Source organism: Ictidomys tridecemlineatus, chromosome 16, assembly GCF_052094955.1.
Source record: "Ictidomys tridecemlineatus isolate mIctTri1 chromosome 16, mIctTri1.hap1, whole genome shotgun sequence".
NCBI lineage: Eukaryota > Metazoa > Chordata > Mammalia > Rodentia > Sciuridae > Ictidomys > Ictidomys tridecemlineatus.
This window is the reverse complement of record NC_135492.1, coordinates 4,120,838-4,192,529: the sequence shown is the minus strand read 5'-3', so window position 1 is coordinate 4,192,529 and position 71,692 is coordinate 4,120,838. Positions and strand designations below refer to the sequence as shown.

At 45.6% G+C, this 71,692-nt stretch overlaps 1 protein-coding gene and 1 pseudogene across 4 annotated transcripts; one reads left to right on the top strand and one right to left on the bottom strand.

The window, feature by feature from the left end:
• Nucleotides 1-15,965: 15,965 nt before the first annotated feature.
• LOC144371316 (nuclear receptor subfamily 1 group D member 2 pseudogene) lies at nucleotides 15,966-17,243 on the bottom strand (annotated as a pseudogene).
• Nucleotides 17,244-30,219: 12,976 nt separating this feature from the next.
• On the top strand, nucleotides 30,220-66,924 carry LOC144371453 (uncharacterized). Of its 4 annotated transcripts, XR_013431450.1 has the most exons (8): nucleotides 30,637-30,715; nucleotides 31,838-32,052; nucleotides 40,189-40,376; nucleotides 41,846-42,039; nucleotides 42,276-42,481; nucleotides 43,551-43,665; nucleotides 56,615-56,803; nucleotides 60,419-66,924. XR_013431450.1 is itself a non-coding variant. In XM_078033766.1 (7 exons), exons 4-7 carry the CDS (start codon nucleotides 41,943-41,945, stop codon nucleotides 56,662-56,664), a joined length of 468 nt encoding a protein of 155 aa, XP_077889892.1. In that variant the 5' UTR covers nucleotides 30,220-30,445; nucleotides 31,838-32,052; nucleotides 40,189-40,376; nucleotides 41,846-41,942; the 3' UTR covers nucleotides 56,665-66,924. The 4 variants fall into 4 exon arrangements, 3 of the variants coding, with proteins under 3 accessions (XP_077889892.1, XP_077889893.1, XP_077889891.1); XM_078033766.1 differs by lacking the exon at nucleotides 30,637-30,715 and adding an exon at nucleotides 30,220-30,445 and having other exon boundaries at nucleotides 56,615-66,924; XM_078033767.1 differs by having other exon boundaries at nucleotides 41,874-42,039; nucleotides 56,615-66,924.
• Nucleotides 66,925-71,692: the final 4,768 nt, after the last annotated feature.

Genomic DNA, 71,692 nt, shown 5'->3' with positions numbered 1-71,692 from the left:
AATTGAATCTCCAACATGTTTTTTCTTTTTAAGCCTAAAATCGCCATACAACTTTAGAACACCAGCTTGATATAATGTTTTTTTGAATCTTTTACCTTACAAACTTGTATACCTGGAAGATATGAACACATTAGTAACATCACAATTACATTGATGATTTTATGCTAACCAAGTTTGGCTTTTAAAGAAATAACATAGCACAATTGTCTGAAACAACAGCACTTGTTTAACCAGCTGTTTAATTTCTTTAAGATTACTTGTTCAAAAACTTACACTTATAACAACTTACACAGACTTTCTTTATCACTTACTTAAACCCTATTACTTACTTAATCATATAGACTCTAATCCAGAAACACATTTTCCCTCTATTAAATCCATACCTAGAACCTTCTAGTTTCTCTTTTTTTTTATCTGTTTACCTCCTTCTGTTCACATCTTGAAACAATACTTGTAAACTTTTGAATTTAAGCAGAGTTAACATTTTATTAGGGCCTTTTTGAACACCTAGAGAAACTTATAAGCTTAATTTTAAAGACATCTTTACCTTTATCTGTTTACCCAATCTAAATTGAACCATTTGAATCATGTGAATTAAAGATATTTGGATCTATTTTTAATTTTTCAGGAGCGCTCCTCATCTGTCAATTGTTATATCACTGCAGGATATATGGACATACACACATAGAGACATACCGACATACAACACATAACAATAATAAAGGCCTCGTAGCTTTTTGCACATGAAATCTCCATTGCAATGTTTTTTAAAAAAAAAAAAAAACTCTAGTTTATCAAAAATAGAACTTATCAGAAAAAAAATTAACTTGTCTGTAGGAACAAAATTATGAGCTCAAAAAAATATAGAATCTAAGAAAAGGCAAAAGTCCTAAAAAAACATGACTGGTAAGTAGTTAGTAAATACCATACAATTTACTTCTTTGGTTTAATCTGGTTTGAGTTCCCATAAAGACACTTTTACTCTTTTTTTTTTCTTGGGCCTCAGATCTGTCTCTTACTGAGTGCTCCAGGCTTCTTCTATTTGCATATCAACTTAAGTCCTGGCTGAGATCTGGAAGGACCTGGGAAAACTGGATTTCTGAGCAGAAACTTCATGCCTAAGGCATTTTAACCATAAGTCACAATTTTCAGGTTTGGAAGTTGAAAATTATTATACAAGATACAATTTTTAAAATTTCATCTTTATATCTACCTACACTAGAAAAACAAGCTCACACAAAACTGAAAATAGGGTCTCTACCATCAGAAGACATTTCTTTAGGATTATTAAGCTACTTTCTTTGTTCTGAAGTTCCTAAAGTAGTATTAAGTTACATTAAATCACCTGGAAAAAAAATTTACACACTACCATGTATATCTAAAATTAAGCTTTGAAAATTCCCAAGACTGTTGCTAATTAATGTCATTTCAATAAGCCAGACCAACGTTTTAATTCAACACTTTTTTTCTAAATCTTACACACTGAGAGAAACAGATACCAAATCATAATTTACTATCCTTGCCCAAATCAATGCACTGTATACCTAGTGATATCTCCTTAGGCTACCCAGTTCAAAAATTGATGAAAAAATAAAATTGAATGATTGGGAGTTACTTGCCAACTTGGAAGTAGAGTTCTTTTAATTTTTTATCCTAAGTATTTAAGTTCTCTGGCATGAATTTTCTGAAATCACAAACTAAACAATTACCTAAACCTAATTTTTAACTGCAAGATTATGCAATGCTTCAAACTCATTTAGATACCAGGTGTTACAATGAAACATCTTTTAGACACACATTTAGCCTAGATTATCCCCAAGAAACAATCTATAATAACCTTTAAAACAGACCAGATAAGAAAAAAAATCTCTCCAGGTTTTGAACTTCCATTTAATTATGACTCCTCTCAGTGGCACCTTAGATTTCCCATGAGTGGACCAGATGTCTTCACATAGGGGCAATTATAGGTGTAAAATCAAGGGTTTCAATGTGACTGACTTTACTACATTTAGGTGGAGCAATCCTTACAGTGCCGAGAAAAAAATGAGAAAATTTCCCCAAAGCGAAAATGGCTCTGGCAGTTGCTGGGAATTCCTCAGTTTTCCCTTTCACTTACAGGATTAGCTTCTCCAGTTTGGTTTGACCTTAGGCACTAGGCATTTTATTTTTCCTAACTTTTTAGTAGCCAGCTCCCAAAATGCTCATCCTCTGCTTGCAGTTGTTTCGAATGCTAGGCTTCCCCAAAAAAGCAGAGTGGGGACTCCTTAAAAGTCCCCTCGAGAGTGTTAAAATTTGTGACTGAAAATTTGGTTCCCATCTCTAAAGCCAATTAACATCAATTTTTTTTGCTCACCGGGCAAACAGGGGGTGGGGCAGTCCCCTGCCGTCTCCATCTCGACCCCGCCCGCCCGCTGTGGTGGAAATTCGCCCAGTGGCAGCTGGTTACCGGCAGAGGAGGGGGAGGAGGGGTGGTCCTCCGCTGACCTCACCCCCCGATTCCGTCTGCCCATCCACCAGAGCTCCCCCCCTTCTGGGAGGGGAGATGGCCAGGGGGCAGAGAAGACAGGTGGGTGGAGGGGCCAGGAGTAACAGGGACAGGACAGATCCACCATATGGCAGGGTGGAATCCTCCCAGCCGACTGCAGGGACCCCACCCATGCAGGAAGAGATTCGCAGAGGTCCTGAAAGGTTAAAAGCCATGATCTGGATGGCCATGCGGCCCCAGCTGAAAGACAATATCTCTGACTTTGCAGATTAGAGAGAGAGAGATGGAGGGACTCTCCTGGGGGCCATTCAACTCCAAGGGTGGGCCACTCTGAAGCGCAGAGAGACAATACAAACGTGACACAGACACAGACACACAGTAAATGTTTAATACAAATTTAGAAGCAGAAATTAAAGACAGACAGTCGACTTAACCAGAAGAAAAAAGCCAGACGGGTTGGCAGAAAACACACTGACGAGGGTTCGTCCGTCCCTCTACCTGATGGGGGGCACTTCCGTCTCCCCGAATCCCTCTGGGCGTCCCCTAGGGGGTGGCCTGTGCCTCCTGGACACGTCTGTCCACCACCGCCAGGGGGAGCTGACGCTCTCCGCTGGCAGCCACACACTGCCAACCCTCAAATCAGAGCTCTGAGTGCTGGCCCCAAGACAGAACTCTATGGATACTCACGCACATTGTCATGAACTCCTCATTGGGACCCTCTGGTGATGTGGCACTCATGGGGAAGCTGTCTTTGGATACTGCTTGGGGATGTTCATCTTTGCCCCAGTTTATAACTGTGCTCCCAGTCCATTCTGTGCACTGTCTTAGTCAGCCTTGGCTGCCACACATGACACTATGGGAAACGTGAACAAGAACACAACATTCCTTTCTCACTGTTCTGTAGTCAGAATTCCCAGATAAAGTGTGCCTGACCCAAAGTCCCATAAAAGTTGTCTCATCTCTTTGCTTGAAAAGACAGATTGCTCTCTTTTGTCCTCACATGACTGACAACTCTTCAGTGTCACGAAGCCCCAGCACGCAGGAATGGATCCCCAATAAATCCCCTTTTGCCAATTGCATGGAGCCAGTCTTTTGTGTGGTCTCTTTCTCCGATGCTCCGCCAGACCCTTACATTTTGTGCGTTGGCCGGGAACTGCACATCGCCGGATAGGGAGACCTTAACAACAGACTGCTTCAGGGGGTAAGTAAGGCGCCTTTCTCTCTCTCTCTCTCTCTCTCTCTCTCTCTCTCTCTCTCTCTTTCTCTCTCTCTCTCTCTCTTTCTCCTCCTTCTCCTCCTTCTTGTTCCTCCTTTGCGAGCACTGAAGTCTGGTTTCTGGCTCAGTGGAGCACCTGAGAACAAGGTTGTCAAGATCAAAGGGCCTGAGATGAAGGAAGCTGAGGAGATTCCACCTGAAGCTATCCAAGAGTACATGGACATCATGGATGAGCTATTAGGCCTACCAAATTTGCCATGTGGGAGCCCTCTGACTTATTCACAGGAGAGCCTGCTGCAAACTTGGGAGAAGAAGGACTAGAGCAACAGCCAACACAGGATGATTTATACCCAGATCCATGTCTCCTGAGCTATGTGATGAGGACTTTGTCAACAAGGTGGGCTGGGCCTACAACCTTGGTGTATACAAGGTTTCAGGACCCATGGAATTGAGCTTCATAGCTTAGAATATCAACTGTGTGTGTGTGTGTGTGAGTGTGTGTGTGTGTGTCTCTGTGTGTGTGTGTGTCTGTGTATGTGTAGCTGGTAGTTGGGATATAATAGCCCCATGGTGCAGATGAGCATGGGCTCATCATTGCTTCCTCTTTCTCCTAGAATTTTTCCTGACTTGGGGTCATTTCCTCCCATGGCTGGCATTGCAATTATCCTCAATTGGTGCAGGAGAAAAAAGTAGACTAGAGTCCTTTTGTGCAATTATTAAGATCACATCTATAACACACTGTCTAGTATTTACAAACTTTTGTTCTGTTCATGACTTCTATATGCAATGCACTTAAGAATAATCTTACAATACATTGAGTCATGTGTGTTGATGGGGCAACTTGAGAAAAGTCAAGAAGCTGTGGGAATGTGCATAGGGTAGCTGGGGTTCTGCTCAGTCTAATTGAAGAGGTTGAAGAGAGGTTGCTGGGAGATTTTGAAAAGCCTGGGTTCACCTGGATAGAAGGGCTGATGCAGATTCTGAGGAATTTGGGAGTTGGGAATTGTTCACCATTTATAACCTGCACAATAACCTCCATGATTCAGCCCAGGAAGGATTGTCTTTTTTGGTGCATATTCCAGGACAATAAGCAAGTCAATGATAATGCTGAAATTAAGGTTTACAATTAAATATTTGTCTGAAAATAATTTCTTTCTTTTTAGATTGGTTTCAAAATATAAAATCCAGACTATGATATGGAGAGAAACAGAGAATGTTTGTCACTAGAAGATGACATGATTTCCCTGTCCAAGGTCACCCCATTTTAGGCACCAGGTTGTCCAGATGAAGTATGACAACAGGGCCACTGAACACATCTTCCCCCAAGCAGGCTCCACTGGAAGGAGATAGCTCCTTTCCTATGGAGACCTGGGGACTTCCCAGTGAAGAGGATGGCTCATGTGACTCTGTGTTCCAAAGTTGTTAGAAAACAACTAAGTTGTGCTTCACTGGGTGAAGGGGCCACAGGAAGTGAAAGTTCTCCCAGTTTCAGTCAAACCATCTGCAGTCATCCTGCTTGATCTCTGCAGCATTTTGAGAGGGCCACATTCATGATGGAGAAAAGCTAGCAGAGCAGTCCCTTGCCTTTGTCCTGTGTTGACAGGGTGCAGGGAAAGACACAGCAGCAGCAGAACCAGGAGCTCTCTGGTCATACTAGCTTTTGAAGGACAGTAGCAGAGTGACTGGGGATATTATATTCCACAGCTGCAACAGCCTCAGGATTTCCAAGAGAAGCTGCCATTTCAGGACCTACTTCTAATGTCCCAGAAGCATGGGGACTTAGGGCAGCAGGTGCCCTCATTTCTACAACAGCAAAGTTCAGGTTGCCAAGGAATGGAGAGGCCTCAATTTCTCTGATGCAGTGCACAGCTCCTCCACAAATAGAACTCAGTTCTCTGCCACAGCCTTTTGGGCAGAGTGTCAAAGATATCTGAGCATGTCTAGGTGAGCATTCAGATACTGTCGATCTGAATTTTTGAGAAAAACTTCAAAGAGGGCAGTATCTTGAACTTCCCATTTTGAAAATATTTTCACAATTTTGAGCTTTAGGATATGAAGCCCTATGAAGTCATCCAGAGAGTCTCCTGTCTGTCCATCTTCTGCCAACGCAGCTCTGCAGGCTACATCCCTCAAACCACTAGGGGGCACCATTCACACAGTGCCAGTGCAGGAGTGGAGGTGCTCTTCCTGAATTCCCATTTGACTCTTGGGGTATTTTGTGTAGAAGTAGAGGAAGGATAGACTAGTCTTCGTCAGCTCTTCCCATTTCACTGTCATAATATTTAATTACAAAACAGTGTATACTGGTTAGGACCATTAAGCAACATCAGGGGTAGTGAAGAAAGCTTGCACTTGTGGTTATTGCCCTTTGCCCACCTCTTGGAATCATTTGTGAAGAGGCTCATATCCTATGTTTGTCATGCTTCTCACATTTAAGTGTGAAATTATGAAATAATATTAAATGACACAATAAACATGTTTTGTATGAATTTCCATAACATACCCATCTTCATTTTATAAATATCTTCCTTTCTATAATGAGGCTGAATACAGGGGGAGAAATAGCAACACTCCAACCAGGGAAATGTGTTATTTGCACAATCAATCACTTTGTATGGTCACTTGGAATTTATATTGAAGTTGCAGGAGATGCCTTGATCTTCATTCCTCATAACATCCTTGAGAAGTGGGTGTCAATTTTTGTGTGGTGTTTTCTGTGCAGATGGAAAAGCACAGCACAGAAAGCATAGGAGGATTCTGGCCAAAGTCAGCACAGACAGAGGAATAAAGAAACTCACCTGGGTTTCTCAGCTCACAGGGGCAGGCAGCCTCCAGCACTTAGCTTGCCTGGGGCTTGCTAAGGTGGAGTAAGATGTCCCACCAGGAGAGGAAGATGCAGGCATCACCTCCTGTGCTTAAGACAACAGTCCTTTGTAAGGCATTGCAAGTGGCCTCACCTTCTCAGGAACTGGTGAGAACCCACATGAAAATGCTTAGCTTTCAGGGAAGAAATGGGACAGTACACATTGGGAAAAGGAGAAGACACTTTTGCTGTTTGGATGGTAACTGCTGAGATGGTAGTGCAGGGAGTATTTAAGTCAGTGCTGAGGTCAAAAATTGACTTTTACACTTCAAGACTTAGAATCCAAGCCAAGTCTTTCCCTCAGAGATCCTGTGGCTTAAATAACCAGGATAGATAAGCAGAAGCATTTCCACTTCACTGGGACCCAGGACTTACAGGAAATTACTCTGTTTCATGTCTGATCAGTATGGAAATTGATTTTATAGAGATAGTTAGAAGTACACAGACCCCGGACTGAGAATCCTCCATACCACTACTTCCCACCTCATGCTTGAAACCTTGGCCATACCAACCCTGGGCCTCCAGGGTATCTGGAGCTTAAGATAATTTTTCCTGCTGGCTGGCTGCTCCCTTGCTATACTCCCATCCTAGAGGGCAACTCTGAGTTTCAAGTGTGTCCACCAATCCCTGCATTGGGGCTACCAATGCAGTCACACTTGGTAAACACAGCAGGGGAGAGAATATGCTAGCCATCCTGGCAAGATTCTAGTTAGAAAAATAAGCCGTGTTTAAAGCACACAGACTGTTCAGTTGTTCTCTTTATGCTCTTAAAGTAAACAGAAATAAACACTGACTTGCCTAAAAATTATACTGCACTTGCCCACATGAGCTTGTTGAGTTCTGAGGCTGGGGTGACAAGGATGGGGAATTGATTATTAGCCACACCTGCTAAGTGTGACAATCAACCTGTGGCTGAGCAAGTGAAGTGCCTTTATCACTCTTGGCTCCTGTCTCCAACCTCCTGAGATCCTAAAGATCATATTCTGCCTGGCACAGTGTTGCATGCCAATAATCCCAGCAGTTGGGGAGGCTGAGTCAGATGGATTGCAAGTTCAAAACTTAGCAAGGGCCCTAAGCAACTCAGTGAGACCCTGTCTCAAAATAACAAGTAAAAAGGCTGAGAATGTGGCTCAGTGGGTTCAATCCATGGTACCAAGAAATAATATAAAAAATAAAAATAAATATCCCATTCTCCCAATGTCTCTAAAGAAAAGCACACAGCCCCAGCTACTTTTGCAAGAATTCCAAGACAGACAGAAACCACTCTGAAAGTGCAGACTTCAGATATCAGGGTCTGAAATGGAAAAGGACCTTGTTCTAAGATGCAACCCACATCCTATATGGAGTTTAAAGTTTTAGTCATATACATTTTTAGGTCCCCTCTATACATGATGGATGAAAATAGTGTGCATCTCAAGGCTTTGCACACATTTACTTATTTTCTTGGTGAAAACAAGGTGTTTGATCTTGGGCAGGCCATGACTGCTGATCAAACGTGTATAGCATGAGTGCACCCTAGCTCTGCGTGGGGCCAGGCACTAGATTAAAACACACCAACACACGTATTCACAGACACAATTATTGACGGGCAAAGAAAGCACTGGCAGCTGCTGATGATCCAGGAATCCCCGGTGGCCAGGAACACTGGGCGATTAGTTCCCAGGAGCTCCTCTGCCAGGGGAGAGGGGCACCCAGCATGTGGATCTCCTTCTGAGAAGTCCTGTTTTTTCTTGCCTTATCCCTTCGCTTCCACCTTCAAATACTCTCCCCTTCCACACCTTTTGCTCCTACTGATTCCAGGGTGTGGAATCCAAACCGCTGCCCCAAGTCACTTCATGGTGGAACTTAGTGGTCAAAAAATGTCAGGCGTATGCTTGACTCCTCTATCCAACCTTCACAGCTAACCAGATTCATGTTAAAAATGAAATTACCTTAACTTTTAAGAAGATTTAAAAAAAAAAAAAAGGATTGAACCTGGTAGAGAAAACATAAAAGTGGGAGAGGTAGCCCATCGAAGGACATGTGGTCAGTGGTTGGTGGCCACATTAAGACGGGGATGCTGCTCCTCACTTCCACGATTACAGTCTCTTTGTGTGTCCTGTGTGTTGACTCAATAAATATTCTCAAGACAAAATCCAGGTCCCCCAGAGCCAGAAAGCTCAGGGGCCATCCAAATTAACTCCATAACCTTATGATGAAGATTAAGAGACACTTCCTAAACTAAAAATGCACTTTGTTGCTTCAGTGAAAATTGCTATACTTATACTCTAAGAAGTTTCAAAAGAATGTGTGGTTATCTCACAGAACAGGCTCCAAGAAGATAAGACACCATGCCTGTGGATTTTCTTTTTAAGAAAAGTGCTCCATTTTATTATAGGGCCTGAAAAAGTTATTTTGGGGTAGGTCCAAAAAGATGGTTGTGGATATAAATTTTGTAGGTTATTATTGATCTTAAGAATACTGTCCACATCTGATGTGATTTTTACATGAGGTAAACCCATACGTCTACTTAAAAAAAAAAAAAAAAAGGAATGGCATATCTGAAACCTCCAAAACAAGGCATGGATCTCAAGCAGCATCCTGAGCAGATGAGTGTCTTGGCCAATGACTAAGGCCTCCTGCAAGCTCTACAGGTGAGGCTTACTGGAGCCCTGAAGGCCTGCAAATGGAGCTGTAGAGACAAGGAGGTCATCAAGTAGGACAGACACATTAAGCTGTGGTGTTTTGGCTTCCTTTATGTGTGTTTCTACTTTATTTAAAAAAAAAGAATAAAAGGACTAACAATAACCCTTTTACTTGCAGAAGATTGACTCTGGAGTCTTCCTTAATGAAAAGAGGAGTTTAAACAAAAATAAGCCAGTGAAAAATCCCATGCTTAAATAAAATCTCCACATCTGCATGGCCCTGGGCCCTCTCCTGGATTCTCATGTCACTGCCTGCATTCAGTCTGACAGCATAAGCCCAGACACCTTACCCTGAGACACCCAATTCAGAAAGCATGTGAAAGCAGCTCATCAATATGCAAGTGACTGATCCTGCATGAATCTAAGACTCAACTGTGTTAAATAATTCGTTGCCACATTTGGAAATCTATTAGGTGCATAGAAGGAGGAGAGGAAGGTCAGCTCTTTTTCAGAGAAATACTTAATATCTCAAGATGTCCCCCTTTAATGTCTGAATATCAATTTTGCTACTGAAAACTGTCTAAGGGTATTTACTTCCAAGGCCCAAGTTAAGGTAAGAAATTAGAAGTAAAAGTTGAAATGAATATAGTTTACCTAAAACCTGGGTCTTAAGCCTTCTGTACAAACCCTGTGGGAGGTAGGCAGCCTACAACTGCACACGTGCAGAGATGGCAGTCTCCTTCTCGTCCAGGGCAGTGCGCTTGTACTGAGCAGCACACTGAAGAGAGAGAGAGAGAGAGAGAGAGAGAGAGAGAGAGAGAGAGAGAGAGAGAGAGAGAACCACCCAGACCCAACTCCAGACTGTGCTATCTCACTTGCTAAGGAATTATGGAAAATTGACTCCATTCCCAAGCCCCAGTTTTCCCACTGGTAACATAGTGGGTAAGAGGACAGACTCTAGAGCAAGACTCCTTGGGCCCAGATCCCAGCCCTGCCACATACTGCCATGAGATTCAGGCTTTTTACTCAACCTCTTGAAACTGTCCCCTTATAGGTAAAGCAGGGATAAATATACAATTACCAAGGAGTGTTGTTTTGAGGATGAAATGGCTATCTTCATATGTAAACTCCCCATACTTGCTGGCTTCAAGAACATCAAGGGTTAAATGGTCTCTGTACATACAGCCTCTGGACACTCCTGATGTGAGGATGTGGTAGCTACATGGGTCACTGACTGGGCATCTGTTCTTGACAAGCATTATCTGTCTCCTTAACCTTAGCAGTGAGAGTAGAAAAGAAAGGTGAATGGATGAAGTGACCCACTCCAAGCTTCACAGAGGAAGTGCAGACCTGGTTTAGAAACTACCAGGGCCTGACTGCACATCCTCACCTCCAATTCAAGTATTTCCTTTGGTAGGTCACATTTACTGGAGGCACCCCCGTTTTCAGAACTTTCTTCTCCTCTATTCTTCACCACAGCAGTCGAGGCTACAGATTGTCCTAATTTGCCTCCTAAAACACTCCTGGGGCCCTGACTCTGGGAATCTCAGGTGTATGCACTGGCCCCCACTATCCACTTGGCCTCTCCCAGAGTCTGGATGTCTGTCTGGTGACTCCACTGGCTGAGCCAGGACCCTGCTCCTGGTTAGAGAGGAAAACTGAAGTTTCTAGGATGTAATAGGTCAACACTGGAGGGGTCATTGTTAATATTAAAAGTAAAACTGGGCTCTTAATTCTTAAGTTGGACCTCACCTTTTTTTTCTGGGATGTTCTTCAACAGCTTTGGAAGGAAATCCTGGAATAAGAAAAAAAGAAAATCATTAAAGATGTTCATCAATAAGAAACTGCCAGAATGATGCCAGAGATTGAGTATTCCCAGCTGCTGACAGCTCACCTGATAGTAGAACAAGACTAGGCAACTTATTAGGTTTTACACTTAATTAATTAATTTTCCAGAGCTTCAATCCAATCATTTAGAGAGATTTGTTTTTTTTTAAACTATGATCAAGTTGAAAAATATAATGCTTGTTATTCAGACCTAACCCCTGAAGTGTATTTGGTATTTACATGCTTTCAAATGTTGCCAGAGTATTGAGCATCCTTCCTTTCTTCTCACCCACATTCCTCTCAGGAGCTTTCTGAGATAACCCAGTTAGCAACCTACACTTGCAGAGGCTGGAACTAATTTGCAACTCACCTGCATTGCTCCATGGAAGATAACAACAAAGATCAAATTGATAAACATGTCAATCAAGGGACAAAGATGTCCACAATTCTGAACACACAGTAAAATCCTTTGTCTCCATTCACAACCTCTTCTCATACTACTACACAAATCTTCAGTCACTGGTTATCTAAGGTGCCTTTAAAATACAATCTGTTAACCTGAAGGCAAAAATGACTGTCTCTTTTGACTCATTCTTTATGGAAAATTTCACACACAATAAAAAGTAGGCAAAATAGAATAATTAACCCTCATATATATCAACCCAGAGCCAATCCTGCCCCTTCACTTTCTTGCCTCCTGTATTTAGAAGCAAATCCCAATTAGTATATAATTTTATCAATATATGTTCTACTAAATATCTCTAAAAGTTAAGAAATCTTTTAAGAGTAAGACCTAAAAATTCAAATATGAATGTTTGTTTATATTTAATTTGTATACCTTGTACACTGTAATCCAACTTCTCAGCCCGACTGTCTTTGAATTTGATTCAATCTTAATTGGTGTTGTTAGATAAAATACAGAATGCCTAGTTAAACTGGGGGCACAAATATGCAAAAAAAAAATTATTGTTTATCTGAAATTAAAATTTGGCTTCATTTTTCTGTTCTGTATTTTATTTTCTGTGTGGGCAACCCTAGTGTCCACCTTTCATCCTCTGAGTGCTGAACAGATACATTTTGGATAACTATAAACATGAAACAAAGAATAATATTAAGCTTTCTTGAAAGCTGATGATATTGAACAACAAAGAAGTGTTTAATAAACAGAAAATATTTTTTTAAAAATGGGTCCTTGAAAGACAAGACCCACTATTCATATGGCAAATGAGAGTCCCTCCTGACCAAAGTCCTCCCAAAAGGAGTGTCTGCAAGTACCGAGTCCACCCAGGACTTTGACTTTGAGAAAGGCAATGGCACAGCTCTCCACACTACAAGACAGAAGGACCGGCAGAGGGAGAAACCTGCAGTCTGTTCTTTTTCTAATCCTGCTCTGAAGTGCAGCCATGGCTCCACTGGCACAGTCAGCCGTCCCATCCACACGAGTTCACAGGTGGTCACAGTCCATTTCTGTTAGAGGCAAGCTCTCTTTATTAAGGTACTAATAAAAGATGTATTCCTTGCAAGCTCTGTTCTCCTCCTAAGACTTTACTTTTCCATTGCTCCTTAACTGAGAATAAACAACATAAAATATTTAAAGTACTGAACATGCCAAAAAAAAAAAAAAAAACCAAATAGGGCATAGAAGAACTCCCCATTAACTAATGCTGTACAAAGGCACATACCAGAGGTATTTGGAGACAAATGCCAAGGGAAACTAGAGCAGGATTTAGGATGCAACAATTTGTTTTGCTCAAAGTCCTAAAAGTAATTTTTTTAATTATTTAAAGAATTATTTTGTAAAACTTCAAATTAAAAGTTAATTGATAACAATCTATTAACATATTTCTCTGTAAATTCAATATATTAGAAAATTGCCTTACAGATTGGTTTTTCATTGACTTATTGGCATGATTTTTGGTTCTTTTTTTTTCAGTTAGAAATAATATTTATTATCCCCTCCCCCCATGTACATATTACTTCTCAGAAACATGAAGATATTATCCATGTCCTCATCAATTACAGTATGCAGAAAATAAACAACTCATATCCTGTCAACAATATATTTTCTATCTTTTTAAAACAATAGCCATTTTATTTTTATGTTAATTCAAGAATAGTTTCAAGTTTAATTTTTTGGATTAAATCAATACAGTCTTTGTTTACAATTTTCTGACAGAGCCCCTCCCCCACCCCTAAAAATTTCTATATCCTAAGTGATAAAGTCTTATTGTACATTCAGTAAACTCTATATTGGAAAAGAAAAAGAAAAATTGAGATACGTATTTACTCTCATGCACAGTAATAAATCTAGCTGAGCTTCTACACATTGCTGTGTGATGATGTTTGCAAAAAATAAATCACCTCATCAAATTACAATGGTAATTTCTTAAAATATACATATGAAAGCAATACACTTAATCCAATGAAATTTTCTTCTGATTTTTAAATCTGTAATTAAACTATCATCATAAGGACAAGCTTCATCCCAAGACGTTTCTCCTTACCCTCAGCTATTTCTCTCTGAATCCTGAAGTCCTCTCTCAGATCCCATAGACATATATTAAATGCACAGGGGGAAAATGTTTTAGCTTGCTGACATAATGCCCACATTTTAACTTTAAAATGTAAAATCAGAGTTAAAGCATCACTTAAATTGTACAGTACATTATTAAGCAACAGACTCAGAAGTTCCCTACATTGGTTGTCCTCTTTGCATTTAATAAGTCTGTAACATGACTCAATCTAAGAATGTGCTTGTGATCAGCTGCTGGTGTAACTTTAGAAATAGCAGTTTTATACTGGACTATTTTCAAATATGAGAAAGGCTATGAGTGGTATATGAACTGTTAATTTTGTTTCCCATTACCTATAGGAGGAATTTATTCAAATAAAATTTTACAAAACAAAATGAGAATCTCTATGCCTACATGTGGATGCATATATGTATATATTAATTCTAACTAAAGTTTTACAAGCAATACTAGCATAGTTCTGGTTACACATTCCTAATGACTTAATGGTCTTAAAGATACATGTAATAAAGTGGCTATGTAAAAGGCAAAATTTAAGAATGTGATCTATGAAATTTTCAATATCACTTCAAAAAGCTGTTTCTATCCCTCATAGAAGAAAACTATGCAACTGTTTATCTTAGGAGAAAATATAAAAATATAATGCTATTACGTAAGAATTCACAAAACTATAACTGTGTATTCTGTAACCGTCATACTACTTCAGGTAAATCACAGTTGTGGTTCGTGTTGTGTTACAGACATCACCATCACCTTTCCTCTTTTATAATGAGAGATTTTTTCTTTTTTAAATTATTTAATGAGTGCCACAGAAATTCAAATCCCAGTAGCAACAAGTTAAACTATATTAAAAAATAAGTAATTCTGTTCGCATACCAGGAAAGTAACAGGCTTAGTGCAGTAAAGTGAGCTCTTAACATTTTACAATTTTATATAATCCAAATATTATAAAGAAGCCATCTCTACCAAAAAAGTCCAATTAATTTCTATTTTTCAGGGAAAAATAAAAACATGAAATTCTAAAACTTTGGCTATTTCTTCCACTGCCATGAACAGAGACTGAGCTGAAGTATTTAATAAAACCATAAGACATGTGGATCAAAGTCTCTGACTACACAATTTCTAAGCCTGTAGGTCATATAGTAAATGATTTCAAATTATAGATTAAATCTAATTGACAAAGTCCCTGTAGTGTTATTTTAGGAGGGGAAAAAACACATAAACTAAGGACACACACATATGCAAACACATACAAGCACACATGCAACACAGTAAACAGTTTCCTTAATTAGTTCTCCAGAAAAAACCAAAATTCTTTATCATGTCATCAAGCTGCAGCATGTGTACAAGGGACAGCAATGCAACCTTACAGCACAAGGTAAGAATCTGGATGAACTTCTAAAGAACTAGTACCTTGAACCAAAGATTTACCAAAGATGAACTCAAAAATACACATTTTTAAAAAAATTGGACTTGATTGCCTGCTGCACTTTTACATTAAGTGTCACTTAAATAAAAATAGAGCATGAATTCAATATTCTACCATCTAAACATTTTAGAGCAATGGTTATGTTATAATCAACAAGTAAAATCAACAAGCACCTAATTCGGGTCTTTTGAAACCTCTTAAATTTATTGTATGATAAAGTTCTTCATGGTTTAAAATATTGTAAAGAGATATATTTATGTATAACTATTCATATAAATACTTTGTACACATATTATGTATTTGATGTATCTATAAACTCTGAATGTATGTATCAGTAGGATACCCACACATGTGCAGGAACCCTAAATTGACTGGTGTGAAGTGTGAAATTTTTTCCCAGAAATGCTCAGAAATAAGAAAAGAATATTATTATGAATAACTGTAATAGCAAACATTTTACCTTTTTTATATAGTACTTGTATTCCAAGAGGTAAATATGCTTTATAGAGATTTCTTAGTATCTCTGTGAGGTTGGGCACTGAGGACACTATCAATTCTCATTTTCCACAACCAAGTACATGCCCAAGTTCATATACTTTAAAAGTGGCAAAGTAAAATACAAACATTTAGCTCTCCCAGCCCCCAAAGTATTTGATAACCAGATCTAACAGTCCTGTGGTGATACCAAGATTTCCAATATTCAACACAACTTCTACAACAAAGGATTGATTTTTTACATCCTCCTGTACTTCTGATCGTGCACTATATGTATATCACAGAGAGAATAAAATGGTTTTTGGTTTTGGCAGATGAAAAAGTCTAACATTCAGTGTGATTATAATCCAGTATAACTTCTCCAGTCTAAGTGTGACACAGCTAATTTGTCCACTGGGGAGATGCAGTCAATGTCTAATCATGGCTGAAGAGTTCATGATCCAAACAGCTACTGTATGATCACAGAGATAACCTACAATCTTGTATTGTCTTTTTTATCTCCATATAGGGTACACACATATAAATAAGCATTTTAGCACAAAATGTGCAGTTAGCATCAGTTCATGTTCAAATAAACAAAGGCCTTAAGGATGAACTTTGAAGGCCAAGAGCTCCTCAGAGGGCATGTTGTTTAAAGATAGAAGATCTGAAAACTTTAGAAGTAGTTTTGTAAAAATAGAGCCTCGTTTGGATGGTTTTTCATTATTAAGGTACTTAGTGCATGAATGAGGGTTTCCTGCAAAGCCTCCACAGAGTTGACATTTTCTATTCCAGATTGATCTGCAGATACTAGGACAACTGCGGTAAACAAACTCATCTCTTCATCACTAAGCTGCAGGGCATTTAGCTTCTCACTAAATTCAAACAGAGAGTTTAGCAGATCCCCTGCTCCTACTGAGTGTAAATGATCCACACTATTTCTTTTTTCACTTAAGAAGGTGACAGTATGGTCTTTTGCATCAAATAATGATGCAAACTGTATCATTAAAACCTCAAAAGTCCCAGTGTTTAAAAGGTTGACCTGGTCATGCTGAGAGAGATCTCTGAATCCTGGAGTATGCTTTGCAAATTCCAACACTTCTTTCACTGTCGGAGTGAAGTTCTTGGAAAATTCTTCCCAGATTTTATGCCCTCATTTATGTGATCCATAGATGGAGACTTACTCATTGGACAAACCAGAGGCATCCTCCCTTCAATGTTGCACAGGTAACTATGCTTGTTCTTATTCTGAGAAAATCCATCTATTGGAACTCCATCACATACTCTGAGTATAAGCATTGGAGAAGTTCATACAATGCCCATTTGCAATACAAATGGCATGCCCATTTGGGAAATGTATTATGTTCCTCCCTTTGTACTGTCCATTGAGATGCTGCTGGCTCTCACTACAAGGAGAATGGCTGTTAAGCCCATTGCCATAATGGTCATGGTTTAAATTTTACCGCTTCATGTTCTTGGGAATCCACTCTCCTCTCTGGGGCCACATGCTCTCAGCTGAGTTTTCTTGCTGCTTTTGATTATACAAAAATGTATCCTTGTGGGCTCCTGTCACCATGCCAATCACCTATTCCTTTGCAAAATCAGAAGAGGGAAGAGGAGAGCTTTTGATGTTTTCTTGCTCCAACTGGGGGATCGGTTGCAGTTGTTCCTGAGCTGGTAAAGATGTCTGTTCATGATGTTCTACTAATTTGTCATTCTGCAAGTGACCACTGAACTGCTGTTCCTCATGATCTTCATCACATTTTGCATTTCAATTAGCCTCCTCTGTTTTTTTTTTTTTTACATATACATGATGGAATATTACCCAGCCATAAAGAAGAATGAAATTATGGTATTTGCTGGTAAATGGATGGAACTGAAGGCTGTCATTCTAAGTTTAATAAGGCAGTCTCCAAACACAAAAGGCTGAAAACTCTCTCTGATATGCAGATGTTGACTTACAATGGGCAGGAGTGGGGAGAGTAGGTTCACAGGAGTGGACAGGTAGAATTGGAGGAAAGGAAGGGAGGATGGGATTGGAAAAGACACTAGAATGAATGAGACATCACTTTTCTATGTTAATATATTAATATACAACCAGTGTAACTCCACTTCATGTAGAACCACAGGGATGGCAAGTTGTACTCCATGTATGTGTGATACATCGAAATATATTCTACTGTCATGTAAAAAAAACTTGATTTGGGGGCTTGCACCTGTAGCCTCAGCACTCAGGAGGCTGTGTCAGGAAAATCACATGCACTCAGGAGTTTGGGCAACAGAAGAAGACCCTATCTAACATACACACATACACACAGAAAACAAAAAGAACACTTTTGAAAATAGCAAAAACTGGATTAACAGCATCTTAACAAAGAAAATAGTACAGCCTCCTGGGATGGACTTCAAAAAGATGCAAGAAAGGATGGGAATTAGGATTCTGGCCCCCTGGCTAACTCTCTCTCTGCCCCTCTCACAGCCTTCCACTCAGCTGTGCAGCACTGAGCTGACCACATCCTGTGACTTTACCAAAAAGAAGCAGGAATAATTTCACCTTTCCTCTCTTTTGACTGTGGAGGGCTGGAAATGCATGCTGGAGATATATGAACAAAACGTGTAACACCAACATCTTGGAAGACCCTGATAAGCAGCAGAGCTCCAGGTTCCAATGCAAGCAGAGGAACAAGCATTCACCCAGACTACCCTCATTTGGAAAGGCGGCACCATATTTGGTCATGAGAATCTTGGTCAGAGGACACTTAACACATCTGCAAGAGACTCAAAGCCAGTTCTCCAACAAAAGCCAGCTAAGGCCATAGCAGAGTCTTACTCCTCCCTCCTCCATGCACAATGGCCAAGGCTCAAACTGCAGCTCAGAGAGGAAGAAAAGAAAGCCTAAGAAAAATCAGGAAAGGGAGCAAGAATCATGTTCCAATATAAATAAAAATTCATATGAAAGATCCAGGCATTGCTATCAGTGCTGAGAAGGAGCAAAAAGAATAATTTTGCAACTGTGTAAACTAACATGTCCTGCAAAGAACAGCAAGAAGAACCAGAGGGGCCGCTTCGGGCTCCAGCATCAGCTGGCCCGGGCGAGCAGCCCGACCCAGAGACACACTTCTGCCTGCTCTGGGCTGAGAGGAGGCTGGAGAAAAGGGGAGAGTGAGGAGGTGCGCCCTGGCTTTCTGGGCAGCCCAGCTCCAGCCTGGTATAGCAGTCCTCTCTGCAGTCCTGGACCAAGAATGACAAGCACAAAGCCATCAAGGGCATGAGGCCTGCCGCCTGTGGGAAGAGGGTGTCCCCAATCCACAGCCAGCTTCTTCCCTGTGACATGAAAGAGATAATAACTGACTGCTCCCAGGGCACTGGGCAGGGACTGGGCCAGGAGGCACAGAGCCTCCTACCTGTGCCTTTGCAGAGTTGCTGGGCTCTTAATGGGGTTCTGTATGTGAAATAAAAGTGGGCCCTACCAGCACAGGTGTCCAGCGGGGTCTGTGTGGAGGGGTGTGTTTCTCAGCTCCTCCAACCGTACTGCAGGAAGCCAGCACCTGCCTCCTGGTGACAGTTCCCAGGCGCCCCAGAGAGAAGGAATGGGGCTGGCACGAGGTGCTTCTCTTAGGACATGGAGTAGCCAGGCCCCTGTCCACCTCAACCCCCACACCCTCCCACCAGGCAGCCCTCCTTGCTCAGACAAGGACCTCTGCTGCCCTCAGGACACAGGCTGGTCCTCATCCAGAATGCCTGAGACCCAGGAGCATGGAGAGGGACTTTCAGTGCTCCGGCTCCTCTGGGAATCTTGGTGTGAAGATGACACAGGCCCAATACCATTCCTTCCCACCCTCTTAGCTGATGACCTCCCCTGTCAGTCTCCCCAGGCCTGGGGGCCAGGGCAGGATGGCCAGGGTGGAGCACACAATGCGGGTGAGTCCCTACCCGCAGGTGGATCCCAGGGCAGGCCAAGATCCTCCCACCAGGAGCTGGTCCTGGGCCTTCAGCAGCACCATGAAGACCTCACCCCAGGGCTTGCTGTCCCATGCCTCCCGCTGACATCCATGGCCCAAAGAAGAGCCCAGAGGGAGTGGTCCTGGACAGGGCCTGCCAGCAGAGGCTGAACCGAGCATACTCCTCCAACAAGCTGCCACACTCTGGTGAGCAGAGGTCATCCCAAGGCCAGACCCAGACCCCGTCCTCAACCAGCATTTGAAGCTACCAACTCCCATATTCCCAGTGTTCCACGAGGCTCTCAGCCCCACCCCACCTAGGAGGAGCAGCTCGTGTTTACTGAAGTGACCTCCGGTCCTAAATGCCAGGTCAGTGAAGCCACCGACCTCCTGGCCATCACCTTGTTTCCACACACAGTCAACAAACTTGCAAGAGGCCTCTGAGGCCACTGTCCCCAGGCCTCCTTTTGCTTGCTTGAGGCTTTTGCCACCCCCCAGAGCCTGGGCTCCTCAGAGCCCTCCCCAGGCCGGGCTCCCACAGTCTCCACACCCCTCCCAGAGTCCTCCCAGCTCCCCAAGTTCAGTCCTGCTGGCCCCTGACCACAGGGAGCCTCAGTTCCAGAGCCTCCTACCTGTGCCTTTGCAGAGTTGCTGGGCTCTTAATGGGGTTCTGTATGTGAAATAAAAGTGGACGATGCCGTCTGACAGGCATCAATCATCGAAAACTAAACATGGAAAAACCACCTTTAAAAACAAAAAAAAAAGTGAAATGGTCTTCCAGTGACTTAGAAAGGTATATATTCTAGGATCTGCTGGGTCACAAGAGACTAATTATCTTTTTTATCAGCAAACATCAAAACAACTATAACCTAGAGAATTCAGCTTAGGAGATTTTTTCCTTACAATACGTACTCATATATAAAGTCAGCAGCCTTGAACGTGTGTTTCTCCCAACATAAAGACCCCTGACCCGTGCTTACAGCTGGAAGGCATGGTGGGGAAGTTCAGGAGGGCTGCCTGCTTCTTATAGCCAGCCCCCAGAAGACACTACTACCCTCAAGGGATGGGGTCCACTTAGGTGCCCACCTTGTGTGGTCAGCACTCAAGGAGCAGGGCTCAGGTCATGTTACACAGGTGTCACGGGTGCTGGAGGGATGCCCACAGGCCTTCCGGTCACCCTGCAGAGCACCCTTACAGGAGCTGGGATGTGATGCTCCCAGAGACAGCAGGAGGTCCCAGGACAAGGGGAGAAGCGTCGGCCACAAAGCCTGCTCCAGGTGACTCCAAGCAGGCGTAACAGACAGCCATCCTGACCACAGGGGACATGCTATCCGCCAGGAGGAATTCTCAACAAGACGTACCTCTGGGCGGCTGAGTCCTCTGGCCTGCCATCCTGATGTGCCACAGAACAAAGTGTGCTTCACAGGACTGCAGGCAGAAGGAGGCCCTGCCAGGCCAGGGGTGGACACCCTCCAAACAGCCAGAAACGTTAATGTAACTAATGCCTTTGACGTGATCGTTCATTCCTTAAGGTCAGAATAGAAGAGGCAAAACTTGTTATTCTAAAAGCAATTCATGGAAATATGTGAAGCCACACAAGGCACTTGCTCATTTACCTCATCAGAGGAGGTAGTGGGCCAATTTGATCAGCCACTAAAGTGACCCAAACCACACAGAATGCCCAGCACTGAGCTCCTCGGGGAGAGTATGCCAGACCCCTGACACTGAGCACCTGACAGAAGGGTAGGGAATCCCTCAGCACTGAGCACCGTGCAGCCAGCTTGTGGTTGTAGGAGTCCTGGAAGTGGGAAGGAGGCAGCGGAGCCAGTCAGATCGAGCCAGGGACCTGGGACAACAGGAACTTGGTATCAGAAAGCCCAGGTGACAGACTGTCCCAAAGCTGCCATGAGTTGTGCACTCTCCAGGGCACATACACATACATATATACACATTGCACACAGATGCACACAGATGCACACAGCTGCATTACACACAGATGCTTGTACCTATGCTTGACATACTTCTAAATGCACACACACCGACCTGCACTCACAAAGCAGCTCTGGTGCACGACTGGCCTGTCATGGACTCTGCGACATCTAAACCGGTGGAGCAAGCTGCCCTCCTGTGGGCCCCAGTCCCGGGAGCCTCTTGTTTGCAGGAGACCAGTGAGGACAAGTTAGGGGGCTCTGGCCTGTATGGGCACCCACCAGGAGGAGGAGGGTCTGTGGAGTCCATACAGGCAGTGGTGAGGCTCGGAGGCCCAGAGGCTGGTGGTTCAGGAGTCACTGAGAGTGTGCCACACTTGAGGGCACGGGGGACACACGGGCTTTCCTCCAAGCCTCTCTCCTGTCTGCAGAGCTTCAGTGGAGTGCTGGAGTCTGTAGCTTCTGTGGAATAAGAAGAGACAGAGGGGATCCTGGGGTTAGTAGAGAGGAAATTAAAAAGGAGGTGGAGCCAGGGGCCTGAATACTGCAGGAGTAGGGATACAGCTGTCCCCACTGCCACCCCTTTCTGCAGGGGCAAGGCATGGTAAAGGAAGGGAGAGCTGGCCCACTACTTCTTGGCCTCAGTGTGCTGACACTTACTTACACAAAGACCCGGGAGCTTTCTCTACCGCACATGGGCCCAGGACCCCAACCCTAGACCCCGTTGCCAGCGGAGAAGCTACGGGAGCACTCTAGCTCATCTGACTGCAGTGGGCATTCAAAATGTCTCAACAGGAGCGAGTAGGAATGACCAAGGTCAGGACCTTTCTCACTCGGATGTAGAGGTCCCGATAACTGCTGTCAGCTAAATGTGCCCTAAGGAGCCCCTTCACACTCCCAAACCCGTCAGTCTGTACCCTAAATGGTAAAGGGCTGCACAGAGGGAATGAAGAACTTCGAGGTGGGAAACTGTCCTCCACCTACCACAGTCACAGACGTCCTCACAAGTGGGTGTGGAGGTAGGTCAGACAGAAGATGGAGTGACCAGGTGCAGGAGGCTGAGGGCAGAGGGACTGCCGGGCAGAGAGCGCTGGGACGGGGTTCTCCCTGGAGTCCTGGGGAACCAGCTCTGTGGCACTCTGATTTCGGCTCAGTGACTTTGGACTCCTGTCCTCCACAACTGTAAGATGACACATGTGTGTTGGTCTGAGACACTAAGTTTGAGGTGATTTGTTTTAGCATCAACAGGAAATATACAGATACTTTATTGCTCTCCTGCACCAAGCATTTTCAAAATCCCAAATGAACTTCTTTGGTTTACACCCAACCTTTGTGCCCTTATGTTTCCCATAAGATTTTATCTTTTCAGGTCCTAACACCCCAGCCCTTACTGGGAGTTAGCATCTGCATATCAGAGAAGACATTTGGCCTTTGGTTTTGGGGGACTGGCTTATTTCACTTAGCATTATATTCACCAGCTCTATCCATTTATCAGCAAATGCTATGATGTCATTCTGAATGAGTAATATTCCATTGTGCATATATGACATATTTTCTTTATCCATTCATCTGATGAAGGCTACCTAGGTTGGTTCCATTGGGCCTTAATCACAAGAAAGCATTGAACTGCCCTGGGGAAAGAGAATTCCTGAGGAGAACCATAGCACCCTGAAAGGACACTTTAGCGGAGCTAACAAGTAGCCTGAACTGAGTTCCCAACTCTGCTAGTTTCTACCTATGTATGTGGAAATCCTCATTTTTTTTCATCTTTAAATATTATGGTTTTTTTTTTTCAATTCTATTTTAACTTTCCTGACCTGTTTGGGATAATAGAAAGTGACAACGTGTGTGAACCTGAAAGTTTTCATAAAAAAACAGAAATTTACTTATGTGATCATTATTTTGTTATTCTGTCAACAAAAAGGCTACCTGACTAAAAAGCCAGACAGGCTGGGGAGTCCAAGGTCTTGGAGTGTGGGTGATGTGGTCCACAGAGCATAGTACAAGTTGGGGAGTCAACTGGAAATTGGGGACCAAAGCTTGGCTCTGCAAATTTAGGGATTTTAGTCAAAGCTCCCTAAGAGGCTTGTTGGGGGAGTTAAATAAGATATTTCAAGAAAAGTGCTGAGTGTTTAATAAATATTAGCCATTATCATTCTTAGCATTTTATAAACATTATTTGGACCCTTACTGAAAGAATCAGGAGGGACCAGGAAAGTGTGAAGAGACAGCATCTAAGACAAAATGTGTCAATGTTGCCCAGAACTGACTGTCCCCCCCCCCACACTCCAAGGTTCCTGGACAATTCAAAAAATAAAATCTGAGAAAGAAAGAGATTATTTCAAATAATTTTCTATGGAGTATTGATATGAGCAGGCACAGGAAGATTTACTTAAGGAATCTTGTTGATGATGTTTGCAATTTATTTTCAGCTAAGATAAGGGAGCTAGCTAAGCAGCAAAAGAACCCCAAGCATTAAGTGTTTGAATAATGTCCCTGGCAGGGTGGGAGGACACGTGACACACAGTGGCTTTGTATCCTGAGCTCTTCAATTGAGCTGAATAATGCATTGCCTGCATAATGTACATGTGGAGCAAAAAGAGTGCTGGGCTGGGGTTTTGTACCCCTCAAATACAGGCATTTGAAGTGCAGGTGAACACAAGCCTTTTAGGGAATAGCTGGTGTGACCCAGAAGCAAAGTCACTGTCTTGGCAGTTGTGAGAGTTGACAGGAGACAAGGAGGCTCAGATGTAGACTGCAAGATTTACTCAGTCCTAAACTTGTTAGCATAAGAAATACAGAAAAAAAAATACACAGTTTCAACATTTTTGATTAGCATCTCCCCAGACATAAAGGAAAACAGAAAAATTAAAAAATCTGTCTCATCAGTTAACTGAGTTAAAGGAACTGAGTTAGAACATTCTCTTTTCCTCTCTCTCTTACTATTGTATAAGGGGTTAGAAAACTATGGCCCATGAGACAAATCCTGTCGCCACCTATTTTCATAAATGAAGTGTTTTGAGGGAAACATACCTGTGCTCATTCATTTAGATCTAATCCATAGACCCTTCCTGCCTCAATGGCGGCATTAACTAGCTGTGCAAGGACCCTGTGGCCCACAAAAACCTTAAATACTTTCTTCCTTCACAAAGAAAAAGACTTGCAAACTTGACCATGTCAGCATCATGTCAGATACTTTATTTAGTGTTTGATTTGAAAATCTATAGATGGTGAGAGAGGTGTGTTGAAGTCCATTATTGTGTTATGATCTATTTGACATTTCATACTGCTTAAGAGAACTATACATCAACAAGACATAACAATCATAAATGTTTAGGCCCCAAACCATGGAGCATCTATATACATAAAATGAACCCTTCAAGATGAGCTGTGGAAGATGCTATCAGCTTGACTTCCTGAGTGTTGTCTTTGGGATCTGTGCAATAGGTTGCTACAAGTGAAGCTCCCAGGGGTGGGAATTTGATCTGCTATTTTCCCAGGTATTTTTTTATGGTGGGAGGGTTCAGGCATTAAAGAGTCAATGATATTTCCGGACTGTATTCCAGTACCCTGTACAGGGAACCACCCGTGGTAGGAGAAAGTTGATCCTTCACTGGTGCTGTTTATCAGGGATACTGAGGGTTGGTTGTGTGTTTGTTTTTGGCTTCTCATGTGGGGTGGTTTAGAGCCCTGAACTCAGTCACTCCTCCTCATTCAGTTTCTTCCTGCTACTGGTTCTGTGCACTGTTGGCTGCAGGTTCAATGGAGGGGGAAAAGGGTCACAGGCTTTCTCTGACCTCTAGGTTCTATATTATTTCCAGGCAAAGCTGTTTCTGAGCACTGAGCTCTGTCTCTTTGCCCCACCTGGTTTCTCCCTGCTGCTGGTCCTGGTTGCTGATGATTCAGTGGAGTCAGGGAGAGGAGCATGGGATTTCTCTGGACTCTCTGATCTATATTGCCCCCAGGCAAGGTTTTTCTCCATTTTCTCCATGTCAGAAAATCTCTATACTAGAGATTCTCCTTTTTTGCTCTCACTTGAGATCTTGCAGATGGCACCTGTCAGATTCACGTGTGATTTCAGCTTGGTTTCATGGAGGTATTTAAGTCTATGTTCCCTGTGTATGGCTGAAAGACTGATTTTTATGTACCAGTTTATTGGGCTGAGTAGCATCTGGGCTTACCCAGGGTGGGCTCCCTCTCTAATCCTGGGGTTCCCCACACCAACATATATCAGCACTTATAGATCTTTTCAGACTTTGTATTTTTTCCCTACCCCCAGAGCCCATCTGGAGCTCAGCTTCAATTCTGTTCCTTAGCCTTGTCTGATGTAACCCAACTCTTCCAGTGTTCAGTGTCAGTGGAGTGTTTTTTCCCTCTCACTCACCTCCTGGAGAAGGAGATTCCTCACTGTTTGAGTCTCAACTCATGGAGATGTGAAAACCACAAATTTCCACTAATCCACCATCTTTCTTCTCCATGGTATCTTTCTAATCTGCTCTTTTTAAATAAGTGAATTCTTCAAAGTATTCATGAAAATAGTGTTAGACCATGACACAAGACAAGACCACTGACTCCAATTAAAATTAAATTAAAGCAAACTTATTATGACCGGCCGGGCTGCCTCTCCCACCCAAAACCACTGGAACAAGACAGCCACTGCAGCTTTCCTGCAGCCCAGCTTTATAGCTCAGAAAGTTACACAAAGGGGGGTTACAGATAACAAAATTCTGAGGAGCATAACACTAATGGTAGTTTACATTTTTGCTGGCCCCAACATCAAAATTTATGGAGGTCATTAGAGCATCAGAGAGGGTCGTTGCCTGGTCAGGGAAGGCCAAGATTTATGAGGCATCACTAAAGTTTCAGAAAGGCCTGCTATCTGGTCAGAGAGCCAGGCATGGGTGAGTTCAAGGCATGGACAGGCATTCCAAGCAGGTTCAGAATTGCAGTAATTTATAGTAAAGCTGAAATTATCTTTAAATGGCTTTGTGAAGAGATGGCTCCCAATTTTAAGAAAAGATCAGGTTGGGTCTATCAATAGAAATCTATCCTAAGGGTCTCATATATCAGGAAGCAATTTGTTATGGCATTAAAGGAAAGCAATTTGGGTTGAGAAACAGAATATTCATGGGTTACTTAGGGTTTACATGTATATATATATATATCTTGTACACATAAATTTATAATACAGTATTTATATTTGCATATTAAAAGTAACACACACACAATCTTATTGTGCCATTTACTACAATTTCATTGTTTGTGCTCCTTAAGAGGCTCAGAAATTCAAAGAAATCAATTTTTCCTCTCACCTGGGAGCATTGATTCAAAGAGGATAAATGGGATAAAACCTCAACAAATCCTGGGGTTTTATCTTCTTTAGAGATGATGTTGTTCATCCTCAATTAAAAAGAACAAAACTTTAAGGGACTCTGAGATTAAAGGAGTTGAAAAATAATAGGATAAAATGCTGAATAACTTTAGAGCTTATCCCAGATTCTATAAATGTGGATTGATTTCTATTGTAGAATTGTCAGGTTACAGCAAAAATGCCCCCCAAATATTCTAAAGTCAATCAAGAATAATTGCTGTGTTGACATGAAACACGTCAATTAGCAGAAGAAAGAAGTTAGTGTAAATACATAATTAGGGCCCTCAGGAAGTCTCTGAATGATAAGAAAAAATGAGCTTCAATGGAAAAGAAGAAAGGTTGAAGCAGCAAACCTCTAAGTTTCCACCAAACTGAAGAGTTAAAGGTGTATGGAACAGGATATGGTCAGCTCCAGAACCGACTTGGAAAGAATCCCTCTCAAAGGCAAGAATAGGACAATTTGAACAGTGGGAAAGAAAAGAGCTACAATAAACTGAAACTCATTCAATCTTTTTGGACCCATGAATATTAAATGATTCTGCAAAAGAAGAAGTGGTCACTTGGGAAGATTGCTTTGAAAACTACTTCGCACAGTGGGAATCAGACATTGATTCTCAGGGAAGAAAAATGTTAATGAAGGGAAGTTTCTTCTTAGAGAAGTATCCCAGCTACTTATAATAAAGAATGATAGAATCAGAATATCAATACTTTATATCTCCTGATGAATAAATGAATCCAAGCAATGATTATCAATAACTGTCCAAATCATATGATGACAGATTTTGCACAACTCCTGTTAGAATTACACCACCTGTAAACTGTTCTTCATATGTGTACATGCACATACCCACATGTACACAAACAAAAATCAGAGACTGAGCTCTTAAATGTAACTACTGATGATAGGAAGATAGTGAGACATAGAGAATGATCCGTGAGAACATAGGGAGACACTCAGCAACACCCCAGTGTAAGAAGTTCTTCAGGATAAATGACTCATTGCTTTCACTGCAAGAAAAAAATAAACAGAGAACTTTCAGAATAAAGAAACTTAAGAGACAGGTGAATTCAATTGCAAAGCATAGGCCTTCTCATCCATATAAACCAAATAACCAAACCCTAAAAGAGTATTTTGTTAGGAAAACTGGAGAAATATAAACACTGGTTGTCTGTGTGATAATATTAAGAAGCCACGGTTATTAGCAACTCAGAGTCTGAAGCAGGAGGATAACAAGTTGGAGGCCAAACTGGATAATTTAATGATATCCTGTTTTGAAACAAAAATTTAGGAGAGGGCTGCAGATGTAGCTCAGGGTTAAAATGCATGCCTAGCAGTACTGCAGCCTTCAGTTCTATTGCTGACACTGGAAAAATCAAAAAGAATTCAGTGTTATTTGCATGATGACCATGATGATAGTTTTGTCCTACTTTTCTATTTATGAGTAAAATAATATGATGCCTTGCACTTATTTCTAAATAATATGGAAACCCAGGGCATTAGTAAGTGTAATTAAAAACAAAATGAACTTACCCACATGTTGTCAATTACTGAGAACAGATGATGAATATACATGGATGTGCATATGTCTGCGATAGAGAAGAGAGATGGATGGATGGAGTGACAGATACATGGATATATAGGTTAATAAAAGTTAAACTACCTCCTTGGACATGTTATCATAGTAGAGCAAACCTAAATAAAGAAAAACACAACCTTCGGGACATGCTTCAAAGACACAAGTGAAATGAAAATATCACCTAAGAGTACCTAAAGCAGGAGTGGGCCACTTAAGTGAGCCAAAGGGGATATGACAAAATGAGAAGCATTTGCTGAAGTGCAGTGAACTGAGGAAAGTCTTCTCTTTACTTCCCTAGACTCGCATTTGATTTTCACACTATAGACATAATGATGATTATCTGGCAGATTCAGAGGTTTTGTAAAGGGCAGCCACAACAAACCTACAACTAACATCCTACTCAATGGTGCTGCTGGTTGCTTGAGTCTCAATGTTACTGAAACTCAAAGAACTGTAAGCTAATAGAAAAGCCCATTTGACTGTACATCAAATGAAAAAAAATGAGGATGGTAATCCTCAAGTATTAATTTTATAAAAGACCAAGAAAAGGAGAAACGTATTCCAAAGAAAGAAACCTGAAGAGACATGACATAAACAATACACAGATCCCACACTGGAAAGGAAAAATGATATAATATCCTTTTGATTAATAGATAAAAAAAAATCCCTGGATTTTCTTTTCTAACCCTTCTCAAAACCTGGAAAAAACCTGAGTAGTGATCTTCAGTTCTTGTCCTTTGATCTTTTTCTACATAAAATAATTAATAGATTCAATGAAGTATCCATGGAGTAACAGCTAAATAAAGGCAACTTACTTGTGGAGATAAGGCAGAACAAAATTCTCTTTCCATCTAAGGCTTTGAATACAGTCTGCAAATTCATTTATCAACCCTCCTTTAACAGCATTTGTTGTTATACAAATATTAAAAATTCTGGTGGCTCTTAGGAGTTAGTTTTCTAAATAATTGTTCGATATTACTTTTCTAGTCCCATAGGGAAGTTGCTCATTTTGCACATTGTACGATGTACAGCTTTATAGGCATTTTCTCAAACTGTCTCACTATGGGGCATCATTTTTGTCTAGTTGGAAAACCTTCCAAAATTTCTTGGTACACTGTTACAAGCCATATCAAATCCCAATACTAACTGGCTCAATTCCCAAAATGAATTTCACTCACTGCTCATAGATGGACCTGGACTCTATCTTCACTTCTCCATGGTGATCTTGGGCCTGCCTTTTTCCTCTTAGCAATTTTGTCTTCAGGCTGCCTTCTTCTGTAGTGGCAAATTCTGAAGGCAGCAATCAAAGGTTTAAAAAAAATTACGATTAAACCAAAATATTAAGCAGAAGTGCCCAACCTCAGTGACTGTACATCTTACCACATCTGTTATCCTAGGACCAACCACAGCCAAGCACCAGAATGCTACACACTATAGAAGGGGAAGAGTAGAGGATAGAGAGGGCACCCTAATGTCTCCAGTAGTCATTCTCTTTTAGTTGACACTTCCTTTACCTAATACAATCAACTATCATCTATCTGATCCATACCGTGTGCTGCCTCTTCGAATCCTTTTGGCCATTTGAAAATACAGGGAACTGAGTCATCTTTCCAGGTGACCTTAGTTATGGGATTGTATGGGGAACACTGATGGAAGGTCAGAGTGACAGCAAACTCTTCGGGACTTCAACAGGAAGGCTGCTTGGGGAACTGGAGGGCCCATCAGGGCACAGAAGCAGCTCTGGGGACTCCAAGGCCCATCTCATGGGGAGCCTGGGAAGCAGGGTCCTGGGCTTTCTTTCGGTTTAGTTTTTCTTAGGTGCTTAGTCCCAGTACCCTGGGAGAGTCTACCACATCGCTGACTGCACAGGGCCACCAGAGGGCAGTGCTATCCTGAGTGTCGTGCCTGCTTGAAGGAAGGTCCCACTTCCCGACCTGAGGCTGGGGGTGAGCTCACCACATTGCCCAGGAAAGCCCTCGCCCGCAGCTGGCTGTCCAGGAGGCCCTCGGAGGCGGTCCCTAAAGCCAGGGGAGTGGCGGGCGCCTCCCCAGGGCCCTGTCCTCCTGGGCAGCAGTCCCCTCCCCCTGGCTGAGGAAACCAGAGCATCGGGGCAGAGTCCACAGGGTCCCACGGCCACGAGGGGCAGCCGCAGGCCTCACACGAGGGGGTCTGTATCCAGGTGAGGACCCTGCGGCACCCTAGGTCCCCAGCTGGGGTGACAGCAGGGCAGGCGGCAAGGGCGCAGGGCCCCGTCCCCAGCACGCAGACCGAAGAGGAAACGCCTCAGAGGCGTCCCCGGGAGACGGGGGTGGGGCCTGTGCAGGGCGGGAACTTTGAGCCGCGGTCACGGGGAGCTCCGAGGGGGAGGAGCCCGGAAGTAGCGCCCGCGGCGGGGCTGGAGGTCCCGGATGGAGGGTGCAGCTCCCGGGGTCCGTGATGACAGGAGAAGGTGAGCGGCCGGGAGCGGCCCCGGTCTAGGTGCCCACACGAGGGGGGACCCGGAGGACTCTGCCGCCGCCCTGGAGCCTCAGTCCCGGCTGCCTGTCCCCTGGAGCCGCCGGGGCGGTCCCCTCAGCGCCCACCGCGGACCCCGCGCTCCCGGTTCTCACCTGAGGGCCCTCCTTGGCGGAGCTGCTGGTCACAGCGGGTGGAGTTTGACCTGCAGGGTCCTGTTCAGGACGCGGTGGCCTCAGCCGTGTGGCCTGCGCCACGGACCTCAGAGGAGAAGAGGGGGCCCGCAGGCCCCTGGAGAGGGGAGGGGAGCCCAGGTGACCTGGGGGCAGGAGGCCTTTAAAAGGGAGACCCGCCCAGGTGTCAGGTGTCACTGACTCTGTGTCCTTTTGTTTTCCTGTGGCACCTGTGGATTCTGGGGTTTAAGTCCTGTTTCCTTCCTGCTCCTGGTAGACATGGGAAGAGACCCTGCGGGTTTTAAGGATTCAGCAAAGCAGTGCAGTTCCTGGAAGTGCCATGGAGAGAGCAGCGATAGGGTGGGCATCAGGGGAGGGAGTCCTGGGGCCCCAGGTTCTCCACTGTGTGTGAGAGAGTCGCCTGGGGACAGCTTTTGCAGAATGTGCCCTGGGATGATTCCTAGTGACGGCGGTTGATTGCTAAAATGGGTTGTTTGCATGCTTGGCTTCAGACACCAGCCTAAGTCTGATTCCTCTAGGAAACTCCAGGGAAATCACGAGGTGGACAGTCCTGTTGGACCTTTCGTTTTAGAGATGAGAAAAGTGAGCTGGCAGGGTTTAGGTGATTTTCAAAAGGGTATTTTAATGAAAACCTCAGTGTTTCCTGATGCATGTTGTTGTGGGAGATATGCTTCCATTCTCAAGTGACCAGGGATTTGTATTCAGCCTGGCAGAGATGAATTGAACACCTGTAAGGAATGTGAAGTAGCACGTGTTCTGACTGCTCAGTGTCCAGTTAAGTCAGAACCTAGGACACGTGAGTCTGTAAAAGAGCACAGTGTAAGAGGTTAAGGTTGCATTTTGCCTAATACAAGTTATTGAGTTGAAGTTGCATTTGATAATTTTAAAATATTTAAGGAAGTACGGTGTTTGGTCCGTTTCAGGATTTATTCAATAGAGTATCGGATGTTGTTTCTTTTGACGACACTGTGGAAATGTGAGCGAGAACAAGTTGGAGACATCTTTCAGGTGGAAGCATTGCCTGAGGAGGAGGTCATCAAGTTGCCCAAGAAGCCATTTTGCGAAGCCCCTGTTGACTCAAGGCTTTTGAGGAAGAATTCATGTGTGGAGACTAATTCTTCATGGGCCTTTGCATTTGGTGAGTCACGGAATATATCTGAGTAGATAATCATTTACCAACATGTCCACAATAATCTCACATATTATGTATGACAGGTCATGGCTCAGTAAATATTACCATTTCCTTTTTTGCATTTAAGAAAACTAATGATGGCATAATACTTTATTTCTTTTTTGCCTTGAAGTACATCAGTATCTTGACCAAGCATGATTGTTGGTAGGTAGGATAGCAAGAACTTGAACTCAGGGATTTTATTGTCATGTATCAATCTATTGTTTTTCATTGATTTCTATTAATATATCCAGGTTGGCATCCATTACATATTTAGCTTTTGACTTTCCCACCTATGGGCACCCTGACAGCCCTCAACTCCCTGTAAGCACAGACAACTCTGTAAGGAACATGAGGATAAATTTCCCTGTGCATGTCCCCTTGTGAAACTGCTTAAGCACTATGTGGGTAATCTATAGACAGGTGGAATTTCTAGGTCAAAGTATGTATGTTTACTTCTTTGACTAAGCACTGCCAAGTGGCTCTTCTGAATAGCTCTGTATGTGGCCAGGATTGTATTATCTAACTTTCTAACTTTTGCATGTTGAGTAGATACAAAGTGAGAGGACACTGTTTTTGTTGGTATTTTTCTTTTCTTTCTTTTTTTTTCTTTTGAGAGGAAGAGAGAGAAAATTTTAATGTTTATATTTTAGTTTTCGGCAGACACAACATCTTTCTTTGTATGTGGTGCTGAGGATCTAACCCGGGCCGCATGCATGCCAGGTGAGCATGCTACAGCTTGAACCACATCCCCAGCCCAGTATTTTTCTTGATATCTATTCTGATGCTTTTCTTTGGGGGATTTTCTCCTGTGAAAATGGGCTTCCTCTGGATGCCTCTGCCCGTTCCTCTACTTGACCTTATTTTCTTCTTTTTTTTTAAATTTTATCAAAGTGATTTCTTAATTCCAGTTTTATTAAAGACATTGTCCCTTGCTTGCAAAGTCTATATCTAAAGCACTAGTCCTTGCATCAAGGCCCAGCTTGCTCTCAGCTGCCCCAGGAGGGGAACAATCTTTGTCAGTAGCCAAGAGACACCCCTACAGGGGCCACAGTACTCTGGTCCTCTGGTATCTTGCCAGCAGTTCTTCCCACGCTCAAAGAGGGTTTCAGACACTGAGTCAATGGTCCGGGTGGTCATTTGTTGCCTTCTAATCTCAAGTTGAGCTCCTCTGAGAGGTGATATTGAAATCCTTCTGTGTACCTGACCCATCATTTTAAATGATGTTCCAAGTTCACTTTTTGGTATATGTGTGGTTCTGGGGATTGAACCCAGGACCCTAATCCTGTTAGACAAGTGATGTACCTGAGCTACACATTCAAAGACCCCTTTGCCACAGGGTCTAAATTGCCAAGGCTGACATCAAACGTTCCTCTTTCCTCCCTGGTGGCTGGCATGACAGGCGTGCACCTGGAATTGTCACACTCTAGCCTGTGATGGGAACTCATGTGCCTCTGTCCAGGGCTGAGCATGGTTCTGCAGAGTTGTGCTCCAGGATCCCTGCAGGGCTGTGGAGGCCTCTGCTGCCCAGCAGCCCTGGTGCCCTCTCCAGTGCTCCTCCAAGCCGAGGGAAGGCAGCTGCCCATTGCTGTAGGCTGACTTTATTTTCTTTTTATGGCACTCATACGTCCTCAAGAGTATGTTGGATTATTTGTCCATTACGAGTCTAACAGGTCCTCTAGAATGTTCAAACAATTAGTAAAATTCCTAAATAGTAAGTGAGCATGCACAGAAATTGGACTAATGTTTTGGGAAGAACAATGTTGGATGATATATTCATGGCTTGAATATATCATCCAACATGAAGTTATATTTTATTATTTACAAAATAATAAAACAATGAAGCAATACCATGGGCTGAGCTAAAATATATCCCCAGGATCTTAGGCATTCTGATCATCTCTGGGTAATGAAATGGAAGTAAAGGTATCAAAGCCAATGATCATCTGTTTCCAATTTTCTGTGATTTGGTTCAAGTGGTAAAGTGGTGATATTTATTAATTAATGGATAAAATAGGTTCATAATTGTTTTAGAGTATAATTAGGTGCCTTCAAACTTTTGGCTGTATGTGCACATTTGAGAATGATTCCAGCCATTCTGTCATCCTTTGGGTCATTCCCCTCCTATGTCCTTTGAGACATTTTCTATGTGAGGCTTTAAAAAGAAGAGAATATTGTGTAAAGAAACCTTGGGATCTGTGCAGTATAAAATTGAATGGGTTCATTCAGAAATCAGAAATTCTATTGAAAGATATTTGCATGAGCCAAATAAAACCTATTTTTAGGCATCCTGGTGAAGACAAGGTTTTATCTTTATGTCTCATTTTCTATGTTTTGTTGTTGTTGTTGTTGTTAGAATGAAATTCATATGTTGCCAGACCATTCTATCAGATGTGTAACTAGATGCCATTTAAATTACCCACTTTTACATGGTAGACATTTTTTAATGAACACTGCCTGTCTGCACCTTTTTTAAAAACAGGACTGGGATCAGAAGCCCAAATACTAATGGTCAGCTGGAACATATTTTTCATTTGGCCTACCTGTCAGTATTCCCTGAGGTCATCTGTGCAATCAGCTTTGTTACTCCTGCTCCCTCACTGGATTTAATAGAAACCATTGCTATGTATCAATCAGGGACACAAATCCCACAACATTGCATTCTTTGAATATCCAGAGTCCCACTTTTCACTTTGCCATGCCTGAGATCAGCAGAAATATTTATCAGCAAATGTGAGATTTTCAAAGATTCAATTCTATGTGCTCCTTTCCCAAAGAGCCTTAGGCAGGGATATAGCATACATAAATATTAAGTAAAGGCCATAGTTTTTAAAATGTCATCCATTGAATAGTTGACACATGTCTGAGATACTTTTTTTATTTTGGAGGAGGTATTATTTAATAGGGAATTCCAACAGCTACGTAATAGTGAAATGAGAAGTCTTGCATCCATTTAATTTTGTTTCTGATGATTTTTATGAGAAAGGATAAGATACTTTCTTGTTCCCTTGCAGATGTTGCCCACTTCTGTGAATGAGCTAAAGATGGATTTGCTATGAATTTTCTATTTCGTTTCTCAGGGCCTGAGTCAAGCCAGCCTTTGTGCTGTCAGCACATGAGCTGCTGGTCAAATGTGAGGAAGTGGTCTTGCTTTATGAAAAGACCACCCTGATTCAGTGAGTCAGAGGCACCCTGCAGTACCTGTTTTCCTGTAAAGGCAGATTGCTGTGGATGGCCTCTGGCCTCATCATGCAGCCCTGCTCAGAGTAGGGGATTGAGGATCCATGCAGATCCCTAGTTCTTTTTAACCTTTATTGCCATTGGGCCACCCCAGGGTCCTTGGACTGTACCTGGTCTTCTGGCCTGGGTCAGGGGATGTGAGGTTTGGAATCCCGCTCTGTGGCAGGATCCCAGGCCCCCCAGCCACTTGAGGGCAGGCACAGCCTTCCCTAATTGTGTTAGACGGGGAGACTTCTCCCACCCATCCTCATCCATGCTCATCACACATTTTGTAGCTTGACACCTGAGGACCTTTATTCATTGACTTAGTGGTTAGTGGTGATGGTTTCTAAGACTAAATGACTCTTTCAAGGTCACATCACTTATATGGTAGGGCTAGAGCATGGATCTTCCTAATTGATTTCATGGGACTCTCTCATGGAAACTGTGACTGCCTCCTAAACACACACTCTACATTTGGAGTGTCAAAATTCTTGGCACTGCCTCCTTGGCAAGTGTATCTTGTCTTCTACATGGGAATTTCACAAATATTTTCCTTTGGTTTGTGGAGGTCATGCAGAAGTGATTATATTTGAAATAGCCCAAACAAGAAATACCAGTTGTCTTTTTCACACATGGATGTGTGTAGTAAATACCCCTTTCTGTGTGCTTGCATGAGTTGCTCCTTTGAATTTGTTGAAGAATGGTTGGCGGGGGAGCAAAGTAATGAGAGATGGATATCAATGCTTGTCCAGTATTCTGAAGTGAAGAATGTATTGAGTATGTGAAGGCTTTTCCATGAGTCTGTCCTCTGTTCTCTTTGTTTGTTTGTTTGTTTTATTTTTTCAGTTTTCAGTGGACACATCTTTATTTTATTTTATGTGGTGCTGAGGACTGACTCACGCATGCCAGTCGAACACGTTACCACTTGAGCCACATCCCCAGCCCCCTCTGTTCTCTTTTTTCCTAGCAGTTTCTAACAGGAAAGGAGAACAAACATTGAAAGTACGGTGAATGATTATTTATACCAATGTTATTTGAATCAACTTTGTATAATTCAAAATTACCTTTTTGCTAGCAAAATTTCATATGTTGAGGAAATAATGAAAATATTGGGGTTGGGGGATGAGGATGGGCAAATCAAATATTTTTGAGCACCAAGACCTGTTTTTTTTTTTTTTAACTTAAATCATAAACTGCCAGAGGACCACACCAAGTAGATATTTCCAGAGACAGTGGGAAGGTAGTGGCACATGAGGAAGGGAAGAGCTCTCAGGATGGGAAGAGGGGGCCGCTTCAGGACTCACCGGGCATGGCACGAGGCTTCTGGCCATGATACATGCCTGGGCCCACTGAGTGGGGCAGATCCATGCTCTGTGTCCCTCTACCCTCCTCTGTAGCCTGTGTTGGCAGCAGATCAGGGAATTGGGGTCAGAAGTGCTCCCAGTAATATAGGCACCAGCCCCCAGAGTGTGTTCCCAGCCCTTTCCCCACCTGGCCTGACTTGGTGCTTGTGTTGATGCAGGGCTGAGACCCTACAGTTATCAGAGTGTGTCTGTGGTCCAGATCTATCCTGCATGGCCAACATGCTCAGACCTTCAGCTGGGTCCTAGGCCTGCTACAACCAAACTCTGTCAACTGGGTGGCCAACCACAGAGGAAGGGCCTTCCCTCAAGCTCCAGGGGCTCAACACACTAGGTGTTGGGCGGTCCCACTGCCAAAACACCTCACAGGTTCCTAGGGGACTGTCTCCCCAACTCTTCCAGCCCTTGCCCACTCTCCTATTGCTGCCCACGATCTGTGGTTCCCATATGGGCATCCCGTCCTGGCTCCAACCTCACATAGCTGGTATTCCCCAGTCTCCCTGGTATCTGGGTCCAGACTCTCCTCTTACTACAAGAATATCAGATATTGGATTTGGTCCCAGTTGAGGCTGTGTTCCATCATGTGAGCTCTTAGCTTCATCACTGTGCAAAGACTCTTTTTCCACACAAGTTCGCATGACTTTTGGCTGGCTAAGAATTTTCAGGCGACACTTTTGTAATGAGTACACTTTCCTTCCTTCCGATCTCCCCCCAGTGAGCATTCCTCGCACCCTTGTCCTAGTTCCTTTATGGCAGTTTCCCTCCTTATGGCTGAGAGGACCTAGTAATCCCTGGATTCACACGTTCTCCTTAATCACCAACACACTGCAGAATTCTCCAAAGGGCCATATATGCTCCTAGAAGTTGGTGGTGGAAATAGTTCTCCATCCATTAATCACTACTCACTCACTAATGTCCTTGTGTCCTTGACAAAGGCTCTCCCTTTCCTGGTGTTCCTGAATAGAAATCCTCTTGCATCTTGGATGAAGAGGGTTATATATTGTGCAGAGGTTGTTGGTCCACTGAGCATCTTAGAGACTGTTCTTTATGGAGCCTAATGATCCTCATTGGGGAATGAGGCCAGGGTCCTAACTGTGGTTAGTATGAGGACACCATGGGTTCAGAAAAGGGAAAGAAGGACAAGGGAAACTCAAATGTCTATTCATGGCCCCTGGAGTTAGAGGACTTACCCCTTTGCACCTGGGATCAGGAGACCTCATTTCCTCGAGGACATGCACACTCAGACATAAATCTTGAGTGTGGGTTCCTTTCTGGGGTCCAGGGCTGTTGTTAGCCACCAGGAAAGACAGTGCTCTCCATGCTGAGTGGAGCCATTTTTTCCAGGAAAGGGAGCCCATGGTCACGCCTTGTGCAAAGCATCCCACGCCAGGGGCTCTCATCCCTACATTCCTGTCCTGAAAGGAAGCCACTCAGAGGCAAGGTGGGTCCAACCACCTCCCATGTGTTCACTCAGCACTGTGTTCCGGCATCACCCCAGTTAACAGTCTTGATGGGATTGGACGTGGCTCAGAATGTCACCCTCATGAGCTCTACCCTGCTACAGCTGCAGTTCTGCAGTGGGAGAAACTCAAAACCTCGAAACACATGCACATGAAAGAAAAGAGCAAGAGCCAGAGCCCAAACAGGCCAGGTGTGGCAAAGACAGCTGGAGTGCCTAGGTTGGGACTCAAAATTATGTCAGTGGGGTGGCATTGCTGCTGGCACCAGCATGATAACAGAGAGCCAGCCCTGCTCAATTTGGGGAGCAGTGTGTTGGGGAAGGCAGCAGAAATTGAGAGGCAGGATTGAGTTTGGACCTAGGAGGAGGTTGGGTAAAAGGCCAGTGTGGGTTGGAGGGCCTGGGCAGATAGAGAGAGGCCAGGGCACACCCCAAAGCCTGGAGACTGCACTTGATGTCCAGGGTTGTGAAACACTGCCTCCCCTCTTACTCACAACTGAGAGCAAGAGGCATTGATGAGTTCAGTTTGTGTGCAGCTGCATCCAAGGTGGCTCGGCTAGGTACCTCTGTTTCCTTGACTCAGGAGGCTGGGAGTCCAGGCTCCACTGAGTCTCAGCTGGGAGGATCAGAATCTGAGTTTATGCCTGTGTTCCTAGTAGGATCCATGTTGGCTGAGTCTCAGTGTCTTTGTAATGAGTGGATGGATGACTGTCATGTCTTTATCACAGGACACACTTGCTGAATGGATTTGTTTGCTCTGAGGAGGAAAGAGAGGGGGGAGTGGTGCTGGAGACAGGGATGCAGACAGGGGTCATGAACTTGGCATAACTCGGTCTTGGAGATGATATCCCATCACCTGTACCCACTTCAATTCCCATGAATCAGGAGGCTGAGCCCCCTTGAGGTGAGGGGTGAACCGGTTCTGGGCAGCAGGATGCTGTGGTATCTCGGAGTCTCTGTGAGACCCCAACACTAGACACACTTGGCCCTTTTGAAATCTTAGGAGAAGCCTTGGGAAGTTGTATGGCAGAGGGGAGCAGCCTCTGCATCTCGGTCCCCTCCAACTTGCCATGGTGTAGAGAGGGAACTGCAGCCAGGATAGGACGGACATTGGCCACGTCCCTGTGTGGGACACAGGCGTGATTGAGTTAGTGTGCATTCTTTTTCTCTCCCCTTCTTGTGATTGTCCCATCTCTACATTTGTGCTTTAGCCACCTGTGAATCCCATCTCTGGTTTCAGAGAGAATAGAGGGTGTTATGGGCCAATAGACACAATAAACCCTAGAGATTAGATGCTACCTTACTTTCCAGAAAAGATTGGGCACACCATGAGTTTCACAATGATGGGACCAGTGTCCAAAAGCTGCTGAGAGGGAAGGACTGGTTGTGAATGCATTTTTGAAGGCTCCAAGCTGGAACTCTAGTGGCACCAAGCAGGGCAGATGCTGGTGGGGATGTTTGGGTAGTTGTTGGTGAACACATGTGCACCTGAGATGGGTAGGCATGGAGGAGAAATCAGCAGCCCATAGGGCTTTTGAAAGTGGTCTTATGTGAAAAGAGGCTCAGGTATGGGCACAGGAAATGATATCATTGCCTTGACAATGGATCAAACAGAACATGGAACCCTGGTATCCAGGCACCCACTTCACTGACCAAGCCATCTGAGCTCATTTGGTTGGAGAAACTGGAGTGTGAAGGATGTTCCCCTGTCCTTGCAAACAATGCCGATCCTCAGGCTCCCAGGAATCTCAGGGATGCCAATTAGCCCTTTTGTGGATACACTGGGTGAGGCTTCATCTTAGACGCCAGATCCTCTGGGGATTGTCGCAGAGGAGCTCAAGAGTAACAGTAAGTAGGACAGGGCAGGTGAGCCCAGCAGGCCCTCTAGTCTGATCCCTGATGAATGGCCCAGGACTCCTATTCTTACTGTGTGTGTGTGTGTGTGTGTTTGTACTGATGGGAACTGTCCCATTGTGCTTTGACTCTAGTGTATTGGCACAAGTCATTTTTCTGTTTGTCACCATATCCATTTTGAACCCACCATTCTTGTTTCCAACCCAGGGTGAAAATGATCAGAACATGGAGGAGCCCTTCAGCATACAAAGCCTTGAACCTTACAGGCAGGACCAGCTTAGGAATGAGCTCCTGCCTGACATTGGTGGGAGGAACCTACATTTCAGCAGCAACATGGGGTTAATCTCCTGGCATTTCATCCCCACCCAGCACGTGCTGGATCTCTTGTTCCCAAGGTAAGCACCAGACCACCAAGCCCAAGTGTGTAGCCCCCTCATGCCTGGGTCTTGGGGCTGCCATGTACCTCTCAGGGACCCAAAGGTTTGTGATACCTAATGAGATAGAGGACCACACTCATAGTGGAAAGTCAGCCCCGAATGGGACGAGTCCTGGAGGTGCCTGCCACAACCTTGCAAGGGCAGTGAACTCCTCTCTCAGGGAGAGAAACCATCCTGACTCCAGCTGATTCACAGAGGTCCGTGGAGGAGTCCCCACACACTGGGCACCACAGCTCAATGGTGTGCACTGAGCTCATTCCCAGGTGGACTCAGCAAGGCCAGGTGGTCTTTCTGGTGTGATGTTGGCTTCGTGAAGAATGTAGATCTGTGCCAGAGGCGTCTCAAAACTCGGGCCTTGGGAAAAGCACTTTTGGATTAATAAAGACATGTTAGTTTCCATAGTGGGACAGAGCGTCCTAGCTGGGACATAGCTGGACAGGGGCTTTGGACATGGCAGCTCCCACACCCAGAGATATGTGGGAATCAGCAGTTTGGGCTCATTCACTGATGAACACAGAGAAATCACCCACTGTGTGAAGACACGTTTCCAGTCACGTTTCATAATTCAGTGAAAAATGGGGTGCAAATGACTGCCATTGTGTCCCTTTTCATGGGGGTCAGCCTAAAACCGCAGGTGCCATGAGTACATATCCTACATGTGAATGCATTCCTGACTCCATGAGGCATAACTGCACGTTGTCTTCTTCAGTGACTATGGTGGACCCCTAGACCAACTTCAACATGGAATGGGCTTGGGGTCTGTTTCCAGAATAGGGACCTGCAAGGTGATTTGACTTGGGAAGGCTGAGGAAAGACTGCTTTCCCCAATTCTGTTTTCTGCCTGCAGTGTAAGGTGTGGGGCTTCAACAGTAGGAGGGGTAAGGCGGGGAGTTGTAGGTAGTCATGGTCCTCTGGGAGAGCCCCTGGGACAATGGATCCCCCCACACCACACCTTCCTGTCCTCCCCCAGGGCCACAGAGATGTGGTCTGCACTCATGGGAAAAGAGAGGTCCACTGCTAATTCAGGGGGACTCAGTGAGAGCTCACAGAGAATGAGGTAGCATTGCATCCCTCACCAGGGGAGGAGGTGTCTCTTGAGCCCTGAGAAGACTGGGCAGGAGAACAGACACTCCTGAAAGGTGCATTCCAAGTTGGAGAGCACGTAGCCAAGGGGAAGAAGAGTGTCAGGCCTGCCCAGAGGAGGGGAGAGCTGGTCAAACCATGGATCTAGCGCTCCTTCGTTGAAGGCTCTTTGCCTATGGCGACCTGTCCTGTCCCTGCCTGTACAGCCACTGTGACTTGTCTGGAGTGGACTGGTGTGTTCAGAGCCAGGGACAGTTCAGGAGTGTAGGGTCAGAGGTTTGCTCTGGAGGCCGTGGTGAAGGCAAGGCCAGGGTTTTGCTGACTCCACACCTGCCTCCCCACAGTGCCTCACCTTCCTTCCTGGGGACCTAGGTAAACTTCTTCACCGAGGCTTCCCATCAGCCTCCAGGCTCTCTGAGTCTGCAGCTGCTGCTGCCGTATATGTATCTCTTCCTGGAGCACCAAGCACACCACCTCCTGGCCCCAACTGAAGATGACATATCAAGCCAGGCAGAGCCTGAGAGCCAGGCGGACTGTGGTGAGTACCTAAGGGTATATGAGGAAAGGTCCGACTGCTGTCCCACTGCAGGGAGTCTGTATGCCTGGTGTTGGGCTGGAAATTAGGATAAGCCTTTGTCCACTCAGGAAGTGACCCCAGTCTGCAAAGAGGTCCTGTGTGGGCTAAGGGCCTGAGTTCTTCCTGGGAGCAGGGGTATTGTCTGTCTGTGCGAAGGTCAGGGCAAGGCAGTCATGTTGGCATCTTTTCTCCTCTAGCTACAAGCTCAGTTCCTGTCACGGCTCCTAAGCCAACCCCAGAGCCAGAGCCTTCTCCCTGGGAAGGGGCAGAGCTGGAGTCCAGGACATCAGGGGTCTCCACTCGGTACTCCCCACGGCCCCAGTACAACAGGCGGGTGAGAGGCAGGTGCCTCATTCACGTCTACCTGGAAAACAAAAGGACAACACAGTATCAGAGCATCCTGGTGAGTCTTCGAGCAGGGGAGTCTCCTGGGAGCCCACACTGGGGAAGACCGAGTCCACAGCAAACACCTTGGACTAGGCCTGTCTTCTTGAACTGGAGCTTCTGGAAGGTCAGGAAGGAGAGCAGAAAGTGAGGAAGAGAGAGGCGGGAGAGCAGCAGCATGCCAGGTCTGGGTGCGAGTGGGCCTGCGTGTTTTGGGGTGTGCAGGTCAGAAGTGCAGGAGTGAGTGCTGGGTTCAGAGGAGGTCAGAGAAATATCGAGGGTGCAGGCCGTTCTCTACTGACCTTGGTATTGAGGAGGAGTATATTGAACCATGGAGGTTGAAGCAGAGGAGTTGGCAGTCATTTTCTTGTGTGTGAGAGGGGATATGTTGCTGGTTGAAGGGAAGTGAGCCATTGTAGAATGATTAGGGTGGGTAGGTGTGGGTCACAGACAACTGGGGGCCTTGGAGGGGCCCATTAGTGTCCTAGTTTGCATGTATATTAATAGAGATTCAGCGGTCTCTGCAGAATTTTCCTGGGTGTGGAGTATCCATCATGAGACTCTGGTGTCCACCTCCAGGGGAGCCATGTTGAACCACTGCACCTGCTGGGTCCGAACCTCCTGATACCCCAGAAAGCACTGACACTCTCGAGCCCAGCAACTTCCATGCCTATCATTAAAGAGTCCTAGTGTGTGTTGTGCCCTGGCTGTCAGGACCAAAGCACCTAGGGTTTGTGCCTGGTCCACACAAAAATGCAGCTGCATCCCAGACCAGAGGAGGGATATGGAAGTCCACTGGACCATTCCTCCCATCTTGATGGTACTAGAGTGTGTCTGTACAAAGCCTTTTTGTCCTTATTCCCTTATCCATGTAGGGCATAGCAGGTTGAAGCAAACTCTTGTACCAAGATTGGACTAGAGGCTCATAGAAAGACCCCACATGATCACATGAAGGCTTCAGGTAGCAGGGTATCAAGATGGTGCCCTTGTGTTGAGTGCTCACTTGTCTCTAATTGTCCTCGAGCACTGTTCTCTGGGTAGCTACTCCCAAATTCCCTCTCTGATGAGCTTTCTCCAACCCTGCTCAGGTGACCTGCCAGGACATGACTCCAGTCATCATCCGCAGGGCCTTAGATGCACACTTGCTCCAGCAGGAGGATCCAGAAAACTATGAGCTTCTGCAAATTGTCTCGAACCATCAGAGTAAGTGGAACCATCAGAGGGTAGGGAGCAGTGAGTCACAGTGGGCTCACAATTACTGGGAGCCAAAACACAGTGTGCGTTGGCCCAATGCCCAGGAAGAGTATGGTGGGACTTGTGCACAAAACAAAGTGTAATGATGGGGCATAAATCTGCAGGTTCTTCATGTTCCCCAGGGGCTGTGGACCTGCCTATCATGTTTTCTTTCCTTGGCCTGAGGAGGCATTGCAAAGCTATTATCCACGAGGGGCCAAGAAGAGAGGCTTCTTTGTCTTGTGTCAAAGAAGACAGACAACCACAGGGTGCCTACTTTGAAAGCCTTTCCTGACCTAGATGAGTACATGAGAAAAGCAGTTCAATGAATAATCATTTCTGGCTTCCAATCTTTCTATTCATTGCAAACTGAGTTCATTTAGGACCAGAGGCCATTTCTAGAGAGAAGTGTGTGGTAGAATAGAACCATCCACAGCTTGTAAACTCTTGAGAGAGAGAGAGAGAGAGAGAGAGAGAGAGAGAGAGAGAGAGAGAGAGAGAGAGAGAAAGAAGAGAGAGAAGAGAGAGAGAAGAGAGAAGAGAGAAGAGTGAAGAGTAGAGAGAAGAGAGGGGAGAGGGGAGAGGGGAGAGAGGAGGAGGAGGAGGAGGAGGAGGAGGAGGAGGAGGAGGAGAAAAATGAAAATAAGTTGAAGGAGGAGACAATGAATAAGAAGGTCAAGATGACTATAAGAAAAAGCATGAGAAGAAGATGAAAAAGAACAAGAAGAAGGAGAAACACAAGCTGAACAAGAAGTATAACAATAAATTGATTAAAAATGTGAATGAGAATTATACTCATGAGGAGGAAATGCAGAAGTGGGGAACTCAAGAGAAATATATTGCTCTGGATGGCACAGCCCTGCTGTGGACATCCTCCACCCACGCTCAACACACCTCCAAACCATACCTCTCAAATTAGTGTAGCCCTGTATGAGTGGATGAATCCACTGGCAAGGTGGAGGCACCCACCATCAAGTGATTCCCCCAAACCCATGTGATCATTGCTGCAGTGGGGAGAAAACCTTCAACACATGAGTCTTTGGGGACCAATCCAGATACAAAGTCTAGCTGTTTCTCATTGGTGGGTCCAACGTGAACTAAGAGGTTCTGAACCACTTTTTGCTAATCTGTAAAATGGGGAGGATAGTTACCCCTGATTCTTAAAATGGCTGACTGAAGTCTGACTTTGAAAAAGCCTCTGAGTCTCCTATTCTTTAATTTCATGACATCCCATGATTTTGGTTGATCTATGCTACTGCAGCTTATTAGACCCATTCAACCTGCCTATCTGGCCATACGTCTACCTCCTCAGGCCTTGTAATTAAACACCCATCCACCCACTCTCCCACTCCTAACACGATCATACACACATACATGCATACACACAGGTACATATATCCACCCATCCTTTTTCCATCCATCCACACATTCTTTCATTCATGTATCCAATCCATTGATACTGATGAGGCCTTCTGCTATGTATCAGGTCATGGGCTGTGATATGTCATGTGATAGGTCATGGGCTCCAACAGAGAGTGCAATAGTACCTTAGTCTATTTTCTGTTGCCATAACAGAATACCTGAAACTAGGTGATTTATAATGAAAATAGGTTTTATGTAACTCAGGGTTCATGAATTTGTAGCCTAACTGTCCAAAGAGTAGTTGAGGTCTCTACTGTGTCCCATGGTATCACAGGGAGTAAGGGCCTAGTACTGCATATTGAGGAAAGACAAGCTGGCTGGTCCACACATTTTGGCAGGGTCCTTTTGGGAGCTGAAATGGTGTTGGTTCCCCTTTCCATCCCAGTGCCTAGCATATAAGGACCACCATGTACTGACTTGCTTCTGTACTATGAACATCACCTTGAATGTACTTTGAACTTGAACCTATAACCCACAGAATGTGCAAGCAAGATCAAATTTGCATCTTTGGATGACTTTTCTGATCCCTGGTGGCTACTGGGTTAGGAAGAATGGAATTCGAAGCAGGAGGACAATAAGGAGGCTGTTGTATCAGCAGAAATGAGACACGGTGGGCAACTGAATTTGGGTGACAGTATAGGGGCCTGGAGGCAATGGGAGGGACTCACTTGTGAGACTCCTTTTGTTGTGGTGATCAAATAGATGTGGGGGTGAGGGAGGCAGATATATAAAAGATGGCTCCCAGGTTTGGGACCACCGGGGAATTACCTGGAAGACTTGAAATGCCATTCCATGGGGGCTTGAGACAGGGGATGAGAAATTAGGTACCAGTCTAGTGGCTTTGACCTTCCCAGAGAAGCCTGCTTGTCATTTGCCTGTATCATTAGCAAATATTTTTCTTTCTGCAGGGCAGCTCTGTCTTTCTTGGCCACCGAGGTCAATGGCATATTGACAGGTCCCAGTTGCTAATGCACCTTCTTTAAAAGGGCTCATCAGCCTCAGGGCAACCTGGGAAATTTTTACTTCCAACATTCAATATCTCTCTCTCTCTCTCTCTCTCTCTCTCTCTCTCTCTCTCTCTCTCTCTCTGTCTTTCCTCCCTCCTGTTTCTCTTTCTTCCTCTCCTCGCTTTCTCTTCTCTTTATTGCACATAGACATCCTCACACTCCCACTTACACACTCAAACACATACCCCCCAATGGGGCTTGGGAGGACCCTGATTATATATGTGTAGCAGTTTGTGAGTATACACATGGGAGTGAGGTGTGGAAGGGAAAAAGAGCTTCAAATGAGAAATTTTTAAAAATCTAGATCTCCCCTAGTGGCTCAGGAGTTTGATGCACGAGGATCAGGAGTTCAAAGTCAGCCTCAGCAACTGTGCAAGGCCCCCAAGCAACTCAGTGAGACCCTGTCTCTAAATAAAATACAAAATAGGGCTGGGGATGTAGCTCAGGGGTTAAGCATTACTAGTTTCACTCCCAGGTATAAAAAAACACATACAATCAATAACACAACAACAATAACGAAACAAACCCCAGGTCTCAGACCATATGCTTAGTTAAACAGCAAAAGTAGTCCATAGAAAATTGCTGTCTGTAGCCAATGGGTAACTCAGGCACTCATTCAGCAGATGCTTTCAGGGGCCCTCTCTGTGTCTAGACTGGGTAGGCCAGTCCATAGAGATCCCAGAGAAGCTGGAGAGAGAGACAGCCAGCTCCCTAAACTTCATGCTGTGATCTTAGAGGTCACACCGGAAGCAGTGAGAAGGGAGCCAGCCATTGTCTGCTTGGATGGCAAATTCAGGAAGACTGCACCCAGAGGCACCATTTGAGGTGGGCCTTGACGTAGGAGTAGAAATTTATAATGCTGTAAGAGAGTAAGGGTATCTCAGGGAGTCAGAGATCTGAAAGCCTCAGGAAAAAAATGGTAAGTAGTGCACGGAGACTGAGTGATAGCCAAGAAATAGGAGACAGTACTGGGAGGTGGAGGATGTGGAAGTTGGAGCCCTGGTGACAGATGCATGAGCTTGAATGGTGGACTGCTAATGAGTACAGCTCCCTTGGAGGGCACACTGGCAGCTACCATTAACATTTCAGATGCCCACGCCCTTTGGCCCAACAGTCTCACATGTTGGTGTCTGCCGCAAAGAAGCACTTGGCAAGGGGTACACACAGGAATCAGAGCACTTTGGTAATATAAAAGAAAATGTAGCCAGGCACCCTACTGCACTCCTGTAAGTCCAGGGCCATGGGAGGCTGAGATAGGATTGAAAGTTGGAGGTCAGCCTTGGCAACTTAGCAAGATCCTACATCAAAATTTAAAGAGAGAGAGAGAGAGAGAGAGAGAGAGAGAGAGAGAGAGAGAGAGAGGAGAAAAGGGCTGGGAGTGTGGCCCAGTGGTAAAGCACCCCTGGGTTCAATCCCTAGTACAGAAAAAAAGAAGAAAATATATAATAATATGAATAGCCACCAATCAGGGACTAGTTAAATAAGATTTTGCTCCATCCCTGCCAAGGAATATCATGAGGCAGTAACAGGAAATGAAGTAGATCTCTTGAGGGAAGAACAAGAGTAAAAAATATTTTTTTTAATTGCAGCACAATGAGCTAGTATATACACACATGTTCCCCAGCTCTGTCAGCGGTGGGTACCTAGAAGCAATGACATCCCAGTACCAGTGACCACATCAAGCATCAGATCTTGGTTTCTAATACCATTCCCCAACAAGTGGGAACCAAGCTCCTTGGAGAAATGTCTGAATCTGGACAGGGGCAGGGAAAGATAAGGCTGGACTATCTTGTGGTGCCAGAGAAGAAGGAAGCATTCAAAAAAGTGGAGGGTGGGACTTGTCAAAAAAACACAGGAGCTAACTCAAGAAAAGTTCCAGTAGCCAAAGCAGGAACAATTTGAGCAGAAAATAGATAATGATAGCACTGGATATTTATTGATTAATTGATTGCCGAACTGGAATTGAATCCAGGGGCACTCTTCCTCTGAGCCACATCCCCAGCCCTTTTTTTATTTTGAGACAGGGTCTGTCTAAGTTGCTGAGGGTCCTGCTCCATTCTGAAGCTAGCCTCAAACCTGTGATTCTCCTGCCTCAGCCTCCCACATCACTGGGATTACAGGTGTGTATCCTGGTTCGCCAGCCTAAAGTATACATCTCTTGATCCATACTGATGTGAATAATTGAATGCATACATAAATAGAGAAGGCTTAGCTTTCTCTTATAGTTAAGGGGAAAAGGGAAATAAAATATCACTGATCAGATGTCACCACAGCAGTAAGTGGTGATCCAGCAACAGGTGCTATCATTAATGGGTGAACATTTGAAGAAAAATGGGGATCAATTAGTCTCAAAGTATTTTCCCCAAGATATTTATTAATTCAAAAGGAAAATATAGTAACTTTATAGTGGATAAACCCTTTAGACATCAACTTAACTAAGTGATCAAGGTCAACACCACCAGTCATCAGACATGTTGATGTGGTGAGCCTCTTGATATTGTGAGCTGAGAATGAGCCAGCACCATTTCTGTGGCATTGACAAAACTACAGAACCTCCCTCTGATCTTGAGAAAACACAAGGAAACCCACAGTTCTACAAAAAAACCTGTTCCTCAGTGCTGTCAAGGTCATGAAAGATGAGTATTGACTGAGGGACTGTCACCAATTGATCAGGGTCACAAAAGAGAAATAACAACTAAATGCAGTGTGAGATCCAGGATAGGGTGATGGAATCAGGAAAGGATCTTAGTAGAAAAATGGGAAATTCCAATAAGAGCTGTTTTGCTTTGTTTTTAGGTACTGGGGATCTAACTCAGGAGTGCTTTCCCATTGAGCTACATCCCCAGCCCTTTTGTATTTTTATTTTATTTTTTTTTTAATCTTGAGACTGGGTCTCATTAAGTTGCTTAGGGTCTTGTTAATTTGCTTAGGCTGGCCTCCAATTCCCTATCCTTCTGTCTCAGCCTCCTGAGCTGCTGGGATTACAGATGTGCACCACTGTACCCAGCTTCCAATATGATGTGAAGTTCAGGTGATAGTACTGAACTAATGATAAGTTCTCAGGCTTGATCATTGTACTAGGGTTATGTAAGATCTGAATATTAGGGAAGGCTAGGTGAGGGGTGTACTGAAGCCATCTGTTCTATTTTTCACAACTTTTCTGTAAATCTAAAATTAGCTCAACATAAAAGGTTTAAAAAGTTGCCACATCGAAAATTTAGGGCAGATGCCTGGAAGGCCTCATGGGAAATTTCACTGCTCTGCCTGTCTTTGGATTTGATATTGGGAGACCTCTCCTCAGAGCATTAATGCACCCACAAAGATTTATTCCGTCATTCTGGCCTATGGTTGCCCAAATGGCTTATATCTTTAGGCCAGACAGTCCCCCTTCCTCCTCTGCAGTATGGAGCCCTAAGCCTCCCACACCACCTTGGGATTCTCAGCCTGGCTGGCGGAGGCTGCAGGGTAAGGCTGTAGCAGTCTGGGGAAGGCTTGGCAGGTGAGCGAGAAGGTAGTCCAGAGGGAGAGAGGCTCAGACACTGGTTAGTTGAAGACTGGGGCTTACAGAGGTTAGGGGAAAAGGGAGGGGGGCTCTCCTTCTCAAGGGTTTCTTTCATGTTGAAATCAGCCAGCGGGAATGCTGGCACCCAGAAGCCCAGCTGGGGGAAATGTGAGAGTCCCCTTCTCTCCCCTCATGTCACAGTGCCATCTGCGGCTCCCAGCTGGCCATCGAGGATGCATTAGAATTGTCAGTGTGCACCGGGTGCCGGGGAGGTTCCCATCAAGACCTTGACCCACTCAGGGAAGGGAGAGTTAAAGAAGCAAGTTCTAGACTCTCCTGGTGCTGGAGGGGAGGGTGGACTGGGCACCCTGTGGGCTTTAGGATCAGGGGTTGGGCAATTGGCAAGAATCCAAAAGAAGGCTCTGGTCCCACCCCTCTCCAATGCCCTGAGTAGCCTGCTTCTCACTGGCTCTGAAGGTGCAGACCCTGCTGACATACCTCTAGGGACAAGGAGCTCAGTCTGTCCTGGGAGAGCGTAGGGTCATGGCATTGGCCCCACCTGTGGATTCAGTTTTCATTCTCAGCCAGGAAATCTGGGACATTTGACAGGGCAGGCTGTGGCCCCACCTTTCTTGGGACACTCTCAGCCCAGGAGTGAAAGCTAGCTGTACACAGATTGTTCTGGGTGGCCCTGACAGCCCCCTCCCAACCCCGGATTCTGGGTTGCTCTCTGCTGGCCTACAAGGTTATTTTCAAATGTGCTGCCCCAGGAGGGAGGTGGGTGAGGCCAACATCTGGACCAAGGGGCCATCGTTGGCCCCCACAGCTGGAGCTATCAGCAGCCAATGTTTTCCCAGACATTATTTGCCTTTGTAAGTTCCTGGCCCCCAACATACCCCCCCGGGAGAGGGTCCTGAGCCTCCTCCCCACGACTGGGCAGGGAGAGACCCGAGAGCGCCCTGACTGGCTGAAGTTCAGATCCTCCCAGCAGCTTCTGCTGCCTGAAAGAAGGAAGGCCTAGCCAGCTAGGCTGTCCCTGCAGTGGTGTGGGCATGAGCAGGACAAGGCCATGGAGAAAGTGTGAGGGGACCCTGGACACAGTGTGATGCAGAGAGAAGGGGCAGACCTCTGGAATGTTCCAGAACCTAGCTGGCTGACCTTGTATCTGTTCCTCTGTATCTTGTGCCACTGAATGGAAAGAGTTCCTTGCCACCTGATTGGAAATAGTCTCTGTTTCAGTCAGCTTTCTTGCTGCACTATTGAAGGACCCAACCAGAACAGTTGTAGAGGGGAAAAGTTGACTTGAGGGCTCATGTTTTTAGAGGTCTCAGTGCATAGACAGCAGGCTCCATTCCTAAAGGCTCGAGGTGAGCTGAACATCATGGCGGAAGAGTGTGGTGGAGGAAAGGGGCTCACATGATGATCAGAAAGCAGAGGGAGACTCCACTTGCCAGATACAAACATATATCCCAAAGAATTGGGCCATGACCCTCCCCAGCCACACCCACCACTTCAGTGACCACTCAGTGAATCACTATGAGGGGATTAACTCACTGATGGGTTAAGACTCTCACATCCCCATCATTTGTCCTCCAAACCCTCTTGCATTGTCTCACAGCTGAGCTTGTGGGGGGCACCTCATATCCAAACCAGAACAGCACCCTACCACACCTATCCTCTCCCGTGCCTGTTTGCCCTTTGTAGCATGTATTCCAGCATGCACCCCTCTGCTAGAGCACGACCCCCAGGAGGGCAGAAGGGGCCCTTACTTTACTGTCACTGCTCCCTGGCCTCCAGAGCAAGCTTCCACAGCTCTTTCCTAGCTTGCCACTCTCATTCCATCTGCTTCAAGTGACATTGTGGATGGGGGTCACAGAAGGAGAGACAATGTTCTGTGGTGGCAGGCTCTGGCCAGAGGAGTCTTCTCCTTGAGCAAAGTGAGTCCAAGGTGGGCACTATGGTGGGAAAGACTGGACCACAGCCCATGGGGAGGGATCCAGGCCTGAGATGGCTGCCAGGACACCAACCCATAAGACGACTGCTCCAATTCAGTCTCAGCATGGGCTCTGAGACACCTCCAGGAATCCCCAGCACCAAGCTTGGGGACCTGGCTTGGAAAGGGGACTCCAATAATATTTGCTGATTAGAGGCAATTCATTCTTAATTGTTCTGTGCCCACCTTGGCATTTTTCTGTTTGGGACTTTTGGAAGTTCCTCTTGAGATGTCCTTACACCTTCCAACATGGGCATTGCCATTTCCCACAGGGCAACTATGCTTTCTTCATCCTTCCATTATGGCTTCATGATAATAGAGTACACATTCACATGAGGAACCAGATTCAGAGATGTTCAGTAACTTACCTAAGGTCACACAGCCTCAAAGTTATAGAACCAAGATTTGAGCACAGGTCCAAGGTTTTCTCTTTACTTTGCTGCCTTCTGTAAAAGATGTTCCAAGTTCTCATTTGATTTCCCAGGACACTCGGGTCCCACAATCCATTGTATCTGTACATTCTTGCTATATCATTGCATCCTCAACCCCAACCTGGTTGATGAGCACAGCATAAGACATGAGCCCGATTTCACAGATCAGAGAGGAGCCTGTAGCCACCCAGACAGTAAATGGCAGCACTGGAACTAAGCTCAGGTGAGCCTCATGTCGGAGCATTGCCCTTAACCTTCTACCAGGCTAGGACTAAGCTTTCAGGTCTCATTGGCTGGCCCAGGGCTCCTGACCTCCAGCCTGCATTAACACACTGTGCTCGAAGTTTTCCAGGGTCCTCACCCTAGTCAGAGCCTGCTCCTTTTACCCCATCCACAGGGTCATTTCAGAGAACCCTGTTGGCCCTCCAGTGAAGAGACAAAGGGTGTTCAGGCTGCCAGGGCACAGGCCAACAAGGTGAACCTTAGGGTACTACGGAGCACCTACAAAATCCTCAGACTCAAGGCAGCAGCATCTTGACTTTTGCTGAAAGCCAAGCATCAGTCCAAAGAATATTTACTGCATCTCTGCAATATGCCTGATATTTCATGAAATCATTTTTCTTATTTTGTGGAATTGGGGATCAAACCTACAGTTGCCTTTATCACTGAGTCTTGTAACCCTGGCCTTTTTTATTTTTATTTTTATTTTTTTTATTTTGAGGATCTCACTAAGTTGCCCAAGCTGACCTGAAGTTTTTTATCCTCCTATCTCAGCCTCCTGATTCACTGGGGTTACCAGGAATGTGCTTTTTTGAATCTGAAATACATTTTTGAAAAAGCATGAATTAGTCCAGTGCTTGCTATGTGGGATATAGTCACTGCACAAAATCCATGTGAATCTTTACAGTCTTGAAAGAGGGACTACAGATATCACCCCCATTTTGCAGATAGGTAGAGTGAGGGTCAGAAGAGCCAAGCCACATGTCCAGGATCTCCAAGGTAGCAAGTGGCAGGGCAGGGAATAGAACCCAGTCGTTCCCAACTAGAAAGTCTATGTCCTTCATGCCTATAATCCCAGCAGCTTTGGAGGCTGAGGCAGGAGGATTGCAAGTTCAAAGCCAGCCTCAGCAACTTAGCAAGATGCTAAGAAACTCAGTAAGACCCTATCTCTAAATAAAATATAAGAAGAGCTGGGGATGTGGCTCAGTGGCTTAGTGCCCCTGAGTCCAATCCCCAGTACAAAAAAAAGTCTCTGTTCTTAAGCCATGTGTTGCCTTTCCTTTCCTATGAGTGGGGTGCACTGCCCTTCAGCCTCACCTCCACAGACATGCTTTTGGAAGCACATCCTACTGTCCCATGTCTGGACATCCTCACTTGACAAGTGGGAGGAGCCCTGGGGAGGCTCCTAAGCAGGCCATGGGCTGTGGGGGTGGACCCAGGATGCCCACCCTTGTCAAACAAAGTTCAACCAACAGGTCCCACTCACTTTACCCCAAGGAAACTGCAGTGTGAATAGAAAGGAGTCCCCTTCATGATGGTCCCTCAGGGCTCCCAGGGCTGCCTGGTGGCGCCTAGGTGGGGGCTGGGGGGATGTCCCTCCCTCTGGGTATTTGGGAGCCTCCAGAGGATGATGATCTGGAACTGGAGCCACTGGCCCTTCCCTGTACCTGATGAGCAGGGAGTGTGTGGATTTCATCATCCCGCACACCATTGCCATCTAGAAGTTGGCAGCCTTCTGGGTGGGGAGGGGAGGGGAGGGAATTTACTAATTTCCTAATGGTGTGGTGGCATCCTTTAACTCTTGAATGAAGACCAGGGACCTGATTCACTCTTGGAGGCCCGAGGATAGAGGCGCCATGCACTCCGTGGGACTCTCCCTCCCTCCACCCTCCTGCTGCAGAGGTCTAGCCCTTGGCCAGGGTTCCCCCCCACTTCTGGGGGTTCCAGGATGATGGGAGCCCAGCTGTCCACCTTCCCCACGACTCCACTCTTCCTCATCCCATGGTCATGTTCAGGGAGCAAGAGATGGACATGTTGGTGTGAGGGGGGACCAAGGAAGAGGTGCAGGCAGCCTCACGCCATGAGGGCAGGGAACCCGGAGGGCTTCCTGGAGGGGGCGGCTAGGGGTCCTTGCTAAGGGGCGAGTTGGGGGCGAGGAACAGCCTGGACAAAGGCCGAGAGGTGGGGCCACGAGCGGATGTGGGGGACTGGGCTGGTGGAGAGGAAGGGGAGGGACGGGCGGATGCTTCTAGAACAGGCCTCCGGAGTGGCAGCCCCTGTCCTCTCCACCCGCGTCCACTGATAAGGCCTGGACAAGGGAAACTGGGTGAGGAGGGGCGCCCGAGGCTCACTCATTGCCCAGGGCACTGGCAGGGAAGCCAGCTAGGAGGGCAGAACAGCAGGGTCACCTGAGCACTGTCCTGGCTGACAAAGGCAGGCTGGGGCCAGGAGGGGCTGGAGCGGGTGTCATTCTCCAACAAAGCAGCCCATGGCCTGCTCCACTAGCGCTCAGGGGACACAGGACAGCTGTGCACACACTGTATAGGGAGTGGAGCACCCTGATGTGGGGTCCCAGAGGTGGGGAGGCCACCGTGACTGTGTGCGCGACGCCCTGTGGGTTTGGCAGGTGGTAGACGGCCACCTGGAGGGGAGTGTGGGACACGGGTCAGAACGAGGGTCTGTTCCCTGCACATAAGTGTGCACGTACATAAGAATGAACGTGTGTGTGTGTGGGGGGGGGTGTGCCTGCATCATGGGGATGGTGGTGCACACGATCTGCGCATGTGCAGGAGGACCGCCCCCTGACAGCCCCTCCTGCGCGCGTGGGGTGATGCTCCTGCAGGTGTGGGACATCCACGCTCGTGAGCGTGCGCTGGCCCACACGCATGTGTGTGTATGTGTGTGTGTGTGTGTGTGTGTGTGTGTGTGTTTGTGTGTGTGTGTGTGTGTGTGTGCGTGTGCTGCACTAGAGTCCCCAGGGCGCTGTCCCCGTCGGTGCCCAGAGAGTCCCCGGGCCCAGCCCCTTCGCCCCTCGCCTTGGAGAGGGCGAAGCGGTGGCCCCAGGTCCTCCCTAGAATATTCTCCGTGGACATCCATCCCACTCCGCTAAACCCCCACCCCGGCTGCTCTCAGCTCCAGGGGTGCAGGTGACGGTGGGGGCAGGTGGCAGTGGGGCGGGCACGAGGCAGGGTCTGTGTGCGTCCCTGAGCCCATAGCCTGGTGGGAAAACTGAGGAGACCTGGATCTCTGGTCTCTACTGGCCAGATCCCCTGCCTGCCCTCCCAGAACAGTCCCACAGAGCCACCAGAGCCCCGCCAGGGGGAACCCTGACCTAGGAGTCGGGGCACCCCAGGCCCGTGGCCCTGGCCCCTGCCCGCTCCATCCCACCTCGACCTCCTTCTTGGTGAAGGGGACACCGAGCCGCAGCTGTTGGGCAACGGAGGAGCCTGAGCCCTCCAGGTTGAGCAGAGATGGAGGGGAACTGGTGTGGCTCCTCTCTCCTCCTGTCTCTGGGTCTCTCCAGCCAGTCACGCCCCCCTCCTTCTCACACACTTTTTAAAATGTCAATAGACTGTCACTCACTTTTCTTGTTATACTGCTTAAAATGAGCGTTTTCTTTAGTCGATGGCAGGAGATGACGCTGGAGTAAAGGGCGTGGCTTTGTTACTGTAGAGAGGACCTGGACTGTGGAGAGCTCATCAACTTTTATAGGAACTATCTTATTTATAAGAATTTTCCTAATGTCATGAATGTGCCATGCCTGGCTTCTTTGTGCCCACTCTGGTGAGAAGGGGGACTGAGCATGGCCCAAGTGGGGTTGTCTTTATCCCGAAGCCCAGAATCCTAGAGGAAGTGACCTTCGCCAGTGTAATGCAACAGTTTCTAATTGCACAATGCTGGTGGTGGGGAGCTCACTCCTGACCAAGATGGCCCACCTCAGGTACAGTCTCCAACCCCTTTCCTACCCTCATGGGCCCTGATTCTGTTCTCTGGAGGGAGGGAGGAAATCTCTCCAGAGTCCAACTTAGGGTCCTCCTAGAGATCCTTTCCTGCTCTGAAATAGCCCCCTAGTCTTTTGAATCTCTCTCCATCCCTTCACCATCTTACAGAGTCTCCAAAATATATCCAGAATTCTCTCCCCCAAGATCAAGAAGCCACTTGAAACTTATGTTAGTTAACAAGACCAGTATCTAAGGTCACTTCTGAAATGTCTTCATTCTGGTCACACTTATAAGAATCTCATGTTCAAATGAACGTTGGAAGTGCTGGGTTAAAGAAATATTAGAAACTTCATTTGCAGAAGGACTTATCAGGGCCTCATATGACTCATGTACCTGGGACTCTCCAAACCAGGTACAGGAGGTTGAATTTGAGTGGGTCTGGACTTGTCAGAAATTCATGCTAGAAGGGACAGGTAAACTGCTCTAGAGGCAGACCTGGGTTAAAATTCAAGCTCTGTCATGTAGTACCTTCGGGACCTGGAAATGCCTTTACCACTCTGACCTTCAGACTCTTCATCTGTAATGTGAAAGAGCTTTATCTCTGTGCCTTGCTTGTTCTACAGGTGGAGCACAAGGGAAAGAAGTCAATCAGCTCTCAAACTGCCTCATCTGATGCAGCTGTCCCCAGGCACATCCTGGCTCAGGCCAGCCTCAACTCCCCACACAGACTCAAATGGACCAAGCCCACTGCTGCCTCATGTCCTTTGCACATGCTAAAAATCCACTTTCCAGCTACATCCACATGATGTGTGGTAGGTGCTCAACAAACAATGCTTAAACTGCTGTGAGATGAAGGCCCTTGATGTCTTCCCCTCCCAGCCACCATCCTGCTCATGCCCTTAGTCTGATGAGGCCTGAAATCTTTCCTGTCCTACTCTGAGGCTAGAGCAAGCAGTGCCTCCCACCCATGCACCTGAAAATCACCATGAAGGCAATTTCCAGGAGCTCTTTGGCAGGGAGGATGTCAGCTGGGAGCCACCAGGTCTATGCCCAGACAGTGCTTGAGGTCCCTGGTCCCTGCTCTGAGTCATCTCTACAAAGGGCAGGCAGTGTGTTTGGAGCAGACAATGGTGTCCCCTCTGCTGGCTGCCTGTGCTGGCCCCTAATGTAATCAATCTCGGACAATTGGCCACAGGCTTGTTTCCTTAAAATAAGGTCACCTCTAAGGATCTCTGACAGGATGTGGCCCTGCCTCCTCAGCTCAGATAAGTGAATATTCTCTTAAGCCAACAGGCTGCAGGGGGCTCTGTTCTCCCCCAGGCTGAGTGGGCCTCTCAGGACTAGGTGAGGCAGCCCCCGAGGAGGGACACTGTGTCACCAGAAAGTTCCACTCACCTGAGTATCCGCCTGCCATAGGTGGATCCTACTTCTGATGTTCTTCTCCCACTGACTGCATCTTTGTTTTGAGGGGTCTGGGGTGAAAACCAAGTGGCCCTTGTTTAAAACCCTACTGGGCCTCTTTTGAGCTGTGTGATCATGGGTAAGTTAATTAATCTCTCTGTGCCTCAGTTTCTTTCTTAAATGGAGGTACTGGTGTGTCTCATGGGGGTTTTTATGCAGAACAGTTCCTAGCACATAGTAGGTGCTGCATCAACATGGCTGTAATGACTATTAAGGCCATTTGGGGATGTTGTGGGTGGAGTGGGGTGGAGAACTTCAGGGAGGATCAGTGTAAACTCTTCTTTGTTCATTCTTTTTTTTGTGGGGGGTACAGGGGATTGAACCCAGGAGCCCTCAACCATAGAGCCCCATCTCCAGCCTTGGTTTGTGTTTTATTTAGAGACAGGGTCTCACTGAGCTGCTTCACACTTTGCTGTTGCTGAGGCTGGCTTTGAATTCACCATCCTCCTGCCTCAGCCTCCTGAGCTGCTAGAATGACAGGTGTGCAACTGTACCTGGCCGATCTGTCCATTCTCATGTGAGCAGAAAGGTTTGCTCCAGGGAACCAATGTTCATGTGGGTGGCAATCAGCTGTGTGTCCCCTGGAGAGAGTTTAAGGGGGCTGGACTCCCAGTCTGCCAAGTCCTTACCACGTGGCCTAGACTCTGGAGTCTCCCTGGAGTCTCTTCCTCATCTGTAGGTGCACAGGATCCCATGCCTCCACCTCAGGGGATCACCAGGATGAGGCTCGTGTACAGTAATGTGGCTGGATCCCAGCTGACAGGGTCTGAAGATCTCGGCACTGCCTGAGTCAGCCTCCATGGTCCCTGTATGCATCCACCCACCCATCTGTCCATCCATCCACCCATCCATCCATTCTAACTGCCTGGGACCCCTGGGTACTGTGCAGGACCCAGGAGGTCAGTGAGAAGAGAAGTAAAGTCTGACGGTCTGGTGGGGGAGAAGTGGACATGAGCTTCTCCAGGTCATCGTGATAATTTCTCCCTTATCAGGGAGCTGAGGCCTAATGGAGCACGAGGGCAGACAGGACAGGGAGGGCTTCCCCAGGAAGTGGCACTCTCCCCAGAATCCAAAGGATGAACCAGCTGTAAGGGAGTGAACAGGAGGAGGGAAGCGCACAAGGCAGCCACTGGGAGTAGCATGTGCAAGGGTCCTGTGGTGACCAGAAGCCTGCTGAGTGGGCCCTCGGAGGAAGAAGTTCCACCATGGGTGGTGGATGGTGATGGAGAGAGAGTGGGTACCAGGGACTGGTAGGAGATGGTCTTGTGATTACAAGAGAATTTTGGCCTTTATTCTGAGATTCTAGAACTGTGGAAGGATGAGAAAGGTCAGACCCCAGTTTTTGAGATCTCCCCCCACTAGCCCAGACCTGGGGTGAACAGTGGCCTCAGGGTGGGGGGCACACACAGTCTATCTTTCCAGGTCAAACTGCCTGCCAGGGCACCCCCAGGATATGGCTGCAGCCCCAAGAGCCCACTGGGAGGCAGGGAGCCCAGATGCCCCCAGGCCCGTGGGCCTAATTCCCCAGGGGTATGCAAATGTATGCAAATCACCTCCAGGAGCAGGGATAGCAGAGCATTAGCATCCCCCAGTTGGAGGCCTCATGCAAATGCCTGGGGCCTGCTAAGCTGGGAACTTCCATGGAAGCCTGGAGGCTAGCCTCTGCCTTTGTTCTGGGCCCCTGAGTCCTGGGCCAGGCCCCTGTGGGAAGTGGACTGTGTGTGGGAACTAGGGTGCATGGAGGGTCCTGGCTGCAGGTGTCCAGGCTACATAGGGTCCCCAGGATAGGAGGACCCTGTCCCCAAGGTGACGGGGACCCTACCCAGTTCTGGCCTCCACCTCTGACCCTGGCACCCCTTCCTTCCCCCACATGTGGCCTCCCCTGTCCCTTCCCCTCCGTCCAGGCTCCCCTGGTGGCCTTGGCCTTTCCCTCCCGACATTATTCCAGAGGCCATCTCCTGCCCTCCCTGCCCGTCCTGTGTCCTCTTGGTCCTTGGTCCTAGCTCTGTGCTCTCGGGCCTCTGTGTCTGGGCTCCGCCGTCCCTTCTCCTGAGCCCTGGGCCCCAACTTTCTTCTCTGTCCCTTGTTCTCTGCTTCCAGGGCCCTCGTGCTGCCTGTCCCTTACCACGTCATCCTCCCTGGTGACAGTCCAGGGTCTCCGTGTCCCCTGCTCCCGTGAGCATAGGGGCTGCTTGGCTCGGGGACTGGTGGACCCCCCCTCTGCCCCCTGCCTCTTTGTGGGCCCCGGGCACCCACCTGCCCAGCCATCCCTGCTGGCGTGGGGGGTCTGTCCAGGGGTGGGGCAGGGGGACCGGCCTGTCCCCTCTGGGCAGGGACGTGCCTTGCAGCAGGACTTCCTGGCCAGGTGGTGTCCTCACCCCTGTGAGGTGGGTCCTCACTGGTGTCGGAGTCTGGGGCTTGTGGGCGGCGTGGGGCTGAGATGGGCCGCTGTGTTGTCTCGGTGACTGTCTTTGCCCTCAGGATCCTTCCTGTCACCTCTCCTGTGTCTCCAGGGAGACAGACGGGAAACCACACTGTTCCTGCCCCAGGTGGGAGTGAGGATGGGTGACGCACACGGGGCAGGAGGTCCCCAGGAGCTCAGGTGGAAGGCTTGGTCCCTGGGGCACAGTGTTCAGAGGTGGCTTTGGGGAAGGGACAGGACATGAGGTTGCTGACCTTGATGGAGCCTGGTGAGCTAATGGCTGCTGGGCACGTGCCCTGAAAAGGTCCGTCCCGGTGGTCTCTCCGGCCACCCACCAGGGGCCCTAGGCTGGCCGCTGCCCCTCGCCACAGCCCTCTGCATGGCCTCCCTGGCCTTTGGCTGAAGTGGAGTAGCCAGCCTCCAACTGGGAGCCAGAATGGATCTCCCCCTGTGTGGAGTCGGCCTCTGCTCCCTGGTCTCTGTTGTGGGGGTGGTTCCCAGCAGCACGCAGTAGGTGCTCAGTAAACCACTTCTTTCCTCCCAGACCAGCCGCGTGGCTCAGACAGGGCTGGCCGGCACTTCTCCATGCCTCACCCTCCTCATCTGGAATAAGGTCAGCACAGAGCACCCCCTGAGGCCTCTCGGTCAAGCTGGAATGGACTGGGGTCCCTGGGGTAGCTGCCAGTCAGTGGTGACTCCACAGTGCCGCGAAGCAGCCACCGAAGATCACCATGAGGGCAAGCTTGAGGTCTGGGGTTAGGGATAGGGGTGTGCCTGACCTCTCAAACCCTTCTGGAGCCCCCAGACCCTTTATGGTGTTGCAGTAATTCACTTGCAGGTCAGCATGAGAAAAGAAAGAAAAAGAAGAAGCAGAGCAAGCAAAGCAGCAGCAGAAAAAAAGTCCTTTATTGTGTACAAGCAATCTTTTTATAGTATTGTGAACAAAGAAGGCAGCCTTCCAACATCAATAAATCAGGTCTTTCAGCTAATTAAACATAGCACACAGAAGTTTTACTTTCTAATCAGAAGTGACCCGCTTCTCATGGCTAATCTACTCTCAGCCTGGAGTATGCTGAGCTCTGCTCTTTGTTTAGAACAGATAAAAAATTTTTCTCAGTGCCCTCCAAGCCCACTTAGCAGAACATCCCATTTGCAGGAAAGTTCTCCCAAGGTCAGCAGACACCTCACTTTCAAGCATGTCTGTTGTTACCTATCTAAACCTTGAAGGAGCCTCTCATTTGCGAGCAAGCCCTCCCAAGGACAGCAGACACCTCGTTTTCAAGCATGTCTGCTGTTGCCTTTCTATATCTTGACAGAATATCCTGTTTGCAGGCAAACTCCATCAAGGACAGTAATAATACCGCAGTCACATCTGATTCTCTACATATGGCCATGTAGCAATGGCCACAAGGGAAGGAATCTTTATGGGGACACATGGCCACCATGGGAGTATGAAGACCAGAGCTCCGAGTCCTGTGCAAGCCTGCCTCAGAGTGCTGTGTGGCCTTGGGGCAGCGTATCACTCTCTCTGAGCCTTGCTTTCCTCACCTTAGACCATCCTGGAGGCCCCTGGTCGTCGTTGTCCCCTATGTCCCTGTGGGTGTGTCAGGGCTGTGTGCACTTGGCAGTTCTCGGTTGTGTGGAGCCTACTCTGCACTCTACACAGGACAACTCAATAAGAAACTGTGAAAGTTCCTTCCGGATCAGACCTTGGGCTGGGCATGTGGTCAGAGCCAACTCGTGTGACGAACATGAGACTGACCTTTCTACACACCTTACGGCCACTCACTTTTTTACCCACAGCACAGAGGCCCAAGCACCGACTCCACCCATCAGTGAGTTCAGCCAGCAGTCCTTTTATTGAGCACCCATATGCTAGGTCTGTGGTCAGCTCTACAGCCCTGGGGAATAGTGCGGGTACCACCTTGGACCCTGCTGGCTCCCTGTTGAGTGGGAAGACCTACATTGAGCAAAGAAAACACCATGGAGGTCAAACTGGGAGATTCAGTAGGTGACCCTGAGGAAGTGAAGAGGAGCTGAAGGGTAGGGGAGGAGGGCAGCCCGGTCAGAAAGGCGGCTGGAGGGTGAAGACTGCAGGCAGCATTAGAAGTCTCAGCATTAAGGCCAGGGGAGCCACCTGTGCTGAGGCCCTGCGGCAGGAATGAGCTGACATCACTGAGGGTCTGAGAGGAGGCCCACAGTACTCCCTCTGCACCTCCAGGTTCCAGGGGGTGCTGATGACACTGGGGCTTGGGAAGGTCCCCCAGGAGACTAACAGAAGAGCTGTGCCTGGGCCTTCTCCAGGGCCACCTAACAGGCCCTGTGGACACAGAGCTGGTGTGGCTGTTCGATGTCAACTCCTGGGTGACAACAGTGGGTAGATTGGGGTCCCTCAGACCCCAGATCTGGGCTTTGCTAAACTCTCTTGACCCAATGACTGAGTGTCATGTGGGTGGGGCAGTTTTATTCATCTATTTATTTGGGGATAATTATCAGTATTTTTCTCCCTGTTGGCCCCGCCCTGGCCATGGGTACAGTCACACTAGAACACTTCTCTACATAACACATTGCAGGTGACAGTGTGGCTGGCAAGTTAGTCTTGGGGACCTCCTGGGCCAGTGTCTGCACAGGTAACCCCCAGGGAGGCTAAAGACCCCCCAAGCATGACTCAAACAGCCTTAGACAGGCCCTTCTGAGCTGAGCCCAGGGAAACTTGTCCCTTGTTGGTCAACCCAGAAGGTGCACAGCTGGAGAACAAGGTGGGGCTGGTGGAGTGCTCTGGGGTGGACTGGCAATGACTGCCCTGGAGGCAGCCTGGGGCTTTGTTCCATTTTGGGAAAAATATTTTATTTTTTGATTATTTAATGTATTAGAAAGTCATTTCTTATGTGTGATCTTTATTTTGTTGCTGTTTGCATTTTTTTTTCAGTATCAAGAATTGCATTCATGGTCTCACACATGCTAGGCAGGCATTCTCCCAACCACAGAACTAAATCCTGACCCTTTCAAAAATGTTGAGACAGAATCTGGTCAAGGGGTTGAGGGTGGTTTAGAACTTATGTTTTTTCTGCCTTGGACCTTGAATAGCTGGGATTACAGGTATACACCATATCACCCAGCTGTTTTTATTTCTTCTATTTCTAGTTGTTTTCAATTTCTAATCATGAAAGGTGTTCTTGCCAGATGGATGCAATGACAAAGTTTGTAGTTCCATGTTCTTTTTGTGAACAGATAATTGAAGGAGACACTCACTAGATAGAGCATGAGGAGTTACTCAAGTGAGAATACACTGCTTTAGACAAGGGGCAGTGGGCTCACCCATGGGAATGGGAGGCCTTGAGGCAGAGAAGGAACTGGGAAGCTGGCTTTGAAAAATAAAGAGACTAGATCTGGGATGCTAAAGTTAGTGAAAGGATATGACTATCACTCCATAGGATATGACTACAACTGACTTTGGCAAATCAAACAGAGAATGTTGATAGAAATTTTGTATCTGTAGCTTCATTGGGAACTTGACTAATTTTAGATAAGATTAAGTAGGAGACTTCATTTAATACTGCCCTACTTCTCAAATTAGAGGCCTACTGACTGCTGGGGGTAGATTCTTTATGTGTCTTAGAGTCATGAAAAAACCCAACCACATATATGCTAGCAACTGCAGGGCTTGGAACACCTCATTTGACCAAAGAATCCCTTTTCTCACTAAATAGAGGTCAGGAGCCTTACCAGAAAAAGGCGAGAGACTTAATCCAAAATTACTGTTTTTTTCTGTAATTATACTTTTGGATGGACACATGGGATGTTTATTTAGTTTCTTGGGGTTCTGAGAATCTAATCCACACCTCACACAGTGCCAAGAGGTTGATTCAGACACATCCCTTCACAAAGCACTTTACCAAAGAGCCACAGGTGAGGCCCCTTCATTTCCATTTTGAAACTGCTTTCTTGAGGCTTCACAAAGGGGTGGCCTGAGGCAAAGACCTTCCTGACAAGCAGGGAAATTGAACAATAGGTAAGAAAGAAGCCCAGGGACAGACTTTTCCACAAGATGAACACTAGGTCATTGACAGTTCCTGATCATGCTACTTGGGTTGCTATTTAGCAGAGCAGGGTTTCTCCACTGAAAGCCTTAAAGGTCACACTGATTTCTGCATTTTCTGAGATGCTTGGCATTCTTTTCAGTAATCCAGGACATGGTCATTTCACAGAGCTTGGAGCTGGTACATATCTTGGACACAAAACCACGAGCCCCTTCTGGAGAGTGGCCAAAATTCTGGAAAAATACAAAAACTTAGGAACATAGTAGGTGTTGCCTATCTGGAAAGCAAGTAGCAGTCTATTTATATATTCACCAGGATGAGTGTTGGAAAGCTTTCCACTGATGCATTCTGTTTCTCAATTCTTTGTTTCCAGAGACTCAGTAAAAACTACCTAAAATCAGGCTTTGGAAGGGCCCAGCCAAGAGTAGGAGAGATTAAAGGCTTAGTCACTGTAATCTCCTCTGCCACCTACAAGATTTTGAACTGATGAGCATCTGGTGTGGAGTGGATCACCAGTTGAGGAGAGAGTCACAGGGAGAAGTTGCAGCTCTCACAAAGGTCCAGACAAGGCGGTAGAGTTTGAGAGCAGTGAGGATCACACAGAGAATAGGAAAATGATGGCAAGTGATGGAATGTCAGTGTAGGTCCGCATCAGGCTCTCCAACTGGAGTACATACTTGTTTAGGCTGGCTGAATCCCTGTTTATTCACTCTATTTTTTCTACTAAATTTGGGGATTTTTTTTTTACCACACCTTGTAATTCTTATCAGGTGCCACCACATTTCTCCATGACATCATTTACCCTGAGGTCAGAAATATCTGATCTGGTGGTCTTCATCCTGATATTCTCACCTTTCACTCTTATCAGGAGAGGAAAGCTTGCCAAAGGCTTTATTCAATTTATCAGGGTGAGGGGAAGTAATTTGTCTGAGGCCATATTAGAGGGCTCTGTGGGTGTGCCTGGTGATAAATGACCTCTAATAATGACCTCAGGTTTCAAAATGGAGTTTTTTAAATGGAGTGAGAAACTGATGTGACTCCATTTTTGAGAAACCGGCCTCTATCTCAGAGCAAAGCTTGTCCAATGGGGGGAGTTACCCTTGTGGGTGGAAAACCCCAGAGTGCTCCTAGGCACATACCCACCCTGCTGAGTTGTTTGTCTGTAAATAACTGGAGAGATCTTCCATGCCAAGTGATTCTGACTCAGTTACACTAGGTTAGGACCCATAGCAATCCCCTAGCTACCACAAAAAGCATGAGACAGAGAAAATACCTGAACTGACAGGTGACCTTCCAAGTAGTTTTGTTGATTGGTAACATGATTAGGAAACTCTGAAAGTTTATCATATACACTCCTGCAACCCCTCATGGCCTAAACCAATTAGTTCAAATGTATCCACAACTTGAATTAACCAATCACCCTTACCCAACTTGTTCCTGCCAATGACTGTGCTAATCAAAGTTAAGAGTTTGACTTTTCTGTGATGTGAAATGATTGGCTGTGTGATGTTGTGATGCATATAGTATCCCCCAAAATCTATTAATCCTCACTGAACTAAGGGCCGAGACTCACTCTTTGGTACCACTGCATCTGAAATGGTTGTGAGTCCAGGCTTGAGCTTACAATAAACACTCTTGTGTGATTACATCAGATTCAGCTCCTGGAGGTCTATTGGTGTCCCATGAATCTGGCATTACAGGAGTTGCTTAGGCTCAGGCCTAAAGCCATTCTCACACAACCCCTTTCACCTTGACAGCTCTTCTGCAGATAAACAGAAGCCATAACACATAACTCCTGTCTTCATAAACTTGATCTCTTAAGTCCAGTGTCATTTCAAGTTCTGGGTTTATAAATACATATTCATTTTCCTTTATGTTTTCATTAAAGCACACAGAATTCTTAGAAATAGCGTGGAAGGATAACAATGTTATACTGCAAAACTTCATGAACTTTCATATTGCTTGTTGTATGTGACTGACCAGTAGGTGAAAGGCCTTGGGGATATGTGAAAAATATATTATGAATATAATAGAAAGAACTATTGAGATTTTTTTTGTTACTGTACGTACATCCTGAGGCCAAATGAGGATGTTTACTAGAGGTCTTTTATCAAGGAAGAGATAATGATCATAAAGGAATAAATTAACCTATGTATTATAAAATAAATCTAATATATATTTGATTAAAATTGAGGACATATATGGTCATGCCAAATAGTTTGCTGAATCATTTCAATTACAGTTATTTAGTTATTTTAATGTTTTTGCTTACTATCTGCATTAGAGACATTATTGACCTGCAATTCAAGAAAACTGTTGATTCTAGCACTGAATTTATCAGGTTTTGTCACTTATTGCCATAGGATCTCTTGTTTCTCAATGCGCATATTTATAAATTTACACATTCTAGTAGTTTTTAGAAAGATAAGAGAAAATATGTATTAAAAGAGTAGCTTAAAAAGCTCTTTAAAATTAATATACCATTGCTATGGTTATTACACAGCATTTTCTTTTTAAGAATGTATTAACCTGGGGCTGAGGATGTGGCTCAAGCTGTAGCGCACTTGCCTGGCATGCATGCAGCCCAGGATCCATTCTCAGCACCACATACAAACAAAGATGTTGTGTCCTCCGAAAACTAAAAAATAAATATTAAACTTCTCTCTCTCTCTCTCTCTCTCTCTCTCTCTCTCTCTCTCTCTCAAAATATAATGTGAGTGATCTGTTTACTTTTATTTTAAAATGTCTGAATTTTTTTACATGACTGGCTTTTAAAATCCAGTCATTTCTATATTTTAAATAAAAGGTGTGTTTGGGGGGGCTGGGGATGTGGCTCAAGTGGTAGCGCGCTCGCCTGGCATGCGCACGGCCCTGGGTTCGATCCTCAGCACCACGTACAAATAAAGATGTTGTGTCCGCCAAAAACTAAAAAATAAATATTAAATCAATCTCTCTCTCTCTCTCTCAAAAAAAGATGTGTTTGAATAAAAGTATTTTAAGAAAGCCTCCACTCAATGATGTATAAAATTCCCTATTAAAGAGTATTGGCAATTTAAAAATTCTTTTTTAGTAGAAAATGTTTCCCATAAAAAGGAGCAATGGATTTTAGCCCACCACAGTACTCTAAATCACCTTTCATATAAACCTATGGCAGGGATTCTAAGAAGATTATATTTTAAAGCACAATGGATCTCAAACATCAAATAAAACTCTAGGCTTCATGGAACCAAAAGAAAAGATTTTACCAGCATTTTCTATTTACCACAGAGCCTTCTCTCAAAGAAGTAGGCAGTCCTATGCTAAATATTTCATAGCATACCCTTGGTGTCAACATTTCCTATTCTTCTATAACAATCACTGGAGGTCCAGAATTCCCCTCACAGTCAGAATTCTATTTTCTTCTATAAGGTATGCTCACAAAGCAAAACAAAAAGGAGTTCATGGAAAAGGACTTTTTCACTCATATTTTCCTTAATGTCTTTTTTTCTGGAAACAAACAGAAGGCATCTGTCTTCAAAATTGCTTTCACCATAGTTTACTAGAATTTTCTAATCCCAATATTGGACTGCAGGAATCTCTTTTGTGGGAGCCAGTGTTGAGGGTCTTCTGCTGCCAAACAGAGGCCTCACAAGCCATGCGGAATGTGGATGAGCCTTGTCATGTCTTGTGAGCTGCATGGCTTACACATTTGCTTTCCAAAGGAGTCAACCTGATGTGATCTAAAAGGTCCTGTATTATATAAATTCTGATTTTCTTAGAAAGTGGCCATCTTTATTCAGCTCAGCTAGTTGTGGTGCTCCTAATGGTCTCTGCATTAATATTAGTGCAACACAAAAGAGCAGTGGGCCTCAACCATTATTTTCCACCTGTTTCAATCCAAATATTCTTCAGGACTACTTCAGAATTTTTGTATAAAAAGCCCACCCATCTTATATAGGTTAATATACCAGTGGATTAAAAGGCCCTATTCTTATAGCTTTATGACTCTAATTAGCTTGAATGCTTAAAATGGATTTAAGTTATAAACCATGCTGTTTTGTTGCAGTAAATGGTATTGTGTATGTGCATCAAATCACTTTATCAGTGTGAAGTAAATATATGGATACTTAGATCAAGACAGCAGAGGCATGGGTGAGAAATTCTATACATCAAGAAAGAGCTGAAAGACCTGGGATTGTGCCTGGAGCTGGGATTGTGACTCAGTGGTAGAACACTTGCTTAGCATGTTTGTGGCACAAGGTTCCATCTAAGTACTGCATATAAATAAATGAACAAAATAAAGGCCCATCAACATCCAAATATATATATGGAAGTGCTTAAGCACTTTCTCAGAATTAGTCTATGAAGTTTTAAGAAAATAAAAACAAAATGAAATGTTTTACCCCTTTTAGAAAAGCTATTATCTTCAATAAAGTGCCTCTTATAATTTTTTTCTTTTTTATTTTCCTGTGAGAAAATTGTAACATGTTAAAATTCAGTTGTATGTTCTCAGCCAAAAGAATGATTTAATGTCAGAGTTTTTCTTCCTATGCACAAATCACCGCCCTTACTGTCATTATAGGAGAAATTAATAAACACAGAAAGTTTGGTTATTATCACAGTTTATGTAAACATGTCTCTAAATTCTATTTACATAATCAATTGTGATTTGCTACCAATGCAGATGTTACCATTTGGAACACATGAAAAGGTGATGAATTGATGGCTATTTCATTTTCAAGAGAAACATTTCCTATAAGGGTGTCTGTAATTTTTCAAGAGGATAAAACAAGAACAGTAAAGACTTATCAATTTCTGATCCATGCAAAAATAACTGAGAAAGAAGGGTTATATGTATTAGAACAGGTGCACAAGTGTATAAACCACTTTTTAAAAAATCATATTAAAAATAGACACAAAGAACTACAGATCCAATTAAGTCAAAATCAGCTACTCCAGGCAATAAAACTACAGGTGATATCACTATATCAATACTTGATAAATACTGCTACTTGTTATCTGATCATATCATTCACTGAAACATTACCAAGGAGAGTCAGAGCCAGTATAAATACTTCTGGAACCATTTAGAGCACACTGTTCTTTAAGACCTCAGAGTAAATGTTAGCTAGAGCCTACAGACATACTAAAATTATTTATTATCACAAGGGTGAACTAATATATACTGCTTTACAACTCTTCTGGCAGGCCAGAGAACAGGCTGAATTTATTACCTACAACACATAATGCTCACAAAGAGCTCTGTATTATTGATAAGAGTGCATTATTTTGTGCCATAATAATGCTGATAAATTATGAAAAAAACATTTTTTTTCCGATTTATAACACTGTTTTATACATTATGTTGTGGCCAGCAAAGTACGCATTATTACAGACAGCTGTTGACATGATTCAATAAAGCCCCACAGGCTTTCACTGATAATCCTAAATCACAACTACTTTTCCAAATAAAAAGCCACTTTTATCTCTCACAATATTTAGAGGAGGTTTGCAGAAATGTCAGTGGTTCATAAGGAAGAAACTTGGGCAGAAGCCCCAAGAAACCAGTGTACTTTTCTAAGTTTAGTGGGGAGGAGAGGGAGTCTTGTATATTAAAGAATAAGCCCTCTGTAGAAAATGGAGTTTCTCATGTGAAGATTAGTAAGTCTAATTTTGGAAAGAGTTTTCGTCAGAGTTTGCTAGTATTTTATTTGGTTTCTTATCTTTCTCTTCTTGTGTCAGATGGTGAAGTGCCTAATTTTAAAACCACATTTTGAGATGAACGTCCTTAAAGAAGTTTAGAGATTTTTCCATTAACTTAGAATTCCTCCACAGCTTTCAATTTTGCAAGTCATAGTAACATTAAAATAGGCAGACTGCATAACCAAATGTTATTCAGATGTATTCAAATAAATTTAATAATTTCTTTTTTTATCCCATGTAAAAAGGAATGATTTAATTATAATGAATAAAAAATAAATTGAGAGGGATTGGTTCTTTTCATAAAGAAACATTTTTTTAGAACTCCATGAATACAATTTTGAGCTGAAAAGATCTTAGAGTTCAGCAAATTAACTATGTCATTTTACAAATTAAAAATCAGTTCATGTGGTGCCTGCTCTAGTCTATGTCTCTAAGAGAACTACAATTACAGTGCAGGCTTGTTTCTTTCTAATTCAGTCTATTATTCCAAATACCTTTTTTGGAGTTTAAAGTGCTAATTTATATATACTATTTTTACCTTCTTAATACTCTTTGGATATAGATATCTCTTTGTTGCAGATCACAAAAAGGCATTGCAACAAAGAGATATCTATATCCAAAGAACACAAGAAGGCATTGCAACAAAGAGATATCTATATCCCCTCCTCTCCTCCTCCTTCCCTCCTCTTCCTCCCCAACTCCTTCTCCCCAACTCCTCCTCCTCCTCCTCAGGTACCAGGCAGGTGCTAGCTGGGATGAGAAGGTTACACAGAGTACCTTTGGCATGATTTTATGTATACATGGGAAAAAAATTACTGGCCAATAAAGAGCATGAACTAGATAACATAAAGCCTACAAAAAGTAGTTAAATATTAGATTAGTGCAGAAAAATATCTCACATACTTTGAAATCATTTCTTTCGCAGGAGGCACGTTGCCTGTGCTATCGGAGTCTCTCACCAAAGTGAGAGTCTCAACTTCTGCTGTGAAATGAGTGTCTCTGGTTGCCCTCTGGGCCTTCTGCAAACAGCAGGAGTGCCCAGAGTAAAGAGTTCAGTGAACACCCAGACAGGTACTCCTCCTGGTGTGGACACTGTTAAACCTCCACACAGTCACACTTCTAAGAACAGAGAGAGGAGCAGAAAGGCTATTTACACAGCCCTGCCTTCAATTCACTGCAGGAGACTGAAGACAGGCCACTGGACACTAGCTACCTCACAGGACTTAGCATTTGTGCCTAATTTATTTTGTAAAACAAGTGAGGGACAAGCTAAAGAAATATGGGTGGTCCCCTCCTGCCCCCCCCCTGCCTTGCCCCAGCAGGCCTCCAGCACACATGCCTGCACCCAAAAACTGAAGTCAGGTGTGAGCGCAGCTCAGCAACAACACAGCCGGCCCCAGGCTCCTCGTGCCCACCGCAGCCCCACCCCCAGCTCCCTGGCCCACCTAGGCCCGACCCCTGGTTCCCAAGACCCGGCCCCACTAAGGCTGGGCTCCTGGCTCCCTGCCGCCTCTGCAGATCAGCCCTGGGCTCTCTGCCTACACCGAGGCCCTGCCCCAGGCCCCTCCCCCTCCGCGATCTGGCCCCCTGGTTCCCTGTCCTCAGTACGGCCTGGCCCCAGGCTCCCTGCCCCACCGAGGCCTGGCCAGCTCGCCCAGAACGCTGCCGCCCTGCCCGCTGCAGCTCCTTCCCATCAGCCCCCAGCGAGTGGTGCCCCTTGCCCCCTGCCCCAGCGCTGACATGGACCAGCCGCCTGCCAGGCCGGGGCTTCCCTCCTCCTCTTCTCCACCTCCTCCTCCTAGAGGCTCAGCCCGTGGGCTTGGACACTCCGCTTCACCTCCACACATCTCCATCACTTCCCCTTAGCCACCCTGCCCTGCAGTCGCAAAGCCTTTCCCTCAAACAATGCACCTTCTCGGAGTCACCTGCCCAGCTTAGCCGCGCTGCCCTCGGAGAGCCTGAGCCTCTGGGCAGCAGGCACTCGCTCCTCCAGTGGGGGCCGCTCCGAGCCCTGTCTACCCGCCGCGCCTCCTGGGCGCTCATTTCTGGCCCGCACCTGGCTGAAGCCTCTGCCTGCCTAGTGCTCTGGGACTCGT

Excerpts from the sequence above, each read along its gene's own strand:
- LOC144371453 (XM_078033766.1), top strand. The coding sequence starts at position 41,943 with ATGTATCTCTTCCTGGAGCACCAAGCACACCACCTCCTGGCCCCAACT. Across the intron at positions 42,040-42,275 it reads TGAGAGCCAGGCGGACTGTG|CTACAAGCTCAGTTCCTGTC; the intron begins GTGAGTACCTAA and ends TTTCTCCTCTAG. Across the intron at positions 42,482-43,550 it reads CACAGTATCAGAGCATCCTG|GTGACCTGCCAGGACATGAC; the intron begins GTGAGTCTTCGA and ends AACCCTGCTCAG.